Source organism: Achroia grisella, unplaced genomic scaffold, assembly GCF_030625045.1.
Source record: "Achroia grisella isolate CSIRO2021 unplaced genomic scaffold, CSIRO_AGI_Agris_v1 utg204, whole genome shotgun sequence".
Taxonomy (NCBI): Eukaryota; Metazoa; Arthropoda; class Insecta; order Lepidoptera; family Pyralidae; genus Achroia; species Achroia grisella.
In genome coordinates, this window is record NW_026712703.1 from 3,154,326 (window position 1) to 3,226,414 (window position 72,089).

The following is a 72,089-nucleotide window of genomic DNA, read 5'->3' on the forward strand; positions in this document are numbered from 1 at the left end:
TGTCTAGCATACATAAAAGTAGTTTACTATGTTGTAGTATTATCATTATCTGTAATACATGCATTAACCCTTCAAATACTATTTTGAGTTTCTGATTCATTATGAAAAGTGGTTAAGCAAAATAAAAGATAATTTAATAAAGTTATTTATGTATTCTAACTAGTATAATATTATTATTGTTGTGATGTTCTAACAAAACTTTATCACAACAGGTGTGGCGAAGTGGTCACATGTGCAAAAATTTTATGAACTGGATAAAAACAATCCTAATTTTGTTTTTGCACCTGCATTGACGGAACACCATTTGAACCCTAATAGTAAACAAAAAATGCGTGTCAAACTGGCTGTGCAAGTGTTCAGCCATAAAGTTACAGCTGGAATATTGCATAAAATTGCAACAAGTAAGTATTTTTTAATCTATTTTGATAGCCTGAAGTGCTCTAGCTGTAACATAGCTCTTTACTTCCAATGGTAGCAGGTTTGATCCCTCACATGGTACAAACATTTGTATACATGAGTATGATTGTTTGTGTTGGTCTGGATGTTTTTTGCTATTATTAATATTTACTGAGCAAAGCCTATTACTCACTAAACGATTACTTGAATGACGAGTGTGAATGGCAATAGTTGTTCACACACTGAAATTTCATTTAATGACGAATAGACATAGACACCTATATTAATATACATTGTAAATAAACTGGCTTTTAAAAAACAAATAAGTAATTCAATTGAGTTTCTTATCAGTTCTTTTTCTTTGTAATAACTCTACATTTCATATCTTACACATCTTTGACAATATTTGTGTTGTCTTAGTTTTCACTGCAAAGGTTTCTTTTAAAGGTTTCCATTAGTATATTAACTGAAAATGTTGAATATAATTATTATATAATTTTTTCAGATGAACTCCCTTCAGAGGCGTCAGCTACAGCGGCATTATTAATTAATTTTGACCAACTGTTTGATGCCGTTAATGCCGATACTCCTGACTTACGTGGCGGCAAAAATTTTCAACCAATATGACACCACGGTCATCTCACCTTCAATTATTTAGGAATATGAGAAAATTCATTTCGAAATGAAGTTTATTGGTTCGAATTCACCCCCACCATCACAGGTTGGGTGGATTCGAACTATAAACGCGGTAGAAAGATTGTGGAAAAATTTACAGGACTTAGGAGTGAATACTCTTTCGACACGCCGTTTAAACCAAGATCCACTTGAAAATTGTTTCGGTTGCATCAGATACCACTGTGGATCTAACGATAACCCAAGTACTGGACAATTCATCGCGGGAGCAAAAACAGCTATTATAAATAATTTACGCCATTCTGGCTTAAAACGAAATTGCGAAGATGATGAATTCATTCTTAATGATAATTTAAAAATTTTTTTATTCCCTACTGATAAACAACCTGATAACATATCCACAGGTGAGAGTTCCACAGTGGATTTTGAACCATTAATTGCTGATGCAACCGAAGCAATTGAGCAGGCATCTGCTGAAGCGCAAGCATGTGCGTATGTCTGTGGATTAATTTTTAAAAAAAATAAACACAAATGTATATGCTGTAAACAAATATTTTTATCATCGGAATCCACGGACGATATTAATATTAATTTATTTACAGATTTTAGGGAATATAATGAAATGGACAGAAGTCTTACATATGTAAATATACAATTTGTGCAATGTATAGAGGTATGCGCTTCAGCAGTGAATAAAATATTAAATGAGGATGGTTGGAAAAAGGGATTAAAAAATAATGTAATATCTGCTCTTTCTCAAGTGGACTTTAATTTTTTATTAAAATGTCCAGAACATTATGATGAAAATAAAAAACATTTAATAATATCTACTTTTCGTATTTGTATTAAAAGGTATACTGTATTAAGAAACAGAGAATTTAATGAAGAGGAGAAATCAAAGAGTTTACAAAAAAAAATGCGTATATTAAAAAACAAGTAATTAATTGTAATTACAATTGTAAGCTTGATTGTAATACGAAGAACAGCTAGGAGTTAGGTTCAAAATTATGGTAATTTCTCTCGCTGTTATTAATTAGGTATCATTCCATTACTTCCTTATCCATAAAACCCCATGTTGATAAAATATAATACTTTCTACAAATCTATTTTAACTACATGCTTATTTTTATGAATATGGAGGTAAAACGCTGTCTTATAAACCTGTTTTAGCTATTGTACTCTGTGGTACTCGGTTGTTCTTTTCTTACTATTTTGTATAATAGAAAGTGGTAAAAACATAACTAACTTGCTAAGAAACTAGCTGCAATCCCTTATGCAGGGTATATGTAGAATAAAATGTACACATTACATTAACCGTCTTGAAACATCCAAAATTTTGTCCAAATGTTTTGTTTCAATTCATATAAAATACATACAACATTCAGTTTTGTATAAATTGTCGCCTTTAACAAATAGCTATTGTCGTTGCTACTTGGATACAATAAACATAGTTAATAAAGTCCTGTTTATTCTTAGATTATTTTTATTGTATACCGCTACATGAAAAAACTGTAATATATCTAACACAACGCTCTGAAAGAAGAAAATACAAATAAATTTACAGCGCCATATCTATAAATAGAAATATGTAGTTCATATTAGGGCTATTTACATAACGCTGTTAAAATATTTAAATGTTTAATATGTATGAAACACTGATAACTGTAGTTCCGAAATTTAGTTTGTATCTGCCACTGTCATATATATATATATAGCATACAGACAGAACCGGGAATGACCTGATTAATGTATTACAAGAAAATCGCAATTTATTGTTTAGAAGTTATCAAATGTTATGTTGCAAATAAGCAAACAAAACCAATTTTTTATTATTAAAGTATACCAGAATGTCATGGATATTCCCAGTTCCTTTCGTTTCGCCCGTAGATAAATAATTAGCCACCATTAATATAGATATTAGTACAAAACGAAAGAAAACAAAAACTGTAATATTCCCTGTTCATTGCCTTATACCCTTCACATGGTTCATACATAATGCAAACTATGAACGTTATTCCTAATAAAACACCATTGTAACAGTAAATAATAATAATGATTTTAGTAGTCCTAAATTATAATTACTATGTAGTTTTAACACAGTGTTATCACTGTTTTCTGACAACCTAATAGATTCAGTATATTATGTGTACATACAGTATACATAAAGTACTTAAATACAATTCCTAAATAAATTAATTTAGAAATTGATATATAAAAGTTTGTTCGTATTTGTATTTTTTTGTGATTGTATGTATTCAGTATGTGTAAAAAAAGTAGTTTCTTTTATTTTTAGGGTCAAGATATTGTATTCTATCTAAGCGTAACACGCCACTCAAATGAACGGGCAAATGGAATGAAACTAATAAAAGAAAATCAAAATCTTTGTTCTTATTTTATCTCCAAGAATACATGAAATATACTTTTTATTTTAATGCTTTTAGACCTGCTTTCATAAGCGCCAGTTAATCTTATAAATTAAAATTATTAATTAAACATTTTTAATTTGTAAAGTTAACTAATGTTTATGACGGCTTCTCTGCCATTTTATCCATCAGGGTATGGTAGTTCTTATGAAGCTTGTAGACGGCCAACAGCTTGATCAAGCACGTGTTATTTTTGCCATTCAAGGCTACATTTGCCTGATTTTTTTTTGTTCCTAAAGGCAAAATATTCGTGTTTGATGAAGCTCTTGACCGTCTAAAGACTTGAGTAATAAAATTATAAACCCAAAATATTTGAATTTCCCTCCACTATTAGTGCTAAAATATTCCGTGCGGAATTTGTAGCGCTAGTGGTATTGGAGTATTTCCCATTTTTTTTGTACTAGGTTACCCTTCTTCTCTTTAGAGTATTATGTTCCTTGATACACACAGTAGCACGAAGAGCTCTTGAGTAGTCTATTCTTTGACAAAGAGTAAAGTAAAAATACCGAGAGTAACAGTAACAGTAGTGCTAGTAGTGTACAATAACAAAAATTGTCTTTTAACTGTAATAGTATAAATTTTTAAGTACTTTTACTTACATTAATTAACATTAATAATTATGTTATTTATTCTCATACCGTCTATACATATTAATCTACTTTAGATCTTAAAACATCTTTTTTAGATCTTATTATAGAAACTATAAAACTTCATAAAGTTATTATTTGTATTTACTACTGCATATTATTATACAAGAGATTATTATATAAACTGGGTATATGTATACATTTAGATTGATATATGCTAACTTAAAATTCTTATAGTAATGAAAAAGTAGATTGTGTTAATAATATGAGTAAACGTAAGAACCCGTCGTATAATGGCAATGTCAATGCAGCATTCTGTAATTTTTTAATAGAATTGTCAGAGTATGAGAAAAATGTAAGCCGTAATATACATAAGTACAATGCGTATAGAAAAGCAGCAACTGTATTAGCTACCCATCAAAAAAGAATTGAGTCTGGAGAGGAAGCTAGGAAATTAAATGGAATTGGAGATAAGATATCAAAGAAAATTGATGAATTTCTTCATACTGGCAAATTAAAAAAATTGGAAAATATTCATCAAGATGAAGAGGCGCAAGCTGTAAGCTTGCTAACTCGGGTATCTGGCATTGGGCCTGTTAAGGCAGCAGAACTTGTCAGAGCAGGCCTTAAATCAATAGAACACCTAAGAAAATATCAGGATAAACTGAACCATCATCAAATAATTGGTTTAAGGTGAGATGGCTTTTATTGTTTAAACTAGTACTAATTGTTGACAATGCTCATTATTAAATAATATTTTGTTTGTTAATTTAAAAATAAAATTTTTAAATTATCATTGAAAATATTATTTTATCAGAAATCAACCATTAAATAATTAATGATGTTACAGACATTTTGAAGATTTTGAAAAGAAAATTCCGAGATCTGAGATTAAGAAAGTAGAAGAGGTGATAATGAAACAGATTACCTCTATAGATGCTGAATTTACTATAACTGTTTGTGGTAGTTACAGGTAATTTTTTAAGGAAAATTTAGGAGCTATTTTGTTATAATTTATTATACAAATGTGAATCTTAAAACTCAATATTAATAACATGTTATTTGGCATGATAATATCAGAAAAAAATTCACATGGGCCATAATAACTTTATTCGATAATTTAGTTAAAAATGTATCACAGAATTTTTTTTTTGCATAAAATAAACGGAAAATTACTATTTTTTATGTCACACATATATGACTGACATGTCAGTCTTATATGTCTGAGATTCATTTATTTTATTTTATAGTTTGTAGTGAGCCAAGCAATTTTCAGGTTTTTTTCCTGATAGGCTATGCTTTCGAATCATAATGCAAATGTATTATTTGTGTCAAAAATCTGTGATTACCGTGGCCTTTTACCAAATATCTGACATGGCTCACGTAGAACTTGTTAGCGTCAGACTCATGAGGTGATAGACTGATTTCAGCTGCCAAGCTGCTTGTTTTGAGAGCTGTGTTTCTATAGTGTGTGATTAAGTAGTGAAATTACAAGATAAGAAGGAATCTTTAATCCTTTGGAATTCTTCATATATAGGCTTCAGCTTACTATCATATGGGCCCTCAGTCTGTTTGCCATTATAATGAAAAAAAAAAAACAACAACAAAGAATTAATATAAATTAACATAGTAATCATTCAGTTACTTTCCTTTTCTATCTTTGTGGATAGAATAGCAACTTTTAAAATATCTTGTACTTTTTATATTTATCTATCTATATTTTTTGTAGAAGAGGTAAAGAAAATTGTGGTGATATAGATGTTTTGGTTACTCATCCCTTGGTGAAGGTAGTTGAAGAAAAAAAAAAGCCTAAAGATCAAATATTAAAAAAACTGATTGATAAATTAAATAGCAGTCTCATCACTGACACCATATCTATGGGAGATACTAAATTCATGGTAATATTTTTTTTATCATTAGATAAAACAGTTTTGTAAACATAACACCACTTACTACGTACCTTGTTACTTACATTTTTTTATTAATGATAATAGAATGAACCAACCGCCTGCACTAATGGTTTACACTAGCTGGGCACCAGTGAATGATAAAATGAGTATGAAGTAAGCAAATCATCTTGGGAAATGGCAATTTACCACTATGGTTCCAGGGCATGTAGGACAATCTGACATGACCAATCATTCTTATGGTGTCCTATATCATATGTCTAATAATCTACCTACTTGATAGAAAAGAAGTAATATCTTTTCCATCAAGTAGGTTCAGCAAATCATAAATACCTCTTCTCACTGCGAAGACGACTGGCCGTTTGCAGACAAATCAGACACATACCATATTTTACCTATAAAAGTTACCCAATTTATATGAAGTAAAATTTTGTCTCTCATCCCTAGGAGACTTATAACAGAATACAAATTGCAAAGTTCTTAGGGCCTAAACACAATTTTAACATTAACTTTAATAAGTTTATAAATACTTTTATAAATTATAGATGTTTGACTCTAATGAGTTGAATATCTATAATTTATAAAAGTGCGAGTCATATTCAGAAAGAATTAAATTATATTATAATTTGATTTCTTTCTAAATTAATTAACAAAATTTTCTCTAATGCCATTATGTGATTGCACTCCAAAAATGTGGTGCAGAAACGAAACAACTACTTGAAAGTCACATACTGAAACACAAGATTTTGTTTATATAATGTTCAAAAAACCATCCAACCATCTGGGTTAAAAATGATTATAATTTAATTAGTATAACTATTTTTAACAGGGTGTTTGTCGATTAACAAACAAATTACCGTATCGCCGCTTGGATATCAGACTCATTCCATGTGTGCAATATTATTGCGCAGTCCTGTACTTTACTGGGAGTGACGTGTTCAATAAGAATATGAGAGCGCACGCATTGGAACAGGGATTTACGTTGAATGAGTATTCCTTGCGTCCCATAGGTGTTACTGGTAAGTTAATTGATGTTTTTTCTGTGTATAACTATTAATATAATATATAATACTTACCATTGGTTGTTGTTCTACATTTGTAGCTCAGACAGGGAAATAATAATATATTGCTGGTTTCATTCAACAAAAATTATTCATTTTATATCATTCAACAACTATTTTGGCAAAATATGAGTTGTATTTAATTCTTATGAAATTGTTTTTTTTATAATAAGATTAAAAGTGCCAAGCAATAATTAACTCCTGATCTCTTTTATCTAGGTGTCCCGGGGGAACCAGTGCCCATTACGTCGGAAGAAGAGATTTTTGAATATATTAACTATCCTTATAAGAAGCCTGAAGAACGAAATTTGTGAATAATAAACAAATAACAATACAACTTGTTTTATTACAATTGTTATGACATATATATTCTTTAGTCGCATATCACATTTTTATTTTTAACAAAAAATGAATAAACAAACTTATCATTTAAAGTAATTTATATTGTATAACAACACTTTATTCAGGAAAACCAATTACCGAATTACATCGACTAGTTTTTTTATCAGTCTATTCATTAATTTCATACTGTTATACGCCTATACCTACACATATCAAAGTAATATCCTCTTAATATTGCTTAGTAATTAACAAAACTAAAATAAGGATTTATGCTCACAGGTCTATATGTACCATCAACAAGAAACTGAAAATAGACTATCACAATGTTAGATTTAGACAACCAGACCATCGCCTACACATTATCTACTAATATCTATTAACGCTGGCCAGGTAGTCAAATTACTTTTAATTGTAGTGTGGACGTAATTAGAGTTATGCATGCGATAACAAAATTATGAAAGAATAGAAATAAAATAAACTAACAAATACCTGAATATCTACTACTTGTCTAGATATCAATACTGTTTCAATACATGCACAATTAAAAATTACAATTATAATTATGCTGATTACAGCAAAATTAGAACTCTTAGCATTAGTCCAACGCTACATGTAGTCCCAGCTCCCAAACTAGCGCCTACGTACATATATCAGGACGACAAGAAAAAAAAAACTTTTCAAAATCGATATTAAGATTATAAGTCAGAAGGATTACAAATTAAAACTACAGAATACTTGTAGCATTGGCCATTCTGTTTAGAGAGTGACGTAGTTATTGCATCTAGTCTAATCAAAATAAAAGAAATTGATATATGTTTAGTCAGATAGAAGTATTAGAGGGCGACTGCACATATTATTTAATTTTTATGTGTGCCTCTGTGTCATTTATTCTGGAAACCAATTGGCTTGGAATATTATCTGGAAACAAATTGCTTAAGAAAGAAAGTACATATGGTATGGTGATATAATACCTAATTTCGAATAATGGTAAAGCAGAAGATTATAATTAGTGTTTCAATGTATACAAATTAATACAAAGGCAATTAATAACAAACTGATATACACTGTTTAGTTCCACCTGGAATTTAATCATCTGACTATCAATCACATCAGACAATAGCAATAGCATAAGACGAGTTATGAAATGGAACGCGTGCTAATTGCATTTAGTTCTGTCTTCCCGTTTCGTAATTTGCCGAAAAGATATACAAATAGAAGGTAGCGCAGCCACGGTGAGGCAGACCTGTAAGATCAACCAAACCTAAAATAATAAATTACCTAAATACTAACTCCGATACTTAATATCCGTAAAAAGTTCATACTCGACAGTCAACACAAAAAATAACATACAGATATAGGATGTAACCGTTGTTTGAAATAAATAATCGGGGTAAGACAGTGGGTATAGTTTGTTAGTTACATAATATATTAGTCGCTCCACTCTGAGCCCATGGCTAAGTGCCGTAGCCGTAGTGTAGTTGGTGCAGGTAGGAGGTGGAGTCTGCGAGGGCGTCGTGCGGCGCGCGGAGGTCGAGCAGTCGGCCGCGACAGAGCACGAGCACGCGCGCGCTGCCCAGCACGCCGGCCAGCCGGTGCGCCACCGACACCACCGTGCACCCGCCGAACGCGCATCGCACCGTCTCCAGTATCAGCCGTTCCGTCTCCTGGTCCAGATTCGCGGTCGCCTCGTCCACTAGTAGAATCTATGTACAGTCATCAAATCATATTGTAGAAAATAATGTATTCAAATAAACCTACATTGAAGTAATTTTGAATAGTCACCATTTTTTTTTAATCTACCGCTCATTCTGAAAGCCGTCTCAGAGCGAGCAGGTAACTTGCGTGTTGCTCTTTTGAATAATTTAGTTTGTAGCTTTTACATTTTTAAGTTAATTGTTGTAAACAAGTTAAAAATTGAATTATTCTAAACTTAGTTTCGCTATAATTGCGGTTTACCGTTTCTCTTTGTTTTTTGTCTATACTGTATTACTTTGTACTACAAATTGACATATGTTTCACTAAAACTAGCACTAACTGCCTCTTTATAAAACAAATGAAAACAACCCCATCAACTCCGGGGCAACAACCCCCGACAGCCTGGACTTAAGCCTCTTAGGGCGGGAAACTTAAAAAACTGACAGTAATAAAATTAAAATAATTTAACGTAACTTAAGCAATAGTGCCACTATTGTCTTGTAGTCAATTTGTTTTTTTTTAGATTAATATATATTAATTATTTTTATTTTTTCAAGACCCATTTTTAATTAAAAGTCGGTGTGAGCGTACTTTGGGGCGCTGTAGTAGCGCACGTGCGAGGCAGAGCAGCTGCGCATGTCCGCGCGAGAGGTGCGCGGCGGGCGCGGCCAGCGCCAGCGGCGGGCGGGCCAGGCCCCGCGCGCCGCACGCGTCCAGCGCGCGCCACACCTCCGCGTCCGTGTGCACGTGCAGCGGGTCCACGTTGTCGCGCATGCTTCCCGCGAATATGAACGGCTCCTGTGGAATCACTCCGATGCGCGCCCTGCCACATACGATACTTTAAATCGCTCATTTGGTGTAACTAGATGTTTTATTTTAGATCATCTGACAGGAAAGACGCAGAAAAACAATTCACCAAATACTGCTGTTGTAGACATTTTGTATAAGTATGTCATGAGCAAATACATCAAATCAAACTGCATACGATGATATTTTCATTATTATTACAATCATTTTACGATATATTTTATATAAACACTAAACACTGCTAAACAAATAAAAATTTTAAACATTAAATGTACTAGTTGCCTAATTACTGACTTTGTGTGACTGTATATTATTTTATATTCAACAGGCAAAAAAAAAAGTAACGTTAAGTAAAATCGAAGTTCTCAGGAAAGGCAACGCATGAAAACTGTATGAGTTATGTTATATTAGTTATGAGTGGCGCTGTTCGCCTGTTTTTCCACTTTCTATCGTGTGCCATATCAATCAAAGTATCGTTAAGTTGCATGTGACTACTGTTACCTGAGCGCGTGTAAATGCAAGGTGGCTACGTCGACGCCGTCGACGAGCACGCGTCCGGCGCTGAGCGGCGCAAGTCGCAATATCGCGTGCAGCAGTGAGCTCTTGCCGGCGCCGGTACGCCCTATTACCGCCAGTTTCTCGCCCGGCCACGTGCTGAACGACAACCCATCTAGAGCAGATGGGCCATTTTCGCGCCCACTAAAACAGAATAGAATTATAGTCACGTAGCCCAACGGGAACTAGAGAATTTGGAAAAATGTATAATGGTAGGACACTTGGACGGAAGAAGGGATAGACAGCTGGCATGATGATGGACTTATTCTGTTAGAGATGTCGTCAAGTTATATGCAGCCGGCGATTCACTTGACACAGGATAGAGATGCCGATATTGATTAGTAGAAGCATTTCTGGTGGTCACGACCCGATAACACGATATTTCCTACCTGTATTTTAGGTGAACGTTTTCAAATTCAATTACACCCTGCGATGGCCATCCATAAGGCGGTGAATCACCATCAACCTTTTCACTTTCAACCTGCAATAAAATGAATCATTACATTAGATATAATAAGGTTCTTGTATAAGTATATAACTGTGATTATTAAAATGGAATTATTTAAGAATCGCAAAAGCTGGCAACATATGTAACTGTCAAATTTGTCATTTTAAGGGAAAACAGAGTATAGTTATTTTCAGTGCAACTACAAATTAAACATTTATTTATTTTAGTAAAGTGCTTTACACAAATAATACCCAAAATAAATAAATAATGACAAAATCTTAAAAGATAATAGCCACAAATCTATTACATTAGCCGCTCAATACATTAGTTGATCCGATGTAGAGAGTGATCTCACATACATTTTTAGTCAAGGCTCATCAGGTCATCATCAATTATGATTTAGTCGAATGTATACATGAATATAAATAATTTTCCATGGAGACACACCTGTTTTATGTATTCACCAACGCGTTCAACAGCTATCATCTCTCGTTCGGTCTCCGTGAATGAATTGAGCACATTGCTCAGCATCGAAGTCATAGACAACGCGTATGATATGGCTAGACCCACCAGTCCTGCATACAGAATTTTCAGGAAATGAAAACCCGAGATTATTAATACCAGAACTTAACATGATTTTAATTTTAAAGCAAATGCTCTATATTAATGTATATTTGTATATTTTTAGTTTCTACTTTCTACTGCAGTCTACGCCACGTCCCTTGACGACCTAATTATTTATAAGTCAACAATACTAGTTGGGAGGGAAACCAACTCGCTTAAGTATTTATGTAAGTGCCATACTTGGCTGTACAAAATAAAATAAAAAAAAAACTATATAATATAAAAGAAACCATACGAAAGTATTCTGTTAGTTTTTAAGTAATCCGCTCTAAGAGACTTAAATCCAGCTACCCGTGGGTTATCACAGAGTTGATGTCGGGGCAAAGGGGTTAGCCCCAGTTCTCAACCTTTACTCCCCTAGAGGAGTATGGATGACTAGTGTCATGTGAGAGGCTGCAATGGAGCGTAACGTCACCACATACCTGGCTCGGCGGTGTGCGTGGCTCGTTGCAGCACGGCGAGCAGCGCGGCAGCCGCTACCACGGCGCCCGAACAGAACTGGAGCCTCAGCGCTAGCCACTGGGATGCGGCGGCGCCGCATAACGCTGCTCGTTGCCACGCCTCCACTAATTCCTCTCCACGCTCTGCCCAACGTCCACTCACATCCATGGCTCTCAAAGTCGTCAGACCTGCAATCATAATATGATTGATACTTTCTTTTTAAAATTTCTCATAGTACAAAGATGAATGTGTATCAGTTTATATATAGATTAGTGCACGTCTCGTACATGTTCATATACAATTATTTAAAAAAACACTTATTCAATGCATTTTTGAATAAGTGTTTTTTTAAATAATTGTAACAAGCAAATTTCTTGTTTGTTCCAAATGAAGAATAAAAAAAATTACTTCAAAAGTGCTTATATAGAGTTTAATAATTGAATAAAGATTATTCCTATTTCTAATTACGAGAATAGATCTCATTATTATCAGCTGTTGAACGATAGTCTCGTCCATTAAGGTGATCAGTAAAGGAATATTTTTAAACCACTCAAGAACTTTTATGCCCGATTGTCGGTTACTGGAACAATGTGGCCTAACATCTGTATCATTTTTAAATATAAAACTAAACGAGTAACGTTATATGTATGATACATAGTAGTTTTTAAATTATCTGCAGAAAACACCGAACCTACCTTCAAGCGTATCATTAAAATGCGTGTAAACAGGCGAGAGAGTAACGCTCTGCAGCCGTTTGAGTTGCCGCGAGGTGGGTCGATAGCGGTGTTGTAGCCGGTAGTATATAAATGCCAGCGGTATTACTCCCGCCAATAACCACGGAATGCCGTAAATTGCGACCGCCACTGCGCCTGATAATGAAATACAACATGAGTTTATAACAAGCAATGTTGTAAAAAAATCATGAGAGTCAATAACACGGTATTTATCGAGAAATTTATAAATTAAATAGTAAGATAGTCTACTGCAAACATGAAACCTAATAATATTAAAACAGATTGAATATGGTATAGGGCATTTAGTCATCACATTCTGTAGTTTCTAGTATAATTTTTAAAATTAGTAGTTTAAGCGTTAATATCTATTAGTATTACATTTATTTTACAGACATGTATTAATAAAAATGTAATAACTTGCTACTTGTAAAATGTGATTCCATCACACCGAAGCGCTAGTGGTGACAATTATTTACTAATTTATAGACATTTAGGATGACTTAGCCCTAAAAGTACAATTATATAATATTATTGGAAATTAATTAATTACTAATTTATACCAAAAATAATAATATAACATTTCACAATGGCTTTTATAGTAAAAATTAAACTATGCATATAAATAAAGTTACTTACCAATTAAAGAAAAAAACTGGGCGAGAAGTATGTTCAAAATAAACGGCAACGTGTCGTCATTTGTGTAAGTGTCAGATGAAAATCTATTTAGAATACGTCCTAAAGGCGTCACGTCGAAAAATTTTACCTTTGCCTGAAATATATGAATCATTATTTTATGCTATGTTTACGTAGTCTACTAATACTGACCAAATACTTCAATATATACATCATACCTTTACTATAACTTTCAAAAGGCTTTTATGTATCCTTGTAGCAGCTTCAACACCTCCGTATGCGAACAAAAATGCCCGCATTATAGTAAATATCAAGTTTAATCCAGCTAAGGCAAAATATATCTCCAGGTAGTAATTGTCATTGTAATCGGATGTAACATTTGCAACCACTGGCTCTACAATTCTCTCTGTGCTATTGATATTACTTGTATTTGTTTCTGGCGCATCTAAATTATAAATCAGCGACATTGAAGTGTTAACGATAGTATGTACTATGTTATCAAAAATATTAAATCCATGATCCAAAATAGTCTTATTTTCGTGAATGTCTTGATTAAAATTGAAGTCATCTGGTAGACTCGTACTATTCTTCGAATTATTCCGAACCCAAAATGCGAGCCATAAAAATGTAAAGTTTTGCGAGAGTTGCATTAGTATTAGAGACAGGATGATCATAATTGTTAGGAATGGTCCCACTGAACGCAGATACAGGCCTATTACCCACCACCCAACAGTTCCTTCCGACATTACTTCCTGTGGTAAAGCAAAAATAATGTTGGAATAAGGATTATGTAAAATAAAGCGACAAGATTGCCTAGAATCGCTTATGCGGGTTCGTATTGGACTGGTTGTCTTCTATGTACCACCAGTTGGTAAAATGATAATAATAACTCTGAACAATTCACATAGCGCCATTTAGTTTTACCATAGAGTACATTATCACCTACTGTCTTAGACAAAGTATCTCCAGGAGATAGGATAGATGCCTAAACTGTCCTCACTGAAAATGCACAAGGTTTAACAAGAAAATTCTATTTGATATTTAAGTGCAACATATAATAAAAGATTTTTTAAATTATTGATTATCCCTTTATGATGCTACACAAAAACTAGATACAAATTTACTTGTATAAAAAATAAAGAAAAAACCGCACACACTCACCTCATTATCTAAACTGTTCCTACTGACATTGTCTTGGTTATCAGTAGCGATTTCGTTTTTTTTTACAATTGAACTGGTAGAGGGACCTGGCGTTTCCTCAGCAATCGATTCTGTTTCTGTTTCGCTCGGTATAAACTCTTCTATTTCGTGTAATACATTTTCAGGAGCACCTAAGTGTAATGATTAAAATTATGTTTACAGTTTTAGTCGTTATTTTGATGTCATAAATAATTATAACTTTATCACCATCTTATCATTTCACACCAATTATTTGTTACCTATTTTTTATTAAGATTAAGCCTATCGTCCCTTCTAAGTTTTATTAACAAAAAAAGGAATAGTTTTCCCCTTGCCGATAATGTACCATAGCACGCGGTTAATTACTAATGAATTTGTTATGAGTGACTTGACTTCATGTTAATCTTATCATACTCCACTGGGCCCCGTGAACATTAACGTATACCGTTAACGCAGGTGTATCTTTTCATATCCTTTTAATATAAAATAATATAATTTGTTACAACTTGGTAAGTTTATTTTATTCATAGGTGTAGAGAGAGAGAAAGAGAGTATAGTAGTACCTGCTGTGCGGAGGCGGCCCTCGTGTAGCAGCAGTAGGCGGTGTGCGCGCGCCAGGTGTCGCGGGCAGTGCGTGACCAGGAGGCGCGTGGTGCGGCCCAGCAGCTCCACCAGGCACCGCTGCACCACGTGCGCCGCCACCGCGCCGTCCAGCCCCGACAGCACGCCGTCCAGCAGGTACACTGCGACCATCCGAAATAGCATGTTTTAAAAACGAGAAACGAAATGTTTTGCTTTGCTTATTGCATCTTCATGTTGATTTGCATATCGACTTTCTCTTCCTCATGCATCAGCGCTTATCTTCCAAGTGAACTAGGAGCTTACTTACTTACATGAATGTTAGAAAATGACAGAATTAATACATTCAAAAGCCCTAATACTCGAATCATTACTCTAATAAACTGATGCTATTGAGTAAAAACAATATATGTATCATGATTAGGGTCCATACCAGACACTGCAAATTAAGTAAATACTTGCTTAACAATGATTTACAGATTTTGCCAAGATGAAGAGGAAACGCCACTACACATCCTATATGTTTAAAATCCACTCTTGTCTATACTAAATATCTGCTTTAAAAAGTACATGCTGTATACTGAGGAGATAAAAACCATCGCTCCTATGAATATCCTTCAGTTCTTGTACGGGTCTAGGTAGTGAACTCTGAAACAGAACTCTTTAGTTTTCAATGATAAAGGTCTAAAACAGCCTGTATTTATACCTCAATGATAAATGTGTAGGTAGATATAATATATAACAGTGGAAGATATATCTAAGTATATTTACCATCTTTCTCCTGATAGACAGCTCGCGCCAGAGATATTCGAGCCTTTTGTCCGCCACTCAGTGTGCATCCGCCCTCTCCAACATACGCGTTCCATCCCAGCACATTCAAATCCTCTGCAATATAAAACAATGTAATGAATAATGTTATTAATTATATAAAACACTCACACTATATACACTTAATCTACACAAATGAGTATAATTACCAGTAAGAGCACACGCATCGACGACGGAACGAAATTTAGCTTCGTCGTATGGTTTTCCAAATAGTATATTGTCTCGAATAGTACCGCGAACTAGCCACGGCTGTTGCGAAACGTAGCCAAAACCTGTCAAATTAAATTTATTTGGTACATGTATCATCATCATAGATGAGTAAGTCATAATAATAACACACATTCATAGAACTCTTTAATTACTTACCATTTATACCATCTAATATCTCTATGTCACCACTCTTTTTTATCATTTCCCCGATAACAGCATGCAACAATGATGTCTTTCCACTGCCAACATTGCCAGCTATTCCTATAAACTCTCCTCTTCCAATCTCCAATGAAATATCCTTGAGCATAAATGGTTCCTCCTGTATTAGAGAATCTGATGACGATGTTGAGTCTTGCCGTTGAATATTTCCTTTAGAAGTTTTTCTTTTCGAAGTTCCTTTGCCCTTTGTTTTACGTTTAGGCTTCTTCCGTTTAGAAGGTTTAACCCATGAGAAATTCGCATTTTTAATAATTATAATCTTATCTTCATCTCTGTTTGTATTAAGCCTATTATAATATGTTTCATTGTTCATATCTGGAAGCTATCATATACAACCATAAATAATTTAATTAAAAAATGAAATAGATATAATATATTATATTATCATAAGTAGATTAAATAAAATTCAAAACGAAGTGGAAGTATATGTAACAATTAAATACTTAATTTAAAAAAGTAGGTACATACATCTAACAACTTTTGTATCCGTTTAATCGACACCCAGGCTTCGGTGAGACCATTAAGCACCCATGGAAATGCATTTAACGGAGCTATTAGCATATTAATTAATGCAACTGTCGTAAATACCTGTGAAATTAAAAATTACAGTACAATACATTACCGCATGAAATGTAAACTATATGAACTAGGATTCTTTAATAAATACAAATGTTTTGTAGTCACTCAAGTAGATTCATTTGTTCTTCAGTGAGATTTAAATAGCAGCAATCTGAATAATCTAAGATTGGGAGTAAAAACAAATGAGCGAGCGAAAATACAAAAAAAACAAATGAGTGGTCTAGACTTGACTTCCGATGTATTTAACTCAAAAACTTTACTCAACATTTAACGTTTCAATTGAGAAAATTCATGTGACTGTGATTTTCACAATTTTTTTGTTTTTAACGAAATTAAGTCTGATTTTTTTTACTTGAATACTATATTCACTGTTATGTTCATTAAAGGTGGTAGGCGGGAGACTATTCTATTTAATTTAGACAAAATTGTTAGTTATAAAAGCAAACATAGTCAATGAGTTAGAATGTATACGTACGGTGGGTGCGTCAAGAGCGCGGTGTCGTAGCGCATGGGTGCCAAGCGTGAGTGCCGCCACCAGTACTGGAGTAGTTGCCCACAGGACCACACACACCGCGTCTAGGTACTTGCGTGCTCGTAGGTAACGTAGTTCCGACTTACGTGCCTCTGTAAATTTAAACATTTATTGATTGCGGGTTTTTTTAAGAAAGACAGATAGCAAATTTCTTCAAATATCAGGCCGAATGCATACGTCCTATTTTTTAAATAGGACGTATGCATTCGGCTAAAAATATAAACCTCATGCAATTGTAATATACGAAAAATGTGAAATTACATATTATGTTCAACGCTCATAGTACAAGTTATATTTAGTTTGAAATTAGATACAAAAGAATCATGACGCATATTACTAAACACTTTTAGCTCTAAAGCAGTGTCCGTATTTACTCCTTACACACCACAAAGGCATATGATGCAATCAATATATAAACTTTAGCAATTCCCAAGTTACTGAAAATATGTTATATCATTAATTAATGACACAATGATAGATGTTTAGAATAATGATAAAAACTTACCAGAAATTTTATTTATGAAGTAATCTTCCCATACATGTACTTTCACTGTTCTAATACCCTTCAGCAAGTCACTCATCAAACTAACACGAGTATCTTTGTACCGCATCAACTCTGTACTTAACTGGCCTATTTTATTCGCTATGATTTTATTTATAGGTATTAAAATAATAGAAAATGCGACCCCAGCAAGAAATGAAATTCCTACTTGTTGATATAAAAGAAACAGTGTGATGACTAGCTGAAAAAAAATATGTGTGAAAATAGAGTTTCACTAAAAGTAAATTTAAAATTGCTGTTGCATCAATAACTAAAGCACTCACTTACCTGTAAGGGAATACTCCAAACAGCATGAAAACTTGGACATGCATTTACAATTCTATCAGTGTCAGTTGACATAAAATTTGTTATTTCTCCAATTGTAAATGATTTGGAGAGTTCTGTAGAGCTCACACTTAATGTCTTCCTCAGAATTGTAGCGACGATTGCACCTCGCATTTTAAGCCCAATTAAGGACATCAACCAGTTAAAATGAACATTGAATAATGCACTCACTAGTGTGGAAGTTAAAAGCCCCGCTGCATATATGTATCTACAAATATATTACATATTGCTTCATTTATAAAGTGCAATTCCAGTCTGTGTTTTATCTTATAGGATGTTAAATGGCAATGGGATGGAATGGTGCACCTTGAACAACACTACTTGAACTAACGGTTTATGCTGTCAGGACACCAATGGAGGATGGTAAGAGGTCAGGTCAGTTTACCCAGGTCAGTTTCCAGGGGGCATCATGTGCTGGTCGACCTAACATGGTACATTACTAGCAACGGAGACATTAGACCCCATTACTAACAATTCCCTTCCCTTTATGGATACAGTTTAAACATACACAATATTGCTGTTACAATGTTTTTCATTATAGATAGTTATAATATACATTAGCCTAAGATTGTACAACCCTCACTTAAATCTTTTATTATCACTTCAAACATAGAAAATTTTATTTACTTACCCTAAATGTTGGTCAATACTTTCATCATCAACAAAAGTGATTAGCTTATTCAGTAGCATAGGTCCAGCAAATCCTGCCATGTCTGACACAAATTTCAAAATACCAATGCTATAAAACTGCACTGCAAAACAGGTGTGTAATGCATGCAGCATTGTTACATTTTGTCTACGTTGTGGCCGTACTAAGACACGAGCAGTTGGAGTTACAGGTGTAGATGTTTGCGGTTGTGGCTCACCAATAGATCCATATCCTAAAATTTACTGACAGTTATGAGAATATAATGGAATAATAATATTATATATTTGATGACAAACATGATCAAAGAAAATATACTGTTATGATGTTAACCTGATGTTATAAAAGGTTCATGTGGTACTTCTGCATATTGATAATTATCTATGTTACCAACAAGAGCTCTATCCATCCTTGCACCCACATATGAACATCGATATTTTCCTGGAATATCAAATAGTTCTTCTGGGTCATGTAGTTTATTCTCCAGTCCTAAAAAGATAATTCATTTAGAGCTATTTCATACATTTATACATTCCATCATGACAACAATAAAAGACAAGTTTATTGTTAAATTCTATAAAAATATCAATACCTAGTAATGATATCAGAGGTAGTATTTGTTAAAATTAGATCATTAGTTATTAGTGTCACTAAGGGACTTGACATTAAGATAATTAAAAATGAAACAATTACCTTTCTGTAGAAGTGGATCTACCCATGTAAATGTTAATTTAGAAAAGTAATTATTGCCTTGCATAGCTGTACCTAATATACCTTCATCCATATGTGGAAGCAGAGGAGTATATTCATTCTGTGAAATACAAAATTATTTTAGTTTAATTCTATTCTTAATATAATATTAAACTTTAATAAATTATATATTAAACTTCCTGTTATTACAAATATTATATTATTTTTTTAAAAGTTAGTTTACATGATCACATGTAAACTATTTTATGATATCAATCATAAAATATAAATTGTGGCACTTTATATAAGTATGTGGATTTTAAATTTTATTTATGTATTTATTTATATACTCTTTATTGCACTCTAAATTGTTGTATGTTAAATAGTTTTAAGCTTTTATGAATAATGATTTTTGGAATACAGATTTGCTTTGCATCTACAAAGAATAAATATGTAGGAAATGTAAAGTTATTAGTTAAAAAATTAATAATTAAATAACTTACATGGGAATGTTGGCTTCCCACTAGACATGGAGAATAGTATGTTGGTCTGGAACCACTTGATGGCAAAAGGGTCAGAAAATAAAGGAAATGGCAGCACAATGTTGCAATGTTAAAATCCATTGTAGAATTTGTAAGTATGTTACTTCGGAGTGCAACTATATTTAATATCACAACACAGCACCACAAAATAAGCTGTAGTAAGGGTCCTCGGGAACTTATGCCAAGCCTATGCTTTAAAGCCAGTACATATCCAAAGTGCACCAGCCATGATAAACATGATGCACCCGCACAAAAATAATCAACAGGATATAAAATAAAATCTACTTTAGTGATAATAATATACATTTCTATTATTGGAATTAAAACTAAAGCTAAAACCACAAAGCTGCGGAGAACAATGGCGCGCTCTTGTGTCTTTTCCCGAACAACCCAATCTTTTCTGTACCCAACATAAAAGCCTGAAACTATTGCTATTAAGAAAAACAGAGGTATTTGCAAGAATAATTCTTGGAAACATTGTCCAATGTCTTTTGATTCTTCTTTCCATGGTTCTAGCCCGAGTGGACCGCACATATCTTCCCATCTCCAAATCATAATAAAACAATAGTTTGTTTGTAACAGTCACTACAGGTTGTGTAAAAACTGTAATAGAAAAGTTATTATTTCTATTTCTCTTCTGCGATCACAAACATATTTACATCACGATATACTGAATTACATTATAAGGTACATAATTTATAAATTATATATTTGATAAATATTTATCTTTGTTTCAATAACTTTGCTATTTAAAGTGTCAAAAATATGAAGGAATTAGGGTTGCAAAACACATGTACTGTATATCGATATTAAAATGACTTAAAAAATTCTGTATCCGTATTCTTCAAGTATATGTGGTGGATAATATTGTATGTTTGTAAGTCGGTTCTTAATGTGCAGAAATCCATTGCATCTACTCGATAACTATATAAAATAAAATGATGCAAAAACAGTAAAATAATGTCGTGTTATTTTCTTATGTCAAAAATTAAAATTATATACATTCTTTTTAATGTATAAACTGTAACTTTTAAGTGGCCAGCATAAACTATGATGTCCACAATTATAAATATATATATAGCTACTAATATTATAAAGAGGTAAAGTTTGTATATTTGTCTGTTCGAGGTAATTTTTGGTTCTACTGATCCAATTTTAAAAAGTAAAAAGTAAAGGCGGTCGGCTTCATAAGTATCGCATCGCTCCATAATTACAAAAAAGAAGAATAACAGTAATAAATTGATGAAAAAGTTCTTTTTAGAAGTAAATTAATAATTACCTATATTTTTTTTCAGAACTAACTGGTAAGTTTTTCTGTAACTATAAAATATTATGAAATTCTATTAGATTTAATCATCATCATGATCATCATCTATTCGATTCAATATAATAACAATGTTATTTTATAAAACTCCTTATTTATATCAACATTAAACATATAACAGTCTATATTTGTTTTCAAATGTGTGGCCCTTTTTTCCAAACAATTTTTAGTACAATATTTCTGAACTAGTTTTCAGTTAGTAAGTAATAAAAAGAAATATTATAAAAAGCGGTCTATAGTTAATTAGCGTTATCAATATTTTAAAATATTAATAATGTAGATATCGATTATTATAGAATCTCCACCTCCCTAAGACACTCATCAAAATAATATATTCCCCGTTTTCAACAATTCTACAGATACTGAATAGTTTAACGTCTCTGTTAAAGTCAAATAAGGCTCAATCAGCTGTCAAAGTCAGCTGATATATTTTTTGTAATAAAATATAGTGATTACTTGCTCAGTAATTGTTATCAATCTCAATCGACAATAATGCGTTTGTTTTCGAATTGGCAACCGCATTAAAAAATTCTAATGGTATTGGCCGCAGTTAGTCTTTACAGCTTCACCGAAGTATAACATGTGTAGTATAAAGTATCTTAATATAAATAGTTTGTACTTTACCATAGACCAAAGTAACGACGAATGTAGTAACGAATCGTTACGTTTTGCCTTACTTAATTACTGTACTTCTTATTCAAAATACTAGGTTACTGTAGTTGCCTATTTTTTTACGTAATTGGAATGGCAAACAAACTGATTTCTCTAGCCGTATATATATTAGATATAAAAAAATCATATTGTTATTGAAATTTTTGACATGTACATTAATACATTTCAATAATCGATTATTATTGTGACAGTTAATTACAAGAAAATCTATAAACGTTCTTTCCATCTTTCTTATTTTAATAGTTATTCAATAAATTGATTTTAATTTTTTCTCAGACATCATTAGGATATTATTTTTTTCTCAGACAATTGGTATACCAAGTGCGTTTTAAAAGATTAGCTTGATTAATTTGCATTACGGACTACCTATATGTTTTTAATATGGAACATAATAATTTAGGGGACAATTTTGAGATAGATGGTAATATCGACGCTATTCATGACATAATTGATTATCTAGTTCGATGTGCAAAAATTACTTTTAAAAACCCTCGAATTAATGAAAGTGCCATAAGAACTATTGATAAGAAACGTATTGCCTATGATTTGTATCAGAGATCACCAGCAGATTTTTTGATACAATTTGGAAAATATTTGGCACCTTACCACATTGGTTATTTTGAATCTTTAAGAAATACTGAAAACTTTCAAGAGTGTGTTAGACAGTTAAAACAATACCATTCAGAAGAAAGCAAACATAAAAGAATAAGAAACAGAAGATACAAAGCATTACAGAAGCTACAGGATGAAACAGATTATTTTAGTCAAAAACAAATGATGTATCGTAATCCCCTGCTATATGAACAGCTCATAGGTCAATATTTGACTGATGAAGAAATACAAGAGCGAGACGGTGTAGATAATGAGAATCTTACCTTTTTGAATATGATTCTTGAAACGGTTGATCGAAATGAAATGAGACAAGTAAAAAATGAACAAATGCTCAAAGAAACTGGCCAGGATAATTCAAGTTCCAGTACATCCGAAAACACAGGAGACAATGCAGCACTAAAAGGTCCAAAAAAATGGGGTGATTTTGATACACCTGACACAAGACCTAGTTTTGTTCCAGAAACTAGAAAACAAACTATGATAAGTGCTCCTGAAAGGAATCTTTTACGCGAAGAGTTTTTTCAAGAAATGTATAGTAGTTTCATAGAGGGTACTGATTCTGAAATTGACTACAATACTATAGACAATGATGAACAATATGATGATTTGCAACAATTATCTCAAGATGCAGAGGACAGATATTTTGACTCTGAACCAAATGATGTGGAAAATTTAGAAGAACATATGAAACTCGTTGAACAGTATGGTAAAAAAACCACTGAATGTACTTCAGATGATTCATTAGATATATTTATGACACATATTTCTAATAAACTTACTGTTACTTAAAACTGTTTTTTATTTTTGTATGTTTTAATATTTGGTTGTATGCTTTATTATGTTTACTGTCACATCACTGATCTTATTTATAACATTTACCTAATAATAAATTGATGAACAGCAGCAATGAAATAAATATTAACAAAAAGTAAATTAATGTATACCAATTCATTACCTAAAATCGGTATAAAGTATTTATTATTATTATATAATTACAATATGTATACAAAATTAACAGATGAAGTCGCCTATGTTCATCATAGGTTCTTAATCTTCTTTATTTAATCAATTAGAATAACTATATTATAAGTTTAGGTAATATACATGTGCCCTGGATTTTGTTCAGAGAGGCAAGAAAATTAATATACTTAAATTACCAATAGGCAATATATACAAAAACTTATATACCAAGTGTTTTTTTCACAGGCGGCAACAATGTGAAGATTAATTATTAACTAAAAAACCAGTGGAAAATTAACTACTAAGCCGAATTGGTATAAACCTTTAAATAATAATGATACAGACAGTAACGGATCGACAAACACTAAGTGGCGCAGCAATAGGGTGACCAAATGGACAAATACTACGTGCACACGGCCAAAACACCAGCTTTGACTGAGCAGATACTGACGGACTATTGCGGGCGAGAAGTCGCCTGCCTTGTCTGTATACCTTACAGTATGTAATACCTATATGTGATTTTTTTTCAAGTCATAATACCTATGTAGAGAGAAAGAAAAAAAAAGGGAAAAAGAAAAGAAAGAAAGAAGGGGAAAGGGAAGTGAAAAAGGGAAGAAAAAAAAAAATTGCCGAATTACGACAAAAAGTGACCTGTGAAATTAAACAATCAATAATTAAACAAAACCTGGACTATAACAAATAGTGAACTTTGAAAATAGTGTTAGAATAAGATTCATATAATTGTATATGCAGTGTAAGAATTCATAATGTGTATTGTTACATTATGAATTCTTACATTGCACAATGTAATGAAAACTGTGAAATTAGTAGTAGTGTAAGATTTATATAATTGTATATGCATATTGATAAATCTAATCCTCCAAATAAAGATGGGTGACACTGCATGTTGTCAACTCACCCGGCCGGCCAGCGGTGGTTCTGGGCCAGACGGATAAGGTCTGCCTCGGTGTCACTGTTAGGCAAATTGTAACATCTCGGCTGGAGTTGTACAAAAATGGAAATTAAATAAATATTATAATATTAAAGTAAATTAAAAAAGGCACGGACGAATATGTCTGTGGAAAAATGTATTTAAATATAAAAAAAAAAAAAAAAATACCTATGTAGCACCTTTGACTCGCTGACTGTTTCAAATAAATACAAATATACCTAGGCAACATACGTCTCGGAGTTAGGTACACAGAATAAATCCTCGATGTCTTATGTTATTAATTTCATCTTAGGTAGGTAACTACAAGAGAGAGACAGACAAAAATGGTAAAAAAATGTTATTTTGATGTATGTACCGTATTTATGTGTAACCGTTTATTACTACATGCATACGAGGGGCGATCCAAAAGTAAATATAATCAATATTATACACGGTGATTAAAGTTAAAAAATAACTCCTAACAAGTCTTTCTTTCTAAATTCTATTTATATTATTTAGTTCTTATTATTTCTATTTTATAATTCCCTTAGAATAAAAATCTTTATCTTGACTCTCCAAAAATCCCTCAACAGTGGCCATCACTTCACCGTCGTCTTCAAATTTCTTGCCTCGGAGGTGTTCCTTGAGCTGACGAAAGAGATAGAAGTCAGCTAGGGAGCTATATCTGGCGTATAAGGCGGGTGTTCGAGCAATTCGAATACCGATTCTTCAATGGCAGCCATCGCAACAGCGGCTTTGTGTGCTGGTGCGTTGTCTTGATAAAACAGCACTCCAGCCCGCAGTATGCCGCGTCTTTTTTCCTTGATGACCTCCCCCAATCTTCGTATATGGTCTGCGTAGTAAGAGGCCGTAATAGTGGCTCCCTTTTTTAAATATTCCACCAAAATTACCCTTCAGCATCTCAAAAAACGGGCGCCATGACCTTTCCCGCCGACGCTGACACTTTAAACTTCTCCGGTGTCGGTGAGGAGGCTCGCTTCCAGGTTATTGATTGTTGTTTGGATTCAGGATCGAAATGAAGTACCCAGGTCTCATCCATGGTCACCAAACGTGACAAAAAAAATTCAAATCTGCTTGGAACTTTTCGAGATTCACTCTCGAAATGTCGATTCGTTTTTTCATTTGCTCGTCGGTTAACATTCTCGGCACCAACCGTGCAGAGACCTTTTTCATATGCAATGCATTAGTGAGAATTTTTTGAACACTGCCATATGAGATCCCTGTGACCTCAACTACATGCCTGATGGTCACTATTGGATCTGCCAACATTACTTCTTCGACTTTTTTCACGTTTTCTTCAATGAGGGACGTGGTTGGGCGTTCTTCGCGATGTTCATCTTCCGTGGATGTTCTGCCCAGCTTAAACTCCTTGGCCCAGCGTGCAACTGTGAAATATGGAGAAGCAGAGTCCCCCAGTGTTTCCACTACGTCGGGGTGTATGCCTTTGGTAGACATTTTTGTCAAACAGAGGTAGTTGAGGACAGCTCTTATTTCGTTTTGCTCCATTTTGATGTTACCCCTGCGACGGTTCGTATTCAAACGAATGTACCTCCCGGAAATCGTGGCCTATTTACATAATTTTTTTATGCTAACCTAGTGGGTATATAAGCAAGCTAAAAAAATTTTTTTTTAATTATATGAGCATTGGAAGTAACCGATTATCATTATTTCTGGATCGCCCCTCGTATGAATATGCAAGTAGTAAAAAACGGTTATTTCAATATTATAAACAGACACTCCAATTTTATTTATATGTATAGATGAGAAAGTGTGACAGTCTGACAGTTTTTATATTTCACGACTAAACGTTTAAACGAATTTTAATAAAATTTATCATATGGATAAACTGAATTACGAGGGTGAACATACTTAGGGTACATTTTGTCTCCGAAAAACCACAACAGATGAAGCCGAGGGTATGCTACGCTATGAAGCTGCTTACATATTCATGTAGGTGTGAAATATTTATTTTTCATCCGTAATACATATCTTCAAATGCCAAACATTAAGATCCGTTCAATCGTTAAAAGGTTCCAGACAAACAGATACACTTTCGAATTTATAATATTGGATATAATTATTATTCAAATAATCTTAATTTGGGTATAAACTTATCATCACAAGAAGAATGAGCAAATAACTTGCGTGTTGCTCTTTTAGACAAGTATTGTATAGTACCTATAACATTTTTAAGATTTAATGCATGATTTCAAACTGCCAAACAGCGAAGTGACATACATGTAAATATATTAATAGTTACTTGAGTAACAAAACGAATTAACGAAACGGGCAAATTTGCTATGTTTTGTGAATAAAATATTTAGGTCATAGGTTAGGTACATGTGAGAAAAACAAATTGGATACGCTGTTCTGTTACCAAGTTAATAAATAATTACATATTAATTCATATTAAGGCGATCACAAATGGAATAAATTCTGATGTAACGTCATATAAGAGACACAACAGTAATGATTCGTTTATATCATCGGATAGACAGTTAAAGATGGTCTTGTTGCACAATTAACTATCGCTATACAATATATGTATGTATGTAGGAACTCCTTACGGTGTCTAATCGATCGTTTGAAATACAATAAGCGTTTCACTTTTTCATTTGCACTTCTTTCTCCATTTGTGATATAGGAACAAACAGCTGTTATACATACTAAACAGGGTGAGATTTCACATACGAAGGTAGTTTAATCGATGTTTGTGCATTAGGTACAACAAAGATTTTAGTCAGTTGTATCGCAATAAACATAAAACAAATGAAAATTTTCTTCCAATACACAGGATCGGGTGTATAGCTAAGTATTTAAGAAGCGGTGTTTACCAAAATTTCTATGGACAAATACAATATATACTCATATTCTACGTTAACTTATCCTAATAAATATAATCTCATACATATTGAGTAGGTATTTTTTATGAAGGTTATTTCGTATATAGCTCCTGATTATAAACAGCTACTTATCTCATCAATTTCAGCTGTCAAGCTGATTTCTTTTTTAAGCTGTGTTTCGGATGATGAGATAAGGCACTAGTATAGTTACAAGATATGGCGGTATAACATATCAGTGATATTGCGTGCGTGCCACGAACAGCATTACGGACATAACGTTCGTAATGCATTTCACGGTGGCGACGGTTACCACATACCACCAGATGCACCGTCAGCCTAATTTTCATTTCAGTTATATAAAGAACTAGCTGCTCCCGCGACTACATCCGCGTGGAATTTAGTTTTCTAAAATAAAAGTAGCCTAAGTTACTCCTTATTACATCAACTACCTGCCAAAAAGTCGGTCGGTCCAGTCATTTCAGAGATTAACCGGAACAAACAAACCGACAGACAGACAGACAAAAATTTTAAAAAGTTTCTTTTTGGTGTATTTTCCGTATATACTACTATGGTGGCAAGCAAAGATACGGCCCATCTTATGGTAAATGGTTACCATAGCCTATGGACGCCTGAAGCACCAAGGGTGTCACGTGCGCGTTTCCGACCCTTAAGAAACCTTAATATATCCTTCTTGAAAAACCCCATGCTGTAGTCTCGTGAGAAAACCTCGGAGGAAGTTCATTCCACAATATAAGTGTACGCGGGAGTAAGCTCCTCTGAAACCGCACTGTCCGAGACGACTTAGGTTCCAGCGTGTGGGAATTAATTCCCGTGCGATGGTGAAAGGTGGCCGTAGGCATAATGTCGAACAATTCCTCAGAACACAGTCCGTTGTATAATCGGTAGAACACACAAAGCGAAGCGAAGTCTCGCCTCAAACTAAGTGGCTCGATACCGTCAGAGAGATTGGGATCATCGACAATTCTCATAGCACGTCTCTGAACCGAGTCAAAAGGACCGAGCTGGTATCCAGGTGCTCCTGCCCAAAGATAAGAGCAGTATTCCATGTGCGGCCGAACTTGAGACTTATATAAGAGGAGTCTCTGGTCAGCAGTGAAGTACCGCTTCGCTCTATTGAGCACACCGAGTTTTTTTGGACGCCAGCTTAACTTTTTCTTCGAGGTGACTACGGAACTCAACTGTGCTAGATGTCGATACCGAGAATCCCAATACTCTTAGAGAAGGTAATGGATGTGTTCTGGAATTGCGGAGCAACAGCAAAAGGGGTTTTCTTAGCGGTGAACGCGCAGGCTTGTGTCTTGGTAGGGTTGAATTGAACTAAGTTCAGTCGCCCCCAATCGGAGACTATGGCAAGAGTACTCTCGATTTCAGACACAAGCTATTCGCGGTTTGCCTCCACAACGGCAAAAAGGGATATTAGCACGGCCCGTGTAAAATGCGTCCCCAGTACTATCATCCGCATAACAATGAATGTTAACTGTAGTTAACAAATCATTAATATGCAGCAAAAACAGTATCGGGGAGAGAACGGAGCCTTGCGGGACGCCAGCATTAATGTCCATGCTATCGGAGTAACTACCGTCGACTACGGTTTTGATGCATCTGCCAGACAAAAAACTAGCGACCCATTAGCATAATCCCTATGGTATGCCGTATGAGGGCAATTTCGATAGAAGAGCTTGATGTCAAACCCGATCGAATGCCTTTGCCATGTCAAGGCTAACTGCCAATGCCTCACTTTTACTCTCGATGGCAAGAGCCCAACGGTGTGTGAGATACACTAAAAGATCACCAGTTGAGCGATTATGGCGAAAACCATATTGACGATCGCTCAATAGATCGTGATCCTTTAGGTATCCCAGGAGTTGTGTATTAATTACACGCTTCATCACCTTGAAGAGTAGAGATGCGATAGCGATAGGCCTGTAGTTCGATGGGTTTGATCTGTCGCCCTTTTTTGGCACAGGGTGCACAAGGGTGGTCTTCCATGAAGACGGAAATTGCCCAGAGGAGTACGAAAGCGCAAAAAGGCGCGTGAGTACGGGGCACAACTCCGGAGCACACTTCTTTAACACCAACGCCGGTATGCCGTCTGGCCCATTCGACTTGTGGACGTCAGAGACAGTAACTCTCGCCGGACTCGCCGTTGCGTTACGGATATTTCCGGCATAGAGTTACCACACCATGGGATGGTAGTAGGTATGGTGTCCCCGGCGTCCAAAGTCAAATTTGAGGCAAAAAGAGTGCACAACAAATCGGCCTTCTCTTTTGCACTGATTGCCAAATTGTCATCCGGCTTCCGTAGTGGTGGTAAGGACGACTGACTAAAGTTACCTTCGGCAGCTTTGGCAAGCGACCAAAAGGCACGAATTCCAGAAGGATGTCATGCTAGTCGTTCACCAATTTTACTGACGAAGTCGAATTTGGCTCTAGCAATTACTCTCTTACTAAACCTGGATGCAGCATTTAAATTCCGCCTTGCATCAGATACGTCAACATCACTGTTAAAACGAGCCTTGGTCCAAGCCTGATAAACAGTTTGTTTAGCCTGTTTGGCTTCTCTGCATGACCTATTAAACCACGGTCACTTTTTCGCCCCTGAAGCAACAAGCAGATTTGGAATAAAACATTCTATACCCGCAAGTATGACTTTAGTAACGGCGGCTGTACAGGTATCGACGACTTCTGATGCAAAGCAGTGCTGCTTCCAAGAGTAGGATGCGTAAAATTCTCGCAATCTGTCCCAATCTGCAGACTTATAATGCCACATGCGACGTTGCCAAGGACGTCGGGATATGGCAGGTTTTGTGCACAGTACCTGGTATCGGATAAGGCAGTGATCTGAAGAACCAAGTGGTGCCTCCAGGGTCACAGAATATCCGTCCGGTCGTGTAGTCAATAGGAGGTCCAGTAAGGACCTCGTATGGGTCTTGATATCAGGTATTCTCGTTGGAGAATGAACCAGTTGCGAGAATCCATAGGCCAGAGCAAACTCGTGAGCAGTTCTCCCCGCGTGGTCGGTGAGCCGAGAACGGAGCCACTCGGTGTGATGGGCATTGAAGTCTTCAAGTATCACTAGACTTGCGGAGGGATACTGCTCAAGAACTTTATCAGACGTCAATTGAAGGTGCTCAGACGACGAGTACAGACGAGTCGTATCCTCGTCACCGCTATGAGACCTGTATAGGCACGCATAGATGCCGGTGTAGTCATCCTGATCAATGCGAACCCATAGGATTGACAGGTCTTTTTCTTCTAGACCAAGAAGGCGGCGACAGCAAATATCTTCCCGGATATACAAACAAACCCCGGCACGACGCACAAATTTGTGCTCGATACCCAGGGTACAGCAGGTACGAAGTGTCAGCCGGAGAGGATATCTGCGTCTCCGTGCGGAATAAAAGGATCGCCTTGGCGGTCTCAAGGTGATGGTGGACCGCATTGATGTTTCCGTGAAGTCCCCTGATATTACAAAAATCCATATCTAATGTGGATTAGGGTGCCGCTGAAGTACTACATTTCCTTTTTTTGCTTCTGGCCATGGGTAGCTTTTTTTTAAGGTTAAAGGGGAATGGTTGCTCCGGTATCAGAAAGGACAAAAGGTGCATCAACGCACCCCAGCATTGCACAGGTTGGACGACTTGGTGGCACAGCGGCCGGAAGGGCCCCCGGTCCCACCATTGGTGTAGCAGCCGGGTCCATTCCGGTCTCCTCCTCCGGCACAACTACTACACCAGGTGATCATTGTGATCATTACTTGATATAAAAGAATTACAAGTTTTTAAAATCGTTTATTGTTCATTTAGTTTGTACAGAGAGCGCTCACAACAACGTCAAAAAGAAGGGGGCAACACTCGTCCAGAGTTGCCAACCTTATCTCCATTTTAGGCGTGGACACCAGGGATTATGCACAGGCGGCGGTTCAGCCTCCCAGGGCGGAGATTATGTCATCCCCGGGTTTGTGAACCCTACAACCTGCGGGCGGCCAGCGGTTAGCCGTTTCAACGGGTCTCCCTGAACGCCGCGCCACCACATCGCGCCTATGCAACCCCGAGGCACTGTTGGACACACAGATCCACCAATACCATGGGGCTCTGGTCACCTTACTCACCATAGTAACACAGTGCTGTTGTGCAAGTATAGCACTGTTTGGCTGTGGTTTTCCGCTTGGTGGAGGTACTACGCCAGTTCGGGCCGCCCCAAGTCGAGCAAGATGTATCGAAATACATCTTCCTGTGCCCTCCCTTCTAGAATAATATGCATGTAGTAAAAAATGGTTATGTCAATATTACAAACAGACACTACAATTTTATATGTATAGAGGATAGATGATTAAAAGCTACATAGTTGAATTGTTCAGATATTATCTGTGAGATATTTTTTAAAGATAAGGACGCAAAGGACGGACCTGAAACTATTTAGAAAATTGCCTGTTTTCGTACTAATTACTTTTTTAAATTAAATTCTTATAACGCTGTTATACATTACACGTATTTTGACAGCATTTTGATATTATTTACAATAATGAACAATATTGTTGTTATTATATGTCTAGTATTTTATTTCATATATGTATTAAGCAGGTGTGAATGAAACTGTACTAAGTAATAAACATTTATTTTCAATATAAAAAATACAACTTGTTATGTCCAACAGAGTTTTATAAGATAATGTAAATTTTACAATTAAACTCTATCTATAGTGGATTTGTATATAGGTTGTCTACCAGCTTCATTTAAAGTTAGTTTATGTTGGTATTTATGTTAGTACGTCTGCTTATCTATTTACATTTAATTATAGTAATTATTATATTGTACTTTATATTAACATACACGTGTGACATTTGTTTGTGACAGTGGCTCTTGTAGGAAAGTTACGAAACTACGAAGAAGACACTGACCAAGTGGTATATAAAAAATATATGTATAGATACACGTTTACGCTAACAAATAACACATCTACCTATATAACGGAACCGTAGAATTGTGTCAAGTAACCATTCATAATGCGATAAGGTACTGTCGGGACTTTCTTAGTCGCATATTTCTATAAAACGAAGTCACTCGTAATGGCTTTTTATAATTTACATACAATGCCAGTTGTAACTACCGGCGCACAATATTTTTTTATCCGTAAGCCTATCCAATTGTGAAGGTTGGGGGAGTGAATACCAAATAACATTTGAAATTAGATGTAAAACTGGTAACCACTTAGTACAAAAAGTAAATAACACTAATTGATTTTACATTATTTACCTCTTCATTATGTAGGTACGCTGGTATACAAACATAAAAGTGATATCGTAGCGGAACATATAAGAAGTATGCGATTGCAAGTATTTAAGGTATATTTTTGAAATCTAACTTTCAAGAAATATTGATGATTAGCATTGTAATATGAGACATTATTTACACTATTCTGTTGTTTTTCTTAGTGAATTTTGGAAAATGTACCTACTTACTTTTGTTATATGTGAAATAGTTTTATATGCATTACTTAGTTGCTTTATTTCTAGAAATTTATTTTGTATTGAGTAGTAATAATATCAAATGAAAGAAAATCACACAATACTTATTTATCATATAGATAATCTATTATTATTAACAACTTAAAAAAATGTTTACATATTCAAGCCAACCTACTGCTATATTTATTAATTCACTTGGTACTTTTTGCATGGAGCAAACCTTGTCTTCGATTATAACAGGCTAGTTGCAATACTTACGAGTACAATGCTAAAATGATAAAATGTAGGTACCAAAAATGGTAAATGTCCAATATTCTTTCTGCATTGCCATATTCACTTAATCCTTTTTCATTTTCAGATTATTGTTTAGCTCATTTCCCTTCCTCAAGAAGAACCAACCTACCTACAAGGTAATGTTCGCTAATTCTACATATATTGTCTGCCATAAACGTAGCTCTCTCTAGCATATATTATACAATGCAGAGACAACAGTGAAGTTGTATATCAATTCCACTTTTCGCTTTAGATCTGGCTGCAAAAAAAATTCTTATATTTTAATTTCATTCCTTTCATTTATCTATGTTGGCGATGTATTTATCACATGTAATCGTGTATCCAACATTCATAATAGTCCAGTATTCTTATCCGTAACGCGTAATCTACTTTATATTATATTATATATAAAATGTTCAGTTACCTAATAAATGTTAATGATATCAGTCTTTATCGGAATTGGTTTCCAGAGTAGTCTGGTTTCCTATGTAGGAAGTTTAGAGAGTCATTACAATACTCAGTCTGAAAACAGTAATGGTATTTTTCTTGTAATGCCTTTTGTTTTAAATTAACTGACTATTTTACCATAATATAATATACCTATCAATAAAAGAAGAAAAAATCGATAGAATTCTGCCACTCGAAAAACAAACATATCTATTTTTTCATATAAATCATTTAAACATATCATATTTCTTTCCTTCAAAAATTAAGTAACATCAATGTGTGTGAATATAGGATCATTTATCTAATCAAGCTTTATTATTTTATTAAGTTACATAATATATAATCTAAATTAAAAAAGGGAATAATGCGTAATATGCCTAGTTTTAATAGCGAGCTCACTTGTAATAAATAAAGTTTTAATAGTGCAAATTCAAATGTGGATATAACGTTTATTGCACTTTACTTATATACCTGAATAGTCTTTTTTGTATAATTCTATTAATTAAATCTAGGATATTAATAATCATAAGAATTTATTATACACACTCGTTGAATTTAAATTAAGTGTAGAGGTTATATGAGACCTCTAGTAGTGAAATGGAAACGGCTGGTATCAATGGGTGTTAAGCTAATTTAGCATTATGGTGGTAAAACAAGTGGCCTCGTAGTAGGCAGTTCGTGTTGTGTGGTGCATTATGAGCTGCCAAACGAACAGCAGACGTGCCGTAGACACCGCGCTGAAACAGCGTCCTTCTATCTCGTTAATATTGGCTACGATTTTAGCGATACAGTGACTGAAGTTCGTGATTGTGTACCTTTTCTCTGAGTCCCTGGTAGCCTAAATTATAAAATCATTAAAATGATTCTGGTGAGTAGATTTTTGCGTTTGTGTTATTATATAAATAATAAGTTTTATTATAATAATTTACCGGAATAGTAACGATACCTAATAATAATATAATCTTCATCAGTCATTTGCAATAATGTTATGATATTAGATTATATGCCAATTTTTCTTAAATTATTATAAAAAAAATATTGCGAATTGTTCTAAGTATAATAATTTTTAAAGTTTTAAGATATTAGTTAATAAATTCTTATACAGTGGGTAGAATAATGATTAATTACAGTAGATTTAGAGAAAATAATTGCATTAAGATTTTATAGCCTAGATATAGTGTAAAAAGCATGAAAATCCTATTTTCTGTAATGCTAACAATTATTTAATTCTTACCAGTCGATATAACAATTTTTGTCGCTAAGTTCATATAATATTTTGTTTATACCTACTATTAGTGCAAGCAAGTTCGATACCATTTCTATCTACATATAAAGAAAATATGTTTATATTATTTATACGTAACCTTGCTGTGCAAAACCGACTTGCGCTTGCTAATCTATTTCATTATGGATTTTAAGAAAATCTTAGTATTGGAATTTTCGGTAGTTCAAACAATAAATGCAAGGGACGTAGACGCGGTTGGCGGCGGTACTGATTAGTATCATATTAAAAGATTAAAAAAAAACTAATAATTATGTCGAAATAATAATCTTTTTTAAAATATTTTCAGTATTACGTAGTTAGCGTAATAGAAATAGTAGAGCGCATCACAAATTGTATGTAGTCTACTGTAACATTGACATAATTAAGTCATGCACTTAAATTAGTCTAGGACATAAAGTAACTCTACTATGAAGTCTCTAATTTCAATATCGATTCCAATACAACAATGCTGCAAAGCCCTTACTATTTAAAACTAAACCGATTAAAATGTATATACTGTCAGTTCATTCTTTAATAAGCTAATTTGTCCCATTGATGTGTCAAAGCCCCGTTAAACTTCTCTATCTTGGGATAATTTACTTTTTATAGGAATTAGTGTCCAAAGTAGATTAGCTTAATATACATTTTATACAGTAATTACAATACTGAGTCTGAAAACAATAAGATTTTCGTTTTAAGTAGACAAATTGTAAAACAAATCATATTTATATACAAAAAACATCAACGCGCTACTATTTCATAAATGTAAAATAAGTTTTAGCAATTTTTATCGGGATTTGTCAAATTTGTCAATTTTGTACTTATAGGTTTATAAAGGATATCTTTATAAAGTTAAGTTTTACCTTTTACTGATTATATATTTTATTTACTGAAGCATTCATAACTTTATGTATAGCAGTAAAATAAAATAGTAGCATGCAGCATTTCTAGCATATCTTCTAATACATAAAATTCTCGTGTCACACTGTTAGTTGTCATATTACACCGAAACGGCATAGGTAACCGATTTTGATGAAATATTATATGTATACTCGATAAGTAAGTTATTTATTCATTATACCTAAAAAATAAAGGTAAAGCACATTATATTATAATTATGTAAGACAAATTACAAGATTGTATTATGTTGTAAAATCCTTTATAAATGTTATCATTGGTCTGTAACTCGTAACTATTTAACCGAGGTAAACTTTGTACAAAGTCACCCCACTCTATACATAGACACCCCTGTTTTACCTATTTCAACCACCAGGCAACTTATTAAAAAAAATGTATGTTTAAAGTGGAAAATGTAGCAGTTAAATTTTATTAATACATTAATAATTTTTTTTTTGATTTGGCATGCACGGAATCACAGACAAATACACAAAAACTATCAGTTCATGTATTATTTTGGGTTTTATTAAATTTATAAAGTCCTCCATAATCGGTATTCTCATATCATTATCATTCTTGAACACAATCTACAATGAAAATGTTATATAGGTTACTGAAAACCTGTAACTTCGTCTGACCCATGAAAATACTTCGTTACTGGTTATTCCAACTATAACAATTACTTATTTCTCTAACTGTAACTGGTAACTAGAATAACAGAAGCTGACATTCCACCTCTTGGACGGACAATCTCCACGGACATTACGTCAGTTAAAATGTGACAATTTTACTGCCTTATCACCCTTCAACGGAAGTTTTACGGTAGCTGAAATAGTTTAGAGTGCAGTACCCGTAGATGCAGTTAGCAGAATAAAAAGTCATTGATGAATAGAATTTAATCTGTGGAGCCTCCTCGCGGCGCTTTTGGAAACAGCTAGAAGTGGTAATGCAGTGTTTAGGCTGGTCAATCTTTTTACGATAATTACAACCCAAGTCTTAAACCATTAAGTTATCAGTAAGAGAATTGATTGAAGAAAAATCCGTGACTGATTCCTTTCTGATGATTCTGATAATTTGTAGAGGATATATTTGTACGACTATATATAGGCCAATGTGTCCCATCTTTTTTTTAATATTTGTTTATAATATTATCGTAAAAGTTATTTTCTGTATAATATACTGAAACAACGAAACGAACGAACGACAGTTCCAACATATTTAGCCTTCCTTTTTCAAAATGATTTCCAGATTGCAGAACCATACCTAGAGTCACTTCATATCCAGAGTTTTGAGACTTGCGGGGAGGGGGGGGGGGGGAGACTTTTGTACCTAACTTAAAATCCAGGGAAATCGTGAAACTAATGTTAGTGGCGTTATGGCGACACAAGTGCGTGGGCTCATCTCCAGCTCCGAAGTGTCGACAGGTCATCGACACATAAAACATGTGAAAGTGTTAATAATTCTTTCCTTGCGCACCCACTCGTCCACTGGAAATACGTATTTGTGATGACATCCTCGGGTTTATGTTTATAAAGTAGTAAAAAAATTAAAGCACTGCGATTGTATCAATGACGGATATAACAGAAACAGGGGTCATCTGTAGGTAGGTACTTGTGTGAGGTAATTACGTCTTTTTGCATAAAAACAATTGACACCAACCTTCTCCTGCGTAAAAATACTATCTATTGTTAATGTTAATATTATGTTAGTACAAGTTAAAATTAACCAAAAATAGACGAACCAAAAATATATATATTAGCGATAAGAAGGCATTTTTGGAAAATTTAAATTCTTAGAAACAAAGGAAGTTCATTGTAGGTGTTGAAATGTATAGTAGGTAGTGGGTATAATAGCTTATCCATTACAACTTAAATTACATAAAACTGAGTAACAAGTGTTGTAGCGTTCTTGGAACACCTATAAGCATAATTCGGGGGTAAAAAATTCTAAGATTCGGTCTGTAGATACGACATTTTTGAGCTTTGGAATGGAGACTGCAGAGATAGACTATCAACTTTTTATGAAATCATCCTAAAGTGGAATGGAAATAACTACCTATTAACGTCCTACTGTTCGTCGAGGTAAAGAAGCACATATGAGGGCTGCCAGTGGTAGACGGCGGCAGTCGCTAACCGCCGCGTTGTATAAGTCGTGAGTGGATGCCGCTGAGACGTGGGCGTCGAACCGCCCGTGGCGCCACTCGGTCTGCAGGCGCGTATTTCCCACGCCTCCCTCCCCAACCCTCCGCAGCCTCTCGTGTATCGGTGTGAAGTTTTATTAATAAATGCCTCAAAACTTTCACTGCCAAATAAATACAAGTTTTTGGAAGTGCGTGAATAATTATTTTTACGTGCAAACCTGTTTTCAATATAATGCCAGACGAAGTTAAAACCTAGGAGGCCTCACCTAAGATCAGAGACATGTTTCAATGCTTGAACGTACATGCCTAATGAATACCTATACCCTTTAAATACATATACATGAAGATTATAAATTAGGTAGTATATATAAAAAAAATCTTAAAGCTATATTGGCATATTACTACTTCAGATAGAAGTAACATTGGTTCTATTTCGCCTGATATTATATTATGCCGCGAAATAACCTTCATCTTTGCTTTATAAGTAACTTAGATATTTGTTATGTGACCAATAGGTAATACAAAACAACGTTTTCCTTAATAACATACAGTAAATTTGTAATGTAAATCTTCAGAGCACGTCTTGTTCATTGCAGGTGTTTGACAAGTATGTAAAATTAAAGTAGGGTTATAGCAAATTCTGTAGATACGTAACGACCATCTGAGAAATGCCATGCGGCCAGACCTAACGGAATCATTGACGGGGACAGGTTCTTAGGCAGTTTTATGTGCTAACTATTGTGCGAGTACTGTAACGAGTGAATGACACCTACATAAATGTGCAAATACTTTCCATATTATTCAAAAGTCTCTATACATCTATATATTTAAATATTAATGATATAATAATAAACGCTATATAATGTCTAGTATTAGGACTTAAAATTCTAAACAACTATATAATAAAACCATGTATTTATAGGTGGTGCGGGACACATAACTTGAGATGTGTATCTGATAGGTTAGCTAAATCTTGCTAATATTATAATCGCGGAAGTTTGTGAGTGTGGTTGGATGAATGGATGGATGTTTCTTACTCTTTCACCCAAAAATTATTGAATAGATTTTTATTATAGTTTACAATATATCTTATATTAGCAATATAGATTATTATAGTTTACATATATATAGCTTGTACATCAAATATAATTTCACGCGAATGAAACCGTGGACACAGCTAGTTACATAATATAAAAACAATACCTTAGGGGGCTAAGGTATTGTTTTTATTATTAGATAGTGGCATTGTCTACCAGTATCTATTATATTCTAGTATCATAGATAGAACTAAATAGTGTACATTAGGTAGGTACTATAATTTAGTTGTTTCTTGACTATTCGAGACACATAAAAATTTTACTTGACAGTAACGACTTCGAAGCCAGCTTTTAACATTACTCGATTTGAATACTCGATGATATATACCTACCTATTTTGTGCTATAGTGTTGTTTATTTAGTACTAAGTTAACTAAAAATAAATATCACATCATCATCAGAAATTACAACAAAACCTAAAGTATTCTAAGGGCAGTCGTCCACAACTTACAACACATAACTACATACTTTGCGTTTCACTCTGATAACAAACAGATTTGGAAAAGGATTTCAAACTGCCTTACTATATTTTACTGTAGATAACTAATTTAAAGTAAATTTTATGTATAACAATCTCAAATCTCAAAAAAAAGTGATATTTTGCGTAACATAATAAATTAATTTATTATCTAACAAACATGTCTTCAAATTTACGTAATTACAAATGTTGAAGTGATGTATCATGGTAGTATCTATCTACATAGCGAATTCAATCAACTACAAGGTTGCGTGTTGATTAAATTAGAAATTTAATCGACGTACATAAATGTTACTTTTTGCACTATTCACATAGATATTTTATTGTTATTATGTCACACAAGTTGAATTGTCTGGAAAAAAACTACTGCCGGGTATCTCCAAATAAATACCAATAGGTAAATAATTAAAGTTACAATTTTTCAATAAATTATTAATATTATATCTAATAAAAATAAAATGTGGACTACTTTTTGTTATTGTAACACTAAAGTAAACGGTTATATATACTATAAATAGATAGAAGATACTTTCAAAAGGTCCCCAGTTTTTATTATATTTCTTAATTGAAATTAAGTCGACAATGTTCTGATAGACCCTATAGTGTGTGCCTACATTTTTTTCATTCTCCTAGTGATAATAGAGCCTAAGCTGTAGATTTTAAGATAACATCGCATGCACTGCTGTTTTACAGTCCAAATAAACAGTTAAATGATAAACAACTAAAATTTCTACTGCCAAAAAAAATTGGCATATCACATTATGATATATTTAATGTTGTTAAGGAAGGAAGGATGGACTGTATTAAGGCTGGTTAAAAATGAGACACGTTCTTAGGTGAGGTAAAATAGGTGTAATCAGCTCGCTAGCAAAAATATAAAGACAATATGGCATAAGAAAACAAATAGTATATAAAAACAGAACGTCAAAATATAAAATTCAAATATATATAAAAAACATAAAAACTATCAAAAAGGTTGCCATCGGCAACATCCTCCCCAATTTAGCTGATGGGCAACCGCACCAGCCTCTTAGAAGCTCGACGTAGTGTTCCGCCAGCCGTTTGAACGTCGACGACACGTACACCCCCATCGTAGCCAGGATGGACCGCCGAAACTCTGCCTCTAAGCCAGCTACCTCGAGGAAGGTTACTCTCTAAAATTAGGACCAGATCTCCGACGCGTAGGGGACTAGAATTTCTATCAGTCCTTGATTTTGGTATTAATTTTAATGTTCTTAAAACCAGCGTGCACAAGGGAACATCAGAGACATGGGTCAAGGGACGTGAATTGGCTAAGACTTCTGCATCTACAATAATAATACTTGTAGCGTAAATGCAATGATGACTTCAGGGCGCACTTCACGCATCTAACTAGGCGTTCCCAAGTGCCACCCATAAACGGTGCTGCAGAAGAGATAAAGCGTAAACGAATGTTGTAATTGGCTGCGGTATCTAAAATACTCTAACCATACAGTTTACTCAATGTCTCAGGAACTGTCATAGTACTCAGAAAGGCTGTGCAAGTTATCCCAGATAATTTTGTAGTAGTGTCCCTCTTCTCGAAACGACTCAATATTGCAACATCTATTTTAATACCTCGAGGTGTTGGCAGACCACAGTAGCTTATTGCTGCTAGCTCTTCGGTGCATGAAGATACCTGGCTCTGGCGTATGGTTCCGACAACCAGTCCGCTGTATCTCTTCAGTTGTTGAAGAAGGTAAACATGTGAGGCTTCGTGAAGCTGCCGACCTCGTAGTTTGGCTACGATTGCCCATCAGTAGTGCCAAATTTAATAAAACAGAAATCGCTCGCGTGTCTGCGGAAGAGGTAGACATTTTAGTACCTATTCCTGTCGGGTCTAACTTACAATTATTTTTATTTAATTTGTCTATTTCTAAAGTGTCAGAAGTTGTTAAATAATAATTTACATTAACTTCTGAATCCGTCCCTGGTACATTATTTGACGTATGTGAAAAACCACACAACAATGGCCGTAAAGCCTTAAGTTCATTGACAGTCTGACCAATAAATGAATGAGCAACCGTTTCTTTTTCATACTTTTCGGCTGTCATTATCGAAGGAAAAACTACGGAAATCAAGGAAATCTGTGCTCGAGGTTGGTCTTGCTTAGATATATCCTCTATAGTAAAATAATTATTACTGACGGAGGACCCCGACACACCCGACAAAAAATGTAAAAGTTTATGATGCATATATATACACTCCGAATTATTACACCAATCCCCTCTAGTACAATATTTATATCTATGTAAATCTTTCTTAAGGGCATCTATTACAAACTTTTTCATTTTTACACCACTCAAACCTCTTTTGAGGTGTGAAAGAAATTTTATACACATATATATTACATGACACTGCTGACAATAAAGACATGTTAATGTCTTGTCATGCATATTATCAACATTGTCACTCAAAGATAATGTATGTGATGATGAATTTTTCATTTTAGAATTTATTTTAGAATAATTATCGAAAGAACTGCCAGGATGATTAATGATGATGCTAAATTGCAACTGGATATTTACCTCTCTAGTCAAAAAATCAGCTAAAAGTGACCAATTAAAAATAAACGAATCTAAATGCTTACCATCATAGGGAGGTAGGCGATTAGCTATATGTTGAGAAGGACAGTTATTATTTGTTAAAGTTGTTATTGCCTTTGCTAATAAACGAATATCTGAATTACCTGTGAGCGTATTATTTTTACAACAAATATTACTTTCTGGGTACTGATTTGTAGTCACTGTTCCCTGAGGACACTGGTAACTACACTGTGCCGATGATTCAGCCAGCACCGCATTAATAGGACCTGAAGATTGAAGATATGTAGATTGGGGCTCTGAAAAAGTCAAATGTCTGTTAGTGAATTTATTAGAAACAGAGACGCGATCCACAAGGGCAGACGTACCGAGGCGCGAATAAGCGACCTCCGAAACAGGGGTACGACTGCGGGGATACGTTGTAGAAGGTAGGAAATCCACAAGAGCCGAACTACCGGTGGCTTGAATACCAACAGGGGCAGTACGACTGGGAATGACCACCTCCCTAGGCTCCGTTGCAACATCCACACATTTGTTGAGCCAACCCTGGACATATTTAATAGACGAACGTACGCTACGTCGACTGTTACGTTCATCTTCAGCTTCAATCTCAGCTAGTTGAGCGGATAGCTCCAATTCGAGTACCTCACGTTCTCTTTGTTGTAATTGTCGTTCTCTCTCCGCTTCTTTTTGTTGGCGCTCCGCTTCTCTCGCAGCTGCGGCTCGTTCCAAATCCAAGAGCTTTTTTGCATGCTCGATTTGAGCGGCTACGGAACGGGCTCTGACAGTGGAAGATGAAGTTGTGGAACCTGAAATAAAAGAGCGTGCTGCGCCCGTTGTTTCGAGCGGCGCGCTGGATTCCTCACCAACTATATCCGCGGAGGATTCCGCTCTTGGCTGACTACTCTCACCCTTCGTTTGGGAACGTGTCTTCATGTCGGAGAAAAATTTAGAATTTTTAAATATATTATAATACTAAAGACGGCGAAAGAAAGGACCACAATGTTAAGGAAGGAAGGATGGACTGTATTAAGGCTGGTTAAAAATGAGACACGTTCTTAGGTGAGGTAAAATAGCTGTAATCAGCTCGCTAGCAAAAATATAAAGACAATATGGCATAAGAAAACAAATAGTATATAAAAACAGAACGTCAAAATATAAAATTCAAATATATATAAAAAACATAAAAACTATCAAAAAGGTTGCCATCGGCAACAAATGTCACACAGTCGATATCTGAGGTATCATCTAGTTATTTAGCACGTTTTATACCTACCGTACGCATGTATGCCATATACATGCGTACGTACATTATAATAATACAACTCAAGTAGGACGAAACAATGTACACAAGTCATCTTACACCTACAATTTCACCGGTTAAACTTGAGTAGCACGTGGTCATAATATAAATTTCATTCAGTTTGTAAAGTTAGACGATTCGTCAACCACAATGGCATAGAAGTTGAAATGGAAAGCCGACATTGTACTTCGACCAAATGTTTATTGAACGTGCCGGGAGACTAGGTACACGTATCGTTTAGTAGCGCACTTGGTAACGCCTTAGAAAGAATACATACATGTATATACTTCTATTATTAAGTAACATTTTTTCTATATAGGTATTTAATAAGTAAATTTGAGTTTATATATTACTAGCTGTCCTGGCAAACGTTTTGCCCTAAAATAAAAAATTAAAATTTAGGGGTGGACTACCCCTAACATTTAGGGGTATGAAAAATAGATGTTGGCCGATTCTCAGACCTACTCAATACGCTCACAAAATTTCATGAGAATCGGTCAAGCCGTTTCGGAGGAGTATGGGAACGAAAACTGTGACACGAGAATGTTATATATAGGACGTATATAGTACAATTTTGAGGAATTATTCCTCAAAATTATACTATAATATATACATATATATTCGATATAGTAGATAAGGAAAACATTTAAATATAAAAAACATAGTTAAATCTTATTTACTGAGCAAAGCCTATTACTCACTAAACGATTACTTGAATGACGAGTGTGCATGGCAATAGTTGCTCATGCACTGAATTTTCATTTAATGTTAGACATAGACACCTATATAAAAATACATTGTAAATAAACTGGCTTTTAAAAAAAAAGTAATTCAATTGAGTTTCTTGCCAGTTCTTCTCAATTGGATCTATATACCGAACTGGACGGTAGGGAAAAAATAAAATTATAATGTAAAAATTTGACGTTCATAAGCGGCTAAAATGTCCTACATGAATAAATGATTTTTGAATTTGAATTTGAATTTAGTTATTATTGACATAACCTAAGCACATGAATCCTTAGTAGTAATAATATGTACTGATATAAACAGCAGAACTTTTGTTAAGGTAGCCTATCAATGTACCAGTTGTTATAAAAAATAATAGTACCGATTTTCTTTATTAAAGGCAGTTGTTTTTGCGATTATAACACTTATGAGAAAATTAGATGAAAGCATGATATGCTGTCATGTAACAGAAAGAAGCTTTCACTGAAACCACAACCATTGTATCCTGTTAATGTTTATATATTGCAAACTTCGGAAATAAGCGAATTAAGGCATAATTAGTCAACGTGTTTTAGTTGTAGTCATCATCATACACTATCTACGTATTATATATGATGCAGTATGATGCATCCGCGTGTGCTAACGCCAATAGTAGGCATAATAGGTGGCACCTGTGGAAGACGATGATACGAGAAATAAGTAAGGTTAGTCCATAAGCATGTTGGTTTCCAAGGCGAGTACTTTGGTAATCGAAATGATAGGATATATAGCAATTGTTAGTAATGGGGATTAATGGATGAACGATATATATCTATAAACGTACGTAGGTAATAAATTTAAGATAAAAGTATATATTTATTACTAAGTTTTTTTAATAATACATTTATAATAATACTTTTATTAATAATTTTATACAAATTATTAATAAAAGTATTATTATAAATACTTAAGTACCTATGACGACGATTTAGATTGGATGAAAAATAGACTTATAAAGTTTATGGCGACATGAAGTCTGGTAATAATGATTATTTCAAATTATAACCAAACTCCATTTTTTAAAAAACTATGCCTATTAAATTATGTACTCGTATTGTGGCCCCAATTAACTTTTATATTATTTGAATGAAATCAAATTTATTTTGCGTAACATAGGTAGTGTACCTATATGACTTTTGATTGTGAAATATAATGTCCCAATATGTTTTGCCTTATTAGGCATACAAAATATATATTTTTTTAATTATTCAGTATCATAAACTTTGTCAGTTACTGCAATTATAAACAGATTATCACAATAGTAGGTAAAGCAATAAAATAAAAATAAATAAATTTGTTAGGAAAGAAATTACGATTCAAAGCTGCACAAATTTTGCGTTAACTTATTCAGTGATAAAAATATATAATGTTTCTACCTATAGTAAACACAATTTATTAAAAACGGAAAAATATAAATAAGGAGTCATATGATAAATCTACCACCCAATACACGCTGTACATGAATACTGCAACTAATTAACACACATTTTCCTCTTTTAAGTGAGTCAACATTTTTCTATAACGAACAGCTTTTAATGAATACATTTTAAGCATTTACCTACCTACTTACTTATGTATGATGGTTACAATTTTAAATTATTGAGAAGCGGCTTCAGCGTTTTCCGACGTGGTTTGGTATTTTAACAAGCTTGTATTCGTTGAACCGAAATCTGCCGAAGCCCGTAGCCTACAAAACATTAACTTATTAGTACCTACGTTATTGTCAACTTTTTAAGCTGCAATTATGTACAAAGTCATATTATTTTAATTATCAAAGATTAGTAAATTGTTATTGCTATAAAAAGATGATATTACGTAAGATATAGAAAAAATCATATATACAGATAATAATTCAAATAAAGAAAGAAAGAAAATTTATTTATTCAGTGCAATGTAAAAAATACAATATAAACAATAAACGAAAAAAAAGAGCAAATAAAATATACATATAATTAAACTTAATATATCATGTAGATAATTCAAAATAATAATTATTAAATAAATGTGATTGAGATTTTCTAATTAGGTGGTTTTGTGGATCGTATCGGTGCCAGTCCCCGAAAATGCTATCCAGCACACAATCGAATTATAATGTTCTTTTTGTTCACAGAGAAATATGACTAAATTGATACTACTATTAGCAAGTATAATGCATTCATCATCGCCAACTGGTGATCTCGGACACATGGGTACTATACCTTCAAAACACTTTGCTAATATATCTTGTAAGTAGTAACTTGTTATCATAGTTAGTTTTTTATCATGTGATAAATGTTGGTAGCTTTTATTTACTAGTAACAAGCATAGTAAGTAGGTATATAATATGCCAAGAAACGATGTGATATGATGAGAATCCAGATAAGAAATACTGAATCTTAGGTGATTATAATTTGAATTAAAGATAGCTTTTTATTTGTGACTATTTAACCCTAATTAGCTACAATAGTAATTTCATTTCTATTAGTGTTAGGTATAGGTATAACACAGAATGGTTGAATAGATATTTGCCTAATGTACAAATCTAATAAAAGGATTTGAAAGAAATTTCGCGCACTGATTTTATATTAATATGACGCCATCACTGTGTTCCCTAAGTTGCGGGTATAACCGTAACAATATGATAAATAATAAGTATTTAAAATGACTATCCTATTCGGAATTATACCTTTTCACAACTATATTTTGTATTAATGTATTGAACGATTTTTAGATGACGTAATAAAATCAGTGGTATATTATATTTTCAGATCACACAGAAAAAACAAATCTCAACGGATTAGCATCTATATTTTCACCCCGTATGGACTTCGACCAATGGAAGCCCCTAACTGGTCGCGGGGATCCATTACGGAATGATCCTACTTATGATTATGAACCGCCTCTGCTCGAACGTGTTCATTACTGGGCAGATGAAACGCGTTTTGAACGTGAACACTACCCCGAAAAGAAGGCCGAAGTCCTCATGTTAGGAGTATCATCACGTAGACCAAGTGTATCACCACGGCAACCTTCAATGCCCAGGAGACATCAAAGACCTCCACTCCCACCACCACCACCACCAAAATATGAAGAGTTTACATATAAAATGAGCGAACGATTACCAATGACAATACTTGTGCCACCACCACCTCCGCCAGTCGGTCATCAAACATCACTTTATATTTTACCAGAAGATAAAATACCGACTCCTACAACGCCAATAAAATTGACAGAGTCTCCAACTTTGGTAACCAAAGACGTTACGGCTGGTCCAAGCTACGTGACTTCGTCATACGCTTTACAAGAAGCTAACCTAATATATCAGTCTTCTACAATTAATAACAACTGGATTTCAGACTACAATCATACGCAACCTATTCCAAATGCTGTAAGCAGTGACTATGCTGGATGGGGACCAACAACGCCTACGACTAACATTGAGATTGTGAATGATACCCATAACTTAATATCTAGTGAAATTTTAAATTTATCTAAGCACCCGTATTCATTTTATAAACCAATGTTATCAGAAGCACCCCCACCGCCACAAATAACATTGAGTCCATTACTTCTACCAACATTTCTCCCAACTGCACCACCGTTAACTGAGGAAACCACCACATTCATTGTACCACAACATTCAACTGACAAAACTACTATAGAAACAACGACAGAAAGAGATTACTATGAGGATACAACAACTGAAGAACAAACCGCTGTCCCATTTCAACCAACTACTGTTCCAACTCCTTTAATAAAAAAACCTGAAAAAGGCTTTTTAGACATGTTGAGTCCAATGATGAGCATGCCCTTAGTAAATGGACCTGATAGGCCAGAGGATACTCTTTATGCACATGCTTCAGAAAATTTACAAGTTTATAAAGAACAAAAAGATGATGAACAAATTGAAACAATGAAAACAATGCAACCACCTCCATTAAATACATTGATAGACAGCCCAATAATCCCTCAACCATTCCATCATAATCGGCCGATATCTAGTTCTTTTAAAACATCTAATACACACAGTTATGATCCTTATTTAAATATGCGATTTACTACTCCAATGTCTACTGAAATGACAGTTGACGATTCAGAAACTAAGGCCACTACGCTATCGCCTTCTATTCCCATGTATTTAATTATTCAAGGTCATTCAAAAGTAAAAACATATAGTTCCCAACCTACATTCAGATATGACAACGACACAATAAATAATGAGATACCAAAACCAAATGAAACGAATGAAGTTAAACATCTACATCCCATTAAAGAAAAGAAAAAATCTGAGAAAACAACAAATAGAGTAAGTAGAACGCAAAACTTAAAAGCACTTGTGGATAAAGGTTACGGTTCAATTGAAATTCAAGAGGCTGATATCGGTATTAAATATGATGTAAGTGACGGTAGTGAGGTTCCCATAGAAGTTTATAGAAAAGGTATAGTAGATAGCGATGAGAATGCATATTTCTCGTCGAATAAAATCGTACAAGAAAAACGCAATAAACGACAAATCGACTTAGATGATTTGTTGCCATTTGATGAAGATACAATTGAAGAATATGTTTACAATTTTTTAAATGGAAAACGAAACACGACTGGTATAACGGGATTAATAGCGCAAGCAGTAACCAGTGATGTATCATCAGTAGTCGATGAACTCGAAGATGATGTTGACAGTGAACATGACGATGAAGAGACGTGAGTAAACGCCAGTGAATACATATTAAATATATTTAATAGGGACAAAATATTTAGTACAGTGCCCAAATTTGTTTGGGTGGCCGAGTTTATAGTTACCCGAATATAATATCCATATAATGACTTAAAACTCGTTATTTGGCAGGAAGTTGAAAATCATTAATCATATAATATGACTGTATTTGTTTGAGACAAATCCTGTTTTTAGTTGATGGATACAAAGAAGTATTTATATTTGTAGAATAAATTAAACAATAAAAAATATATTTACGACTGAAAGGCTGTAAGCCTATTATATTACTCTTTATGTAAAATAAGTAGAAGTAATAAATAACGCTGCAATAATACCGGCAGTTTTGTTATCCTTTGCTTTTCTTTAATCATCCATATATAGTTAGGTGAGAAAACTTTTCTAAGTATTTAATTTTCCTAAACAATATGGTGAAGGAAACTTTTCTATTCTTCTAATTATGTAGGTGTACATTGACGCACGTCTACAAAAAAGACGTGCGAGGCAGCGGACGCGGCCCACTAACATACAGATTTCTTACCATCCTTTTCGCAGAAATAGATGCAGGCAACTTAGATAAAGTGAAAGCTGCTTATAAACCGATAAACTCGCATTTATTGCGATCCACTGTACCTCTATAAGGAGTATTCAACGTTGAAGGGTTAGCTGTGGGTGAGCCGTTCTTATCTGATCATGGACGACCAAAGGTTCTGTAATTGTACGTAGATACACAGGTTACATATACCTTATATATACAACATATATTGTAGAAGAACAGAATATGTACTTAAAAAAAACATATTCAAAGCAAGACATTGCACTTGATGTAGGACTTTGGTACTTCCATTACACCAATCAGCCTGACAGATACAAACTTTATATTCAGCGTCAGCCAATCTGTTAAAATAACAAACGGTGTATTATATTAAGATAATTTTTATACATTTACTTATACTCAACATGAAATTAATGTCCTTGATATATATGCAAGCTGTAATTAATTACCTTTCGTGTTTACATGTCATAGCTCTGGTTGGAATTGTTACAGTTTCAAGAATAGGATCTTCTTCAATAGTCTGATAGCAACCACGCTGTACCATCCACGCGTAATGTGCTCGAGATGACCACGACCGTGTGAAACACATGGCGTTTTCTGAAATACAAAATAAAAATATAAATAAACTTGAGACATTTCGAAATATAAATTATAGTTACCCTGGTCTAGGCATATATTTACATAAATCTATATAGCCCTTATTAAAACAACGCCTAATGATATTATTAACAATTTTCTTTTGAAACATTAAAATCTACAAAATTTGGAATTATATACGAATAATTTCACAGTTGCAATCATACAACTTACATCTCGTTACAAATTTGCATGTACAGGTCTCGAATAGTTCAGAAAATCATCAGTTATTATTTATTATAAATAGAAAATTGTAACGGTGTTATAATTAAGCCACACTAAATACCTCCAGAGCAATTCGTTAACATAAGTCGACTGCCATTAAATGCTAGATTGATCGGGGCGAAACTTCCACCACAGCTCGTCCAGTCTCGACCAGTGCAAGAACAGTTGAAACAAAGAAGAGCCTGAATTTTGCTGATTGAACAAAAAATCGCAAAGCACTGAACTATGTACATATTTTATTGAGATTTAAGTATATCATACATTAATTCCTAAGCTCATTATATATTAGATTTAAATTATTCTTTGATTTATGACAAATGATGTCAATGTATGAAATTTGTTAATGTGTACAATACCTACTTAATTACATAGACCGTAGTACTCTCTTGAAGCTGTGGTAAGTACTATTATTTCAAATAATAAGCACGGTGGTTATTTACTCAGAAATTAATATAGTAATTATAGCCCGTTTTTTATATGTTATACTGTGTTTTTATTTTTTAGTAGAAACATGTGGTAGTAAAAAAAGCGGTTTAAAACTGAAAACAGTAATATATAAATAAAAGAAATATAGTAGTATAGTATATACTACTCATATTAGTTTACCCGAGCATTATGTAAACTATACCTATACTATATGTACATACAAAACGTCTCCTACGAAATCTATGTAGCAAATGCGCATTATCACAGAGTGCTTAGACGCTGTTTATAAGCCCAACTTATAGGGGGGAGGGAGGAGATAAAGGGATTGCTAATGATAGGCCAAGAGAGAGACTCCATTGCTAACAATGTAGGTCGTCGAACATGCGGTTCATCCTGGTAACCATCTAAATACATATAATTTATCTTTTAGGTTTAGGTATGTATTTAGATGGTTATCAGGATAAGATAATTATTACATAGTCTAATTGACCTAATATCATACACATTTTATCACCGTCAGCGTTAACAGCACACATGCGTATAACGCTGTCGTTATAAAATCTTGCCAAATGAATTGATTTTGGCGGAGTATCCCTCCGCCAAAATCAATTTATTTCGGCCGGCATTTCAAATCATTCATAACCCGGCAGTATGAAATGTTTCGAGCGGTACTGGCTCTGTCCAGCCTTACGGGATATTGATTATACCTTGTTGACTTGACTGTTTCACTTTCAACGAAACAGAATCCTTTAATTTTTAATTTAACACTTTACAGTGCAAATTTGCATGAAGATAATTCTGGCAAAGCCGATATTACCTACTCTTAGTACAGGATACTCTGGAAGAACAGTCGTGAACGTATGTTTTTATATTTATAAGCACTAGCAAGTTTCGCAACTCACCTGCGCATAGTATTGTCAACGCACACCGAGTTCTTGCTGCAGTCCTATGAGATAACCAAAAGAAGTCTCTAAACATTAAAGGGTCGTTTCCATAATTTGTGTTTGAAAAAGTGCCATTGTAACATAATAAACTATGCCCTTCCGTAAATAAAAAGTAATAATATAATACAATGAATAATTGCCATTTTATCTGTGACAATAACATTATCATAGCTCACCTGTTTAGAAACAAAACAATGGAAGCTAAATCATGTAATTGGCGGGCTAAAATAAGAATAACAGCTAGGTTGATTGTCCTTGGTACTGTAACGATACCACGAAAATTACTGAAACTGTAGTAGAACGATAACGTGAATAGGATTCACTTAACTTAGACAAAATACACTTGTTAAATGGGACTGCAAATTGAAGTAGTTGTTTATGAAGGAATTTTGGCGATACTTCAAATACTGATAGTTATTATTTCAGTGTGGTTAATAAAGAACTCCTTTATATGACTACGGTTTCAGGTCTATTTTTAAACTGCATACCCTTGTTCGTTTCTTTAGCAAAGAACGTTAAAATGTTATTATAGCGGTAAGTGATGGACCCGCAGAGCACTTCCCAGATTTTTATTATAGGAGTACTAATAAAGTACTCCATCAGATTTGACATGTCCACGTTTCGCGGGGTATACAGAATTCGACGTGGCAGTGGGCGAGCCTACTGTCATCTATAGTACTACATTGGTGTTATAACCTATTACTAAAGAGTTAGGATTACAAATTGACAAGGTTTTTTTGATGTCGGTCACATTTGAAATCTTGATCTTTGGGACCGAAATCGAGTAGGAAATCACTGGGTCACGATGTTCTCTAACGCGTTTAACAATTCAATTCTCGAGTTTCTCAAATTAGTTTACTTAATAAGGTATTGTATTCCTATCGAAAGTGTGTTTGAATAAACAAACAAATATACTTCTTAATACCATTTGACTTAATATGATGTCGGTTCTGACTATCGAACATAAATGTATATAGGAAACAAAAAGATTATTTACTCTGAACAATGTATTTCGTACTATTCAAAAATTGATAACTAATCACTATCGGTGAGGTAACTCTGGTAGAACCATGTCTGTCAGCTATATTCTAAATTTACAATTTATTTGATATTTTTTCTGGTGCATTCAAAACATAACTATTTTTTTTTAACTGGTAGTAGGTACACATATAGACCTAGCATTCGTACTACGTTATACAGTTTATAAAAATGCTATAATACAATAATTTGATACAATGATACTTTTAAATATTATTTCAAAGAACAGAATGGAAAAAATATAAAACATTTAATTTTCATGATTAATTTAGCCTAGTAATGTCTTGAATGCACCTAACTCTCCGTTTGTGCCGCCGCCTATACTAAAACTTACCTCCTTTACACTCCTTGTTAAAATTGCTTCTTATTTTGTTATAACAAAAAACAATTTTTATTTGTTAATTAATAAGATTTCTGAAGTATGTCAAAGTCAATGTCAATGTCAATGTGTGATGTTGATTAATCTATTAATGTTACTTTCTCTCTTGTTAATTATCTGTCATTGTGTAAGTTTATAAGCTTCCTAATAAATATTAAATATAAAATATAGACTGCATATTATTATAAAATATCATATAAAACATGGCGCAGTGGTATTTACTGTAAGTCTAAACAGTGTATTTCGGCTATAACGATATCAAATCTGAAGCTTACCACGGATTAAAATTTCAAACAACATGGAGCGTAGCTGGGTGAAATTGCCCCCAAACTTCGACATTCGAACTCAATCTGCAGCAACTGAATGGAGAGCTTGGAAAAGCATGTTTATAGATTATCTAGTGGCTGTCGGTAGTGACAAGGCTACAGACCAAATTAAATTATCTCTGCTGAGGAACATGATGGGTCCTGAGTCGACGAAAATCATATTATCGTTTAAGTTATCAAAGGAAGATAGTGAAAACTACAATAAAGTGTTACAAGAAATTGAGAATTATGTCAAGCCTAAATCTAACGACGTTTTTGAAAGGTACAAGTTTAATGAAAGAAAACAATTGGAAGGTGAAAATTTTGAAAGTTTTTACACTAATTTAAGGTTACTGATTGTAAATTGTAATTATATAGAGTCTATAGAGGATGATTTACTAAGAGATCGTATCGTTCAAGGCATTTTCGATAAACAATTACAAGAAAGTTTGCTCCGAGTCGAGAACTTGACGTTGGACAAAGCTACAAGTAGATGCAGAGCAGCAGAAGCTAGCCGTTCTCAAGTAATGGAAATGAATCCAACCTGTATTGAAGTAGATAGAGTAAAGAGTTATGGAAATAAAAGAACTGAGAAGAAGTTTCAAAGAAATATAAATAATAAATTTGATTGTCGTCGTTGTAAAAGTCAGCATGGTCCGAGAGAGTGTCCTGCATATGGAAAAAAATGTGCAAAATGTGGTATATTAAATCACTTCGCAGTGAGCTGTAAAGTGAAGAAAATAAGTGAAGCTGTGTGTAATAAATCAAATTCATCAAATGAAGAGTTATTTTGTGGAGTAGTGTTGTCAAATATAAAAAAGAATAGAAGTGAGTGGGAAGAAAATATACAAATAGAGGACAAAATTTTTAAGTGCAAGCTAGACACAGGAGCGGATGTGAGTATTCTGCCAAAGAGTGTATTTGATAAATTAAATTATAAGTTAAATTGTAAAATTCAGAAGACAGAGTTAACAGTACAATCTTTTACTGGAGAAAATATTAAGCCAATAGGCATTGTAAATCTTAAATGCAAGTATAAAAATAAAATATGTAATGAGAATTTTGTCATAGCTGAAGCAAGTAACATACTTTTAGGTTTGCCGGCATGTGTCTCATTAAATTTGGTGAAACGAATTCATAGTGTTCAGGTGACAAATAATGATAAAGATAAATTTGTAAATAATAATATAGTAGTTTTTGAAGGAATAGGAAGGTTGCCAGGAAAAGTTGAAATTCCTACCAGAGCTACAGAAGAATATATTTGTCATCCTTCTCCGAGATTACCATCTTGTTTGCTTGAACCTTTAAAAGCAGAACTAAATAGATTAGTAGAGAGAAAATCAATTGTTAAAGTTAATAATATTAGCGAAAATGCATATATAAACAGAATGGTAATAGTAGAGAAGCCAAATCGTAAAGTTAGGTTATGTCTCGATCCATTAGACTTAAATAAAATTATTGTAAAAAAACCTAAATGTTTACCCACATTGGAGGATTTAAGTTTTAAATTACAGGGTAAGAAGTTTTTCTCTGTTTTAGACTTAACTGAAGGCTTTCATCATCTAAGTTTGTCTGAGGAGTCATCTTGGAAGTGTTGTTTTGCTACACCTTATGGAGTTTATAGATATCTTGTTTTACCATATGGTTTAATGAATGCACCAGAATTATTTCAGGATGTACTTGAAAGTCATTTTTCAGAGTTGTCAAATGTTATTATGTGGGCTGATGATATTTTAGTAATGGGAAACACTGAAAAAGAGCATGATTTAGCATTGCAGAGTGTAATCCAGAAAGCAAAGAAATTAGGTATTGTTTTCAATAAAAATAAATTTCAATATAAACAAAGAGAGGTTAAATATGTAGGCCAAGTTTTTAATGAATATGGAATGTCACTTGATCAGGATAGAGTTGAGTCATTAGTTAATTTAAAAGAACCAAGTAATAGAGATGAGTTGAGACAAATATTAGGATCTTTCAATTATGTACGAAGGTATGTGCCTGACATGGCAAATATAATGGCACCACTTTTCAATTTATTAAAGAAAAATTCTGAGTTTACATGGTTACCTGCTCATAGTCTTACTTTTACTGAGCTGAAAAGAAAAATATGTTCAGCACCATCTTTGACACCTTTTGACCCCAAAAAGAAAATTATTTTACAATGTGATGCAAGTAAAAGTGGATTAGGTTGTTGTCTATTTCAGAATAATGATCAAAATATATTAAAGTTAGTAGCATGTGCATCTAGATCTATGAATGATTCAGAGCTTAATTATAGTCAGACAGAAAAAGAATTATTATCAATATGTTTTGGTATAAAAAAGTTTCATAGATATGTTTATGGTTGTAATGTTGATGTTCAAACAGACCACAAACCAATTGTATCAATTATGTCAAAACCAGTTTGTAAAATAGGATCTCCTCGTTTGAAACGGTTAAGATTAAAATTATTTACATATAATTTGAATGTATATTATGTACCAGGAAAGTTATTACATTTCGCTGACATGTTATCAAGAAATTGTCTAAGTATTACAGAAAATGATAATCAAATGTCACAAATAGTACATTCTGTTACTGTACACTTGCCTATGTCAAAAGAAAGAAAACAAGATTTTCAAAATAAAACAAAAGCTGATGTAACATTAAGTTTATTAAATAAATATTATATTAATGGATGGCCAGAGATGAATAAAATTACTGAATTGTGTAAAGAGTATTATAAGTTAAAAAATGATATCTATTTTGAAGATGGCATTGCTTTCCTAGAAAATAAAATAATTGTACCTAAATCATTGAGAAGTTATGTATTAAATTTAATTCATGAAGGTCATGCTGGAATCTGTAAGTGTATAAAAAAAGCTAGGCAATTATTTTATTGGCCAGGTCTTACAAATGATATTAAGGATTTTGTAATGAAATGTAGGACTTGTGAAAAGTTTAGTGATTCTAATAAAAGTGATAATTTGTTACTTCACAAGATTCCAAACAGAAGATATGCTAAAATAGGTACTGATATATTAGATTTTTGTGGAAAATACTTTTTAGTTGTAGTTGATTATTTTTCACATTGGCTTGAAGTATTGCCATTATCTGACAAAACTTCTTCATCTGTTATAAATGCATTCCAGGAAGTTTTCATGCGATTTGGTTACCCTGAAGAAGTTATTGCAGATAATAACCCTTTTAATTCTTTTGAATGTTTAAAATATTTTAAAAGTAAAGATATAAGTTTAATAACTAGCAGTCCACATTACCCAAAGAGTAATGGTATGGCAGAAAAGGCAGTACATATAAGCAAAAAGATTCTATGTAAAGCTAAGGAGGATAAAGTTGATTATAGAGAATATGTCCTAAGTTATAATAATACACCATTGTCCACATTGCATGTTTCTCCGTCTCAAATTCTAAACATAGAGTCCGTACGTTGTTACCTATGAATGAAAAATTATTAAATCCGAAGGTTGAGGAAAATATACATAAGTTGCTACTTCTAAAACAGTCAGTGTTGCAAAAAGAAAAGTTTGTTAAGAAAAAGGAAATGGAATATAAAATAGGAGATAAGGTAGTTCATAAGACTGATAAAGACAAATTTTGGAGAAAAGGTATTATTGTGGGAAAATGTAAAGAACCTAGATCTTATTGGATACAAAAGGAGGGAGAAGATAGGAAAATAAGAAGGAATATTAAACATATAAAGAAATCTTTTTCAGATTATAAAAGTGCAAAGAAACTCAATCCTTTTTTATCTAATTATGATGAAGATTTTGATCAGGAATCTGATATAAATCTAAATGTTCCCATTTCACCTAGACCTGTAATAACCTGTAGGAATCAAGTACCACTAAGTGTAACTACTAGATATGGTAGAACTACTAAGCCTAGAAGGGTGTTAGATCTGTAAGCTAAAGGGGAAGGTGAAGTATGTCAAAGTCAATGTCAATGTCAATGTGTGATGTTGATTAATCTATTAATGTTACTTTCTCTCTTGTTAATTATCTGTCATTGTGTAAGTTTATAAGCTTCCTAATAAATATTAAATATAAAATATAGACTGCATATTATTATAAAATATCATATAAAACAATTTCTTTAGAATAATTTGGACCCAAAAATAAAGTTAACATCATAATAAAGAACTAGAATTGCAACTCACTAATTTTATTATGCAAACACTAATAAATAAATAATTGTAAACTAAAACATTATATGGACCATCCTTGCCTGTTATTTCATTATATCTATAAAATGGTCGCATACTTGGTGTTGGTTTCGAATCATTGATATGAAGATGAATACACTATTTAATATAATGGCATTGGACTTATAACAAAATTAGGACTAGTCTAAAACATAACAGGCGTGATACATATAAGATAACTTTTCAGCATTGTGACATTATCATAATAAATTGTTTAGATAGGGAGTTTAACTTTAGAATTAATAATAAACTTTAAATGCAAGGAATAAGGCACAACAGAACAAAAGTAATGAACATAAATGTAGAAATGTTGTTGACCATACATTAAATTATTTTTCTCTCACTCTATGCAACCCACGATCAAATTATTTGTTTAACAATAATATTGAATATATAGAAGTATACTCTAAAATTTGTAAACCAGTACAGGCTACTAGAAATATACACAACTATATGATAATTTTTCTTGGTATAAATGCAAAAATATAGTTCTCTAAGCCAAGAAAACAATTTAGTTGTCTCAAAACTTCAATATGAAGTAGGTAGGTACATTTGCAACAATTTAAATATAGTAAGTTCCGCCTCTTACTCCTTATGGCTAAAATATATACTTTGTAACAAATGTGTACAGCATGGAAAACAAGATATTGCATATTGAAATAATTTTAACATACTGCAGTGGATAATGTGATCCACATTTCAATAATTATCTCAATAATCAATTAATTTGATCTTATTACACCAAAATACAGATTAGCAGATTATTAGGTCTTTACAGGTCAAAATTATATACATTTATTACTTGGCGTACTAGTTAATTACGGAATTTCATATCACAATAGTTTAATGGAACATAGGAATCACTTTGATTTAGCAAATAATGACTAACTTTATATAATAATAAGCCAAATCTTTAAATATTAATATATTTTCTTTAGTACTTGTGCATATGAATGAATATGATACAAAATTGTATGTAACTTGTTCATTTCAAATATAGCACATGTGGTGTAGAACATAGACAATGACTTATATATTTTCCAGAATGGGGTAACTTAAAGTCATATTGAGATTACAGCTAGCTTTTCTTAATGCAGTATATTATATTTTATATTTGTTCAGGATTTCAATGATCTTTAAATATCTGACTTGGTTACTTACAAATGCACATTACATAAAAGGATATGTACCATGATTAACATTTTTGTACATTCCCAATGTTTAGACACTGTTACAGATCAAACCCTGACATTATATTGAATATCCCATGAAATAATGTGAGTAATTAAGTTGTCAACATTGAATTGAGAATGGTATGTATTTACATAGTACAATTAGACTAATCAGAAATTTATATCTGACAAATTTCAGCTTAGTGAATATATTTCCATTTTATAATGTTTGAAAGCAGTGTAGGAGTTGGCGACGGCTAGGTAAATATTTCCATCCAATGAGAAGAGTATTTAACTTAGCAGTCTGTAATTGGCGTTAATATTAAATATAATACATAAAATATATTTGTTGCAAAATTTATTAAAATGGACAAATTCAAATATATTCAATGAAAAAAAAATTTAAAATAAATGTATATAGTATTTAACATGCAAGATGAATTTTGTAAACTAAATAATATTCTCATTGTTTGGATGATAACCTTGGATGCAGAGAAACCTAGCTCACAGTCCAATCTAGTCCCCAACGCTCTGAAACCTTTAACTGTGCAGCAGCTGCATCCTTTAATGAAAATAAGTGTGTCATTTCCAATTCTGTTTTAGCCAATGCAATAGCCTTCTCGAACAATTCTAATGATCGTCTGAGATTTCCCCTGTAAAATATTAAACATTAAATATTAATATTAAAATAATGGAACAGTAGCTTCATAATCATTTTAATAAAAACTCAAATGTACTCTAAGAACTCAAAGCTGTTAAACTGTAGTGTCCTTTTCTATTTCTTTAATTTGAAAGAAAAACACTGTATACAAAAAATAAGTATATAGGTTTTAGTTAAATAATATTTTGTGTTACTCATAGTCCTCACAATCTATCTTTATCTAATAATCTGAATTTGTATTTGTATTATAGATAAAGAGCTCAAACTACAGTGGACCCCTGGTTATCGGACAAACGTTTTGTAGGTCAGTGTCAGACCATCGAATTTGTCGCATTATAGAGTATGGCCTAAGGGACCCCTATAGTCTGGAATTTTTTACAAAAGAGTATGTTTTTCTTTAATTGAAAGTGTTTTGTTCTTTCACCTCTGAGCTGGTATATAATACACAAATAATAAACAGTAAACAATGAACACATGCTATATTGTACCGCTATCTTCATAAGTAGTCAAATTGAAACTAAGCAATCATAATCAAAACAATACCCTACGCATTCAGTACAACAGTCATGATGCATACAAGTTCAAACTTGTTCAGTCATACATTAGTGATGATTGTCAAAAAAATATTAAATAATAAATAATAGACCATGTCGGATTACAAGGGGGGCCAGACTACTGCAGTTCCACTGTATTTTATAAAATCTAAAATAATAAATAGAACATATGATTATTTTTTTTTAGTCAATTTTGCCACATAAGAGATTACTCTTATAATAATATTATTTTTTTTATAATGGAATAATATTAACTTTTTGATACAAAATATTACATAAGAGGTATAGTTGAAGTAGATTGTAGATAAAATTTGATAAGAGAAATAAGTGTCACATGATAAATATAATCCATATTACTTACAAGACTGGTAAATAAAAAAGAGTTACTATAAAACATATAAGAACAGTACTGACTGACACTACATGTCCTAAATTTTTATTGGCTCTCTGCCATTATAGTCTTCAATGAATTGCAAACAGTTGATGAAACTGTGTGTATTATTTAGATGAATAGTACAGTAATACATAAATAGTAAGTAGGTCAAATCACACATTTCTGATGAGAACAAAAAAAATAAGTATATCCTGTTAACAAAATAATATAGAATATTATGCTTTTTAATCAAATCAAATATAGTTACAGTTATATAAAAGTCTCACCTCTGTACTTCTATGGTGCCAAGTGTTTCATAAGCAAAGTCACATTTGTCATCCATTTCAATAGCTTTGTTGATCAGTTTGACAGCCTTGTCAAAGTCTGTACTCTTTTGTAGCTGTACAAGCCCTTTGTGAACATACAATGTGGCATTATTGGGATCCACTGATAGAGCAGAATCAAATAGTGACTCAGCACGTCCCCACTCCTGCTGGTCTGAAAGAACTTGTGCAAACAATATATATGCTTCGGCACATCGTGGGAATCTTTCCAATGCCCGTTCAAAATCAGCTCTCACTTGAGCTAAAGCACCAACATTTTTATTTATTTGTGCATGTCTATAATCAGCATAACACTTTTGGATATAAGCAATGGAGAAGTCAGGGTTCAGTTCAACAGCTTTTGCAAACTCTGCTGTTGCTTCATCCATTCTTTCTAATAACAAGTATACTTGACCACGATGATGGTAAATATCTGAATTATTTGCATCTAGTTGTGCTGCTCGAGCAAAGTCTTCCAAACAGTGGTCAGTGTTCTCCAATTGAGTGTAAAGAGATGCACGCTTGATTAATGCATTGACTTTCACTTTAGTTGATGCATCACTGTCAATAACAATTCCAAGATCCGCTTGGGCCTCATCATGTCTTCCCAAAAGCAAGTAGAATGTTGCACGTAATAACAAAGCCTCATTTTTGTACTTTCCATTACCTGACAATTCATCTGTGCAAGCATCTACAATGGCATCATAATCCTGAGCATTGAGGGCAGTTTTTGCCTTTGCAAAACCACCAGTAACTTTATCATCAAGTTGCATTTTAGAAATGGGATCCTCAGAAAATGCAGAAAAGTATGTTTTAATAAAATGTTTGGAAGGCATCACAGGACGCCGTTTAGCAAGAGCTTCTCGAGCATGTTGTCTACCTAATGCTTTTAGTATACGATCAGCATTGACTAAAGAACTCTGAACTTGAAATCTTTCCAAGATACAAGCAGAAGTAACATCCTCCAAAGCTAGAACAAGATCGCCACTTTTCTCTGCTGCACGAGACCTTCGCAGGAATGCTTTCACATATTTCTCATTGAGCTTAAGTGCAAACGTGCAATCTTCTTTAACTTGTTCCCACATTTCACGTTTCTCATAACACGCAGAACGATTCTGATAAAAAGTAGCAAGATCTACTGGACGATCAGGAGGACATGCCTCAATAGCTTCATTATACAGAGATATAGCTTTATCATACTCGCCAGCATGGAAAGCACGGTTTCCGGCGCCTTTCAATTTCATTGCGCGGTCGATAGCGGTTTCAGAGGCCTTGGTATTATTTTCCTCATTATCCAAAGATATCGTTGTCTTGGTTTTCAGATCCGTGACTTTCTTATTTTCAGAATCTTCTAATCTATTTCTTAGATAAAGGTAACCTAAACCAATGGCTAAAGGAGCACCTAAAAGAATAGCTAGTTGCCATTTAGGAAAAGGTGTACTGCCCGTTGACGCCATATCCTTAAAAAAACGGTGTATAGTACTGAGTCGTAAAACAATTCACCATTTACTATAACAGACAATAGGAATATATTATTTTTAAACTAAAATTTTATACTACTTGCACCTTTTTAGCCATTTCTTTGAACCCATGAAATACAACGAGTATCAAAGTATGAAGGATGATGGAGCATAGACATTATTTGACATTATATTTTTTCTACTATTATTTTTTTTTAATACAGAAGATAAATAATGTTATGGCTACGATTATTAACAGTATCCGACCCTAAATATACAGAATCCGTTTTGGGAAACATAAATTATTTTTAGATTACAGATTATTATATTACAGATTATTTTTAGCCTAAAATTACAATTAAAACCATTGAACCGCATTACTGCAGTTTTCTGCCGCTTTCTACATCTCATTCTTTGACGTCTTTTGGTCGGCTTTTTCGTCCCTTATTTTAATTATATTATTTTTTGCGTCAACGTGCATAACGAATCACGTGCAGATAGTTGGACGGTAAATATATTACTATTATCAAACGATATATGTGGGTATGGCACTGTGGCCACTTAGGTAATTATAAAATGCTTTATAAGGCAACTCGTATCGACACATGTCACCTTAACTGGATGACGCGTTACTCTGTTTTTATTAATTAGTGCAGCTACAGTCATACCGTTATACAAATATATATATATATAAAGAATGCAGTCCGTGACCCAATCTTGTGATGGCACATCGAACGCGACCCATACATGTACACAATGCAAAAAGACATTCAAAACATTGAAAGGCCTCAACATACACACTACAAAAACACACAGAAAATGTATCAGCCAAAACAGTTCACCTTTAATTACCCATCCCCTTACTCCGAGTGTGCCTACTTATGCAGCCAACGACCAAACTCCTTTCCACATATATCTCAGCCATTTAAAAAACAGTATACCAATAGTCAAAAGAATACCTCGAGGAGCTCGAATAACAGTTGCTACACATTTGTCACAATTAATCCAGAAATGTTATGTAAGCAATTGTACTCAAGACTGGCAGAACCTATTTTTATTCTCATACAGTACACTACATACAATAAAAACTGATGAACCGAATTTATCGTTGACACAAAAGATAAAGAATAACTGTGCTGTAAGCTCCTCGCCTTCTCCCGTACCTCCAATCAAACATGATACCCCTCGCAATCAGAACAAGCTTATCGAGAACAAAATCTGCGACGGAGATCTCAAAGGAGCCGCTCGCCTTTTGTTCTCAAACGACGTGCTATCACCAGATACCCCTGACACCCTTGAGGCCCTACGGACAAAACATCCTCCAGCTCCAGTAAATCCATTTTTTCTCGACCCACCAACAGCAGGGCAAATATGCCTTCAAATTCAAAACAAAGATGTGACGGATGCCATTTCATCCTTTAAACCAGGTTCGGCTGCAGGTTTGGATGGAATCTCATCCCAACATTTGAAAGACCTAACATCGTATTCTGTGGGTGATGCAGGTGAGCAACTTGTAAATTCGATCACTAAATTAATCAACTTTATGTATTCCGGTCTTGTTAATTCAGAAATTGTTCCCATTCTTTTCGGGGCGAACCTCATTGCCCTTACCAAAAAGGACGGAGGGGTGAGACCAATTGCTGTTGGTTCAACACTACGACGTCTGGCTTCCAAAATTGCTGTTCGACATATATTACCAAAATTAAATTCGGAATTCGAACCCGTACAGTTAGGCTTCGGTGTAAAAGGAGGATGTGAGGCAGCCGTCCATGCCCTACGCTCTTTCCTAACTTACGGGCAGCCTGACGTGTTGCTCAAAATTGATGTCAAAAATGCATTCAATTCGGTAAATAGGGATACCCTGTTAACGGAAATAAAACAACACACACCGGAAATATACAATTATCTACTTCTCAGTTACGCTGACCCAACAAAATTGTTATATCGTTCTAATGAGCTGTCCTCGGAAGTAGGTTGTCAACAGGGTGATCCCCTTGGGCCTGCAATTTTTAGTTTGGCTATAAATCCGATAATAAAAAATCTAAATTCTAAATTTAATGTTTGGTATTTGGACGACGGATCTCTGGGAGGTGATGTGGATACTGTGTTTTCGGACCTTTTTTTAATCAAAAATAAATTTGAAGCCATTGGTTTGGAGCTTAATTTTAGCAAATGCGAACTTTTTATAAATAACACCGACTTAAATTTAAACGATGTAAAACAAAAATTCAATACTCTGGCTCCAAATATTAAAATAGTTAACAGTAATTCCCTTTACCTTTTAGGATCTCCAATTTTTGATGAATCTGTTTCCGAATATATTAATAATTCAATTGCTAAATTTCAAAATTCTGCTGACCGTCTACTTGAAATCAGTCCACATTATGCACTTTGCATCTTAAAATTCTGTCTTTTCGTCCCAAAATTTACGTATGTGCTCCGTTGCTGCTCATTCTGGAAATACCCAAATCTTTTGACTCAAGTAGACGATTTAATAAAAATTACCTTAGAATCGGTTCTTAATATGCAGCTAAACAAGCCATCTTGGATCCAAGCATCCCTACCCATCCGTTATGGTGGTTTAGGGATTCGCAAAATTTCCTCTGTCGCTTTACCAGCTTTCCTATCTTCTGTCCATAGTTCAGCAATTCTCATAAGTAAAATTTTAAGGGCATGCCCTTCAAACTTTGAGATTGCCGGCTTGGAAGAAGCTAGGAACGCTTTCTTAATTGCATGCCCAGGTCAAAATTTTCCAATATCTCCAAATTCACAGCGGAGCTGGGACGACATAAGTTGTAAATTGATATACGACAACCTTTTGAGCTGTAGTACAGGTTCGGTGCGTGCTAGGCTTTTGGCCGTGGGTGCGCCTGAGGCCGGCTACTGGCTTCACGCGTACCCTTCGTCAAATACAGGAACATTTCTTGAGCCTGACACGCTCCGAATAGCAACCTGTCTACGGCTTGGGGTTCCGGTCTGCGCTCCTCACAAATGTCCCTGTGGCAGTGATGTCGACAAACTAGGACATCACGGACTGTCATGCCAAAAAAGTGCGGGCCGTTTCTCGAGACATGCCGCACTTAACGATATCATACGCCGGTCCCTTGCCACCGTCAACGTACCAAGTCTACTTGAGCCGACTGGTATTGCAAGAGACGATGGTAAGAGACCGGACGGTATGAGTTTGATTCCATGGAAGATGGGCCGGGTGCTGGTATGGGATGCAACCTGTGCAGACACGCTGGCCCCATCCCATCTACATGGAACCAACAACAGAGCTGGTGCGGCATGTGAAGCGGCTGAAAAAGCCAAAATATGTAAATACAGGGGTCTAGGCTCCGAATATGAATTTGTTCCATTCGGTGTCGAGACCCTTGGTCCGTGGGGTCCTAGCGCTATAAGACTTTTCAAAGAAATAACGAAAAGGTTAGTCGACATCACAAAAGACCGAAGAGCTGGCAGCTACCTTGGACAAAGAATTAGTCTAGCTATTCAAAGAGGGAACGCTGCCAGTATGTTCGGAACGTTGCCTAAAGGGACCACTTTTAATAATATATTTTAGTTATCATATTCTATTTTTTTTTTTAAGCTTTTTATTTTAGTTCATAATTAACTACTTATTAATTATTATTGTAATGTAATTAAAAAACATCTGTTAAATCAATTAATATTAATATTATCTGATGATGTATGCCACGTCGCATTTCGGTGCATCGTTTTCCGCGATATTAAACTCGATTTTGTCTCAAGTTTTTTTATTTAGATTGCATATCTTTGATGTCTTTAGTCAATGTCAATGAGAGAAGAAATATTGTCAATGATGATTGCTCACTTGCTCATTGTCACAAATATGAAGAAGTTTAAAAGTAGACTAGGCTGTACGGTCTAAGGATCTTTGCCTGTTCCATCACTGAAAAGGAGATGGACGAATATGGAAAAAAAAAATGTTATTGTCATTCCATGAAATGTCAAACAAAGAAAAGGAATTTTGTTCAAATTAGAATTAATTTGTTACATTTAATTTAAATGCATATATTTTGAAAATAAAAGAATAAACTATTTTACTTTTATATAAATCTATGCAATATTTTTTCAGAGAGTTCTAGAATAATATCTTACCTTTTTAACTATAGTTTCAATAGCATCTAAAATTTTATAACCTGAAAGTAGCTATATATACTCAATAATATTGTTTTTAAATTGGTGAACATATTATGATCAATTAATAATTTACTTCCGGCCTCATAGTGTAATTTGGTCAAAATGTTTGGATCAAACATGATTAAATTTGTGAGTGTATTTTTATAATTTTAATTTTACAATCTTAATACTTTAAGGTTTAGTTATAAGGTTTCTTTAGAAGCCGTGTTCGAAAAATATTTATTAGTGTGTAGGATATTCTAACAAATATTTGTCTAGTTATGTCACCTATTGGTACCTGTAATTAAAATGGTTATGCCTTGTATTTCAATTAGAAATTAAAACAGTCAAGCAGTAATATTACAAATAAGGGAAGATGAGATTGTTAATATTAAAGATAACTACTATTAGCTGCATTGCTGGCAGTGTACACTATAAGCTCCAAACATGAATGCATTACATTGCAATAAAAAAAAATATATTGTAACATATATAGGGCAAAGGTTCTGTTCAATAGAAAAAAAATCTAGATGTAACTTTGTAAATGCATGCAATGCAACAGGTTTATGTACCTTAAGCAATCTAATCTAGGACACAGATAAAGGATCATTTTAAATTGTAGCTAAGAAACAACTGGAATGTAACAAGGAAACAAGTACTTGGTGGGAGATCATATGTGCAGCATCAACAGAAGCAATTTAAAAGTGATCTCTATGAACCTGATTATCTCATTGTAAGAGTTATAATATATTCATAATTTTATTATTTATATTTTATAAACACAAAACACATGTTATGATTAATTAATTTACAATTATATATTTATTTACATTAAATATTCTAAATATTTAATGCTTGTAAATATATGTACCATTTCTATTGTAATACATTTTTTTATCTACTTAGCAGATCATATAGGTGTGATGCAGATCATATACATAGATATTAAAACTCTAATCATATTTCTTGACATTCACTAACATAAAAGAAATAGCAAGGAAAAATTGAATGAGTGTACAAATAGAAAATCATGGAGCAAGTTGGAGGAGAATTAATTAAACTTGAAAGATATATTTAAAATTATAATTATATGGAAAACAAAGCTTTAATAAATAAGAAATAAATCATATTCCTGAAGCATGACTTATCACAGAAACACTATTAATTCTTGATAATATATTATTTATTGTTGTGTTTTCAGAGTATGGAGCCAGATGAACCTGTGTTTGACTGCTTAAATCTCCAATTAAAGGGCTATGACTTTACATTACTAGAAGCAGCCCAAAGCCAAATCCACAGATATGCTGAGGTGATGGGCATTCAGGTCGATGAGTGGTAGGTTTGAACAGCATACACATACCATACTCAACATAACTGTAATGTATCATGTCCTGGAAACCATTGTGGTTAATTCCTGGTGATTGGTGATGATGATGCTAATTGACCTGACCTCATTCTCTTATCTTTCTCCACCAGTGCCCTGCCAACATATACTGATTGCAATTGAGATGCAACATTCCATTATAATCTATTAAAAAATACTGCTGGCTGGTGGTGTATCACATTAACAATTCTAGTAATTTGTGTTGTGGGTACTAGACAACTTATGTAAATAATTAGATACATTTTTTTTTAAATACATACATCATACACACATAGAAAACATCCAGACTGATACAAACAATCACACTCATGAATAAAAATATTTGTACCATGTGGGGAATCAAACCCACAACCACAGAATGTAGACCAACCAACAACCAACCACTAGACCAACAACACTATTCTATCCATCCTAATTATTAATAGCTTGTCAATGAATTCTTAACACATTATTTTGTTGGATATCTATGTTAACAATCTTATCTAAGCCCTACTTATAAATATTTAATATTTGTCATATTGTTGAACCCTGTGTTATTTATGAGTATTTTAGATACAAAAAGGTCAGATAGTGTATAATATAATGATAATATTTTTAATTAATTGTCTGTAGTACCCAAATATACTATATTATTATTAATTTATAATTATTTCTACAACTAGTTGGGCTACACCAGCACAGCAGTTGAAGGTGCAGAAGTTTAAACCTGGTGGAACAGCAATTGACACTGAATATCATCTTAATGTCTATGAGCGTAATGTTCAGGTATTACATATTTTTTATACAAAACAACTTTATAAGGCTACTACTTCTTATGTATTTCAACATAACCAAAGTTGTGGTTATCTTCAAAATTTCATTGTATAATAGAATCCGAAACTGAAGATCTATAGGAAACAGTGGCGCTAAGGTAAATGAGGAAAAGATTCATAGGAGTGAACTACGTCTATAAAGAAGATAGGCGCTCCAGTGGCGTATACCTATCACAAGATGGAATCAGAAAATAAAAGGTCTAGAAGTATTTAATTTGGCCAATCCAGGACTTTATTTGTGGTGAAATGTTGTGGAGACAACATGACTGTCTGACATTGAAGGGATAAACTATACATGTGTTGAAATCATCCTCCATGATGATGCCATATGGGTTTTTTTTTGTGTAATGACGGTATGGTGCACCCGCCTGCGCTAACGGTTTACGCTGGCGAGGCACCAGTGGAGGATGATAAGATGAGCATGAGGTCAAGTCAGTTAGCACATCGTGACAAATTCACCAAGAATTTATCACGATGGTTTCCAGGGGGTACCACGTGGTGGTCGACCTAACATGGTACATTGCTAGCAATGGGAGTTCCTAATTCCCACTACTAACAATCCCCGTCCCCCGCCATATGCGTTACCATTCCTTAGTATTAAATGCATTGCCATGCCTTGTAATACTGCTAAATCTCACCCTTCAAAGTTGGCACAGCATACTAAGGAAACTACCTTGAGGTTGATATAAATTATGATTATACCATATGAATACGGTTTTAGGTCAACGACGTTCCCGCGTGGGCTTTGGGAACGCTGTTACGAGTAGCTCGAGCTACGCTACCACAAGGTTGCACTCTCAATGTGCACGAGCATGCTATCGAACACGAAGAAATTAGATATGTTCCTGATAATCAACTCCTGGATCTCAAGCAACAACTAGAGGACATGGGTGGTAGCCGTGCAGAAAAGAGAAAAAGGAAATAAATTAGCCAATAAAATGTAAATAGTATTAGTGTAACAATATAGTTAGCATAACATAATGGAAATTTTATTTAGAATTCGTAAGTACCTATAGAATCCTGGACAGTAGAATTCCCAATAGCTTGATACGAGTCCTGTTGTAATTAATTCTTTACAATTCATTACAAGAGACCACGAAGAAGTTGGCTTATTTGAGTATCTATTAATGACTCTACATGCAAAATTGATCAAATGTGTACTTTTTTTATACAGTGTCAGTTTCATTAATGTTTCGTTTCACTCTTAAAAGTTGCTGTGATTTACTAATTATGACTTAGTATTCCAGCTGTATCACATTCGTAATATGTTAAATCATTCATAACTGTATTAAGTAATGTAAAATTAGTAACTGTCACCCGCACCATGCTACAGCGGACACAGTATATAATGCATTATATTTTGAAATGTATATAATTTTCAGAGAGGTGCATATAATTTTCAAGGGCTATCCTCCTGTGTACTCAAGTTCGCGTATATTCAAAAAGGTACACTTACATACATACATTACATAATGATCTTTGTGGCTCACTAGCAATGTTTAATATATAAATAAAATAAATGTTTATTGAATTATGATTAAATATCTTTACTTCTTTAGGTAGTTATTGTAATTATATTTTATTTAGGGGCGAGTGTTTCGTATTCACTAAAAACATTTAATTTGTTAGTTGATTCATGAGTATTACATACATCAGTAATTATGGTGTCATATATATAAAATATATCTACTCATGTAATTGTCAACCGACCGCTATCCAAATAAATATTTTCTCATCAACATCAGCCTACTGCTGGACATAGACCTCTCCCAACACACTACGACCTTCAGCCGTTCTCTTCCAGTTATTACCCGCAACCCTACCTATGTCGTTGCTCTTCCTAGCTGCGGGGCGTTCTACATTACGTTTGCCAGTTCGCGGTCTCCACTCTAGAACACATCTACTCCAGCGAGCATCGGTTCTGCGACAGATATGACTAGCCCACTGTTATTTCAAATTACAAATACGAAAAGCTATGTCGGTGACCTTAGTTCCATGGCGAATAACTTCGTTTTAGATTTTATCCCTTAGAGAAACTCCAAGTATAGCAATATTTTCTATTCGATTGTAATTTTCTTGTAGATACCTACATAGTTTTACGCTTTTTACTAGTATCTTAAACGATTTAGTTCTTTTACCACGGCAACCAATACTAACTTCGTTACTATAAAGTTAGATAATTAAATAAATGACACAACACAGTTACATTACATGAAATTAATATTAACTTTACCTAATTAGGTACCTAGTTTATATAAACTATTATATAGTTACTTGCCCACATACTTAATGTTCCTAAAGATGAATTGATGACGCCAGCGGCCTTCCGCTCACCACTTACAATAATTACTATATTTATTTTACTAAAACATAAAACCTGTCAGTAGAATGGTTCATAAGTAAACATCTGCACTTCGTGCGAATACACATCAGTAGCTGAACATTTTGAACAAAGCACTCATTTTGGTTGCATGGGAATTACGAGAGTGTGCAATCATAATGAATGCTTATGTATCAGATTACGTATCGTGTAGCTTATTAGTCGGGCAATTATAATGCGAGCAGAGATTATTTTTGAAATACTTAAAAATATATGCCAAAATATCATAACCTATTAAGCTATATATATTATACTACATATCTGGTTGTTTGGTAATATTTCATACAGACGAAACGCTATAAAAATAGTTATATATAGTCTAACTGACAAGGCGAATGTTTGCCATATAATTTGTTTCTGGATACACCCTTATTACCTAAAGGTATAAAAAAGCCTCGAAATATACATCCAAATTTTTATAAAAATCGGACAAGCCGTTACGGAGGAGAGAAAAACACGGCGACGAAATTTTTATATGTCATATAGATTTTTACCCGAAATGATGGGGGGCAAAGCCTTTGTATACAGGCAGTAGGTACTGAATATGGTAAATCATCTGACAACCCACATGATGGAAAGTGATAAACGTCAGCTATAGACATTAAATAGAAATACAGTTTCGTCCATGACATCCTTCACGTGTTGCCACTCCTCAGAAGTTATTGGTTTTATTAGTAGGTATATTAGATTGGTATTTTGTAATTTTAAGCTTGTACACAAAACATTTGGACTGCCGTACTTTGCATGCTTGCTTTTGATAATCAGTGAAAACGTTAACTCACCTCACACACATAATATGGTTTTTTATTACTCTTTCAGGCAAAAACTACTGACCGGATTTTGAAGAAACTTTACAGTAATATAGCTTATGCATCAGTATAACACAGGCTATATTTTATATTGAAATTTATTATTACAATTTAACGCGGGTGACACCGCGGGCACAGCTTGTTCTTCTATAAGTGGAAATATATTTCCTGGGACAAAAAATGTTCAGTATTTTCTGAATTTTTCCTCTAGCATCCATTTAATAACCAATATTATCTAGCTACCAGCATTTATCAAAATATCGACTCCATAAGATATTATTATGTCGTGTACATCAAACTTGCATGCTTCCCACTTTTTAAACCCCGAAGCAAAAACATATGTATTATAAGTCTGACTTTGTCTGTAGC

General features: G+C 33.8%; 9 protein-coding genes across 10 annotated transcripts; 5 read left to right on the plus strand and 4 right to left on the minus strand.

Annotated features, from left to right (window-relative positions):
• The first annotated feature begins 4,155 nt into the window (after positions 1-4,155).
• LOC131841938 (DNA polymerase beta-like) lies at positions 4,156-7,321 on the plus strand. Its single transcript, XM_059190337.1, has 5 exons — positions 4,156-4,732; positions 4,890-5,012; positions 5,769-5,937; positions 6,776-6,965; positions 7,227-7,321. Exons 1-5 carry the CDS (start codon positions 4,305-4,307, stop codon positions 7,319-7,321), a joined length of 1,005 nt encoding a protein of 334 aa, XP_059046320.1. The 5' UTR covers positions 4,156-4,304.
• Positions 7,322-7,584: 263 nt separating this feature from the next.
• LOC131841950 (uncharacterized) lies at positions 7,585-20,915 on the minus strand. The gene is made up of 22 exons (XM_059190359.1): positions 20,138-20,915; positions 19,638-19,755; positions 19,278-19,433; positions 18,930-19,179; positions 18,242-18,506; positions 17,918-18,155; positions 17,356-17,504; positions 16,770-16,889; positions 16,239-16,623; positions 16,022-16,144; positions 15,816-15,929; positions 15,029-15,208; positions 14,448-14,617; positions 13,505-14,038; positions 13,290-13,422; positions 12,615-12,788; positions 11,901-12,107; positions 11,302-11,429; positions 10,796-10,887; positions 10,353-10,550; positions 9,636-9,867; positions 7,585-9,052 (listed from the first exon to the last, which is right to left on the minus strand). Exons 1-22 carry the CDS (start codon positions 20,729-20,731, stop codon positions 8,804-8,806), a joined length of 4,809 nt encoding a protein of 1,602 aa, XP_059046342.1. The 5' UTR covers positions 20,732-20,915; the 3' UTR covers positions 7,585-8,803.
• Positions 20,916-22,170: 1,255 nt separating this feature from the next.
• On the plus strand, positions 22,171-23,573 carry LOC131842045 (coiled-coil domain-containing protein 97). Its single transcript, XM_059190478.1, has one exon. The coding sequence runs from the start codon at positions 22,554-22,556 to the stop codon at positions 23,571-23,573; it is 1,020 nt and encodes a 339-aa protein (XP_059046461.1). The 5' UTR covers positions 22,171-22,553.
• A 10,986-nt stretch (positions 23,574-34,559) lies between these two features.
• Positions 34,560-49,308, plus strand: LOC131841972 (uncharacterized). Its single transcript, XM_059190395.1, has 3 exons — positions 34,560-34,615; positions 46,363-46,477; positions 47,000-49,308. The coding sequence occupies exons 1-3, from the start codon at positions 34,607-34,609 to the stop codon at positions 48,934-48,936; spliced, it is 2,061 nt and encodes a 686-aa protein (XP_059046378.1). The 5' UTR covers positions 34,560-34,606; the 3' UTR covers positions 48,937-49,308.
• Positions 42,129-43,138, minus strand: LOC131841973 (uncharacterized). Its single transcript, XM_059190396.1, has 2 exons — positions 42,830-43,138; positions 42,129-42,483 (listed from the first exon to the last, which is right to left on the minus strand). The coding sequence occupies exons 1-2, from the start codon at positions 43,118-43,120 to the stop codon at positions 42,385-42,387; spliced, it is 390 nt and encodes a 129-aa protein (XP_059046379.1). The 5' UTR covers positions 43,121-43,138; the 3' UTR covers positions 42,129-42,384.
• On the minus strand, positions 44,710-52,233 carry LOC131841974 (uncharacterized). The gene is made up of 6 exons (XM_059190397.1): positions 51,688-52,233; positions 50,421-50,504; positions 49,948-50,095; positions 49,688-49,839; positions 45,815-45,939; positions 44,710-44,884 (listed from the first exon to the last, which is right to left on the minus strand). Exons 1-4 carry the CDS (start codon positions 51,896-51,898, stop codon positions 49,689-49,691), a joined length of 594 nt encoding a protein of 197 aa, XP_059046380.1. The 5' UTR covers positions 51,899-52,233; the 3' UTR covers positions 44,710-44,884; positions 45,815-45,939; position 49,688.
• Positions 52,234-53,444: 1,211 nt separating this feature from the next.
• Positions 53,445-57,355, plus strand: LOC131842029 (uncharacterized). The gene is made up of 3 exons (XM_059190462.1): positions 53,445-55,623; positions 56,500-56,738; positions 56,915-57,355. The coding sequence occupies exons 1-3, from the start codon at positions 53,445-53,447 to the stop codon at positions 57,353-57,355; spliced, it is 2,859 nt and encodes a 952-aa protein (XP_059046445.1).
• Positions 57,356-58,794: 1,439 nt separating this feature from the next.
• On the minus strand, positions 58,795-62,349 carry LOC131841971 (mitochondrial import receptor subunit TOM70). Its single transcript, XM_059190394.1, has 2 exons — positions 60,700-62,349; positions 58,795-59,477 (listed from the first exon to the last, which is right to left on the minus strand). Exons 1-2 carry the CDS (start codon positions 62,190-62,192, stop codon positions 59,324-59,326), a joined length of 1,647 nt encoding a protein of 548 aa, XP_059046377.1. The 5' UTR covers positions 62,193-62,349; the 3' UTR covers positions 58,795-59,323.
• A 3,868-nt stretch (positions 62,350-66,217) lies between these two features.
• On the plus strand, positions 66,218-69,977 carry LOC131841992 (uncharacterized). 2 transcript variants are annotated; one of them, XM_059190424.1, is made up of 6 exons: positions 66,218-66,485; positions 66,958-67,068; positions 67,537-67,670; positions 68,382-68,484; positions 69,253-69,471; positions 69,914-69,977. In XM_059190424.1, exons 1-5 carry the CDS (start codon positions 66,459-66,461, stop codon positions 69,454-69,456), a joined length of 579 nt encoding a protein of 192 aa, XP_059046407.1. In that variant the 5' UTR covers positions 66,218-66,458; the 3' UTR covers positions 69,457-69,471; positions 69,914-69,977. The 2 variants fall into 2 exon arrangements, with proteins under 2 accessions (XP_059046407.1, XP_059046406.1); XM_059190423.1 differs by lacking the exon at positions 69,914-69,977 and having other exon boundaries at positions 69,253-69,604.
• Positions 69,978-72,089: the final 2,112 nt, after the last annotated feature.

Coding starts and splice junctions, on each gene's coding strand:
- LOC131841938 (XM_059190337.1), top strand. CDS start 4,305: ATGAGTAAACGTAAGAACCCGTCGTATAATGGCAATGTCAATGCAGCA. Junction 4,733..4,889: donor CATCAAATAATTGGTTTAAG/GTGAGATGGCTT, acceptor ATGATGTTACAG/ACATTTTGAAGATTTTGAAA. Junction 6,966..7,226: donor GCGTCCCATAGGTGTTACTG/GTAAGTTAATTG, acceptor TCTTTTATCTAG/GTGTCCCGGGGGAACCAGTG.
- LOC131841950 (XM_059190359.1), bottom strand. CDS start 20,731: ATGATTTGGAGATGGGAAGATATGTGCGGTCCACTCGGGCTAGAACCA. Junction 12,789..13,289: donor CCAGTTTTTTTCTTTAATTG/GTAAGTAACTTT, acceptor TTTCATTATCAG/GCGCAGTGGCGGTCGCAATT. Junction 10,888..11,301: donor TTGGTGAATACATAAAACAG/GTGTGTCTCCAT, acceptor ATTTTATTGCAG/GTTGAAAGTGAAAAGGTTGA.
- LOC131842045 (XM_059190478.1), top strand. CDS start 22,554: ATGGAACATAATAATTTAGGGGACAATTTTGAGATAGATGGTAATATC.
- LOC131841972 (XM_059190395.1), top strand. Junction 46,478..46,999: donor ACACTTTGCTAATATATCTT/GTAAGTAGTAAC, acceptor TTATATTTTCAG/ATCACACAGAAAAAACAAAT.
- LOC131841973 (XM_059190396.1), bottom strand. CDS start 43,120: ATGAAGACACGTTCCCAAACGAAGGGTGAGAGTAGTCAGCCAAGAGCG. Junction 42,484..42,829: donor TACAACAAAGAGAACGTGAG/GTACTCGAATTG, acceptor TGACTTTTTCAG/AGCCCCAATCTACATATCTT.
- LOC131841974 (XM_059190397.1), bottom strand. CDS start 51,898: ATGATAATGTTATTGTCACAGATAAAATGGCAATTATTCATTGTATTA. Junction 50,505..51,687: donor GTTGACAATACTATGCGCAG/GTGAGTTGCGAA, acceptor GCACTGGTCGAG/ACTGGACGAGCTGTGGTGGA. Junction 49,840..49,947: donor ATGACATGTAAACACGAAAG/GTAATTAATTAC, acceptor TTATTTTAACAG/ATTGGCTGACGCTGAATATA.
- LOC131842029 (XM_059190462.1), top strand. CDS start 53,445: ATGGAGCGTAGCTGGGTGAAATTGCCCCCAAACTTCGACATTCGAACT. Junction 55,624..56,499: donor TATTTTACAATGTGATGCAA/GTAAAAGTGGAT, acceptor AATACTTTTTAG/TTGTAGTTGATTATTTTTCA. Junction 56,739..56,914: donor ATGGTATGGCAGAAAAGGCA/GTACATATAAGC, acceptor TTAAATCCGAAG/GTTGAGGAAAATATACATAA.
- LOC131841971 (XM_059190394.1), bottom strand. CDS start 62,192: ATGGCGTCAACGGGCAGTACACCTTTTCCTAAATGGCAACTAGCTATT. Junction 59,478..60,699: donor GGCACCATAGAAGTACAGAG/GTGAGACTTTTA, acceptor AATATTTTACAG/GGGAAATCTCAGACGATCAT.
- LOC131841992 (XM_059190424.1), top strand. CDS start 66,459: ATGTTTGGATCAAACATGATTAAATTT. Junction 67,069..67,536: donor ATGAACCTGATTATCTCATT/GTAAGAGTTATA, acceptor TTGTGTTTTCAG/AGTATGGAGCCAGATGAACC. Junction 67,671..68,381: donor GGCATTCAGGTCGATGAGTG/GTAGGTTTGAAC, acceptor TTCTACAACTAG/TTGGGCTACACCAGCACAGC.